The sequence below is a fragment of the Alosa sapidissima genome, chromosome 18 (assembly GCF_018492685.1).
Source record: "Alosa sapidissima isolate fAloSap1 chromosome 18, fAloSap1.pri, whole genome shotgun sequence".
NCBI classification, from domain to species: Eukaryota; Metazoa; Chordata; class Actinopteri; order Clupeiformes; family Clupeidae; genus Alosa; species Alosa sapidissima.
The window spans coordinates 18,932,215-19,004,303 of NC_055974.1; the positions used below are offsets into that span (position 1 = coordinate 18,932,215).

The 72,089-nt window shown below is 42.5% G+C and overlaps 1 protein-coding gene across 3 annotated transcripts; it reads right to left on the reverse strand.

Annotated features, from left to right (window-relative positions):
- Positions 1 to 1,492: 1,492 nt before the first annotated feature.
- LOC121689691 (pneumococcal serine-rich repeat protein) lies at positions 1,493 to 28,664 on the reverse strand. 3 transcript variants are annotated; one of them, XM_042069722.1, is made up of 11 exons: positions 28,535 to 28,652; positions 27,543 to 27,649; positions 27,228 to 27,312; positions 26,745 to 26,940; positions 26,515 to 26,583; positions 18,107 to 19,305; positions 7,750 to 8,410; positions 7,287 to 7,503; positions 3,958 to 4,152; positions 3,020 to 3,316; positions 1,493 to 2,622 (listed from the first exon to the last, which is right to left on the reverse strand). In XM_042069722.1, the coding sequence occupies exons 1-10, from the start codon at positions 28,624 to 28,626 to the stop codon at positions 3,069 to 3,071; spliced, it is 3,069 nt and encodes a 1,022-aa protein (XP_041925656.1). In that variant the 5' UTR covers positions 28,627 to 28,652; the 3' UTR covers positions 1,493 to 2,622; positions 3,020 to 3,068. The 3 variants fall into 3 exon arrangements, with proteins under 3 accessions (XP_041925656.1, XP_041925655.1, XP_041925657.1); XM_042069721.1 differs by having other exon boundaries at positions 1,493 to 3,316; positions 28,535 to 28,664; XM_042069723.1 differs by lacking the exon at positions 26,515 to 26,583 and having other exon boundaries at positions 1,493 to 3,316.
- Between the last annotated feature and the right edge of the window lie 43,425 nt (positions 28,665 to 72,089).

Sequence of the window (72,089 nt, forward strand, 5' to 3'; positions counted from 1 at the left end):
CACTCATAACAAGATAACGTAACCGGCCCGCCCGGGTGATCCGACTGACTCAGGTAGATACCGGTAGATACTCAAGCAGCTCGAGCGTGCAGTTCGGACTGTCTGCACGACCGAATTGCATTTTAACATGCTACATCTATACACCAAATCTAATTATATCTAGGCTACATGCAGAACATTGAATGCTATTTCAGAAGTGGAAAAATGGCTTTTGTTGTGGAATTGCTTTTCACCTCGAGGAGGAGCTACTCGCTCTCGCAGATCCACTCATGCGTAGCCGGCTGATTCGACTGACTCGTACTCAACGTAGCCTAACCGGCCGGCTGATCCGACTAACCCGGATTGCTACTCAGCCGCTCCAATCTGAGTCCCATGGTCTGTGAGTCTGCAATGTTTCCGGCTCTGCGGGAAGTTAACCAGTTATCTCGGACTGCCTGCTCACTCAGTCGCTTGAGTTGATTTGTGGAGTTGTGGTTGCCTACGGAATTGTTACATTTTTGGCAGCTACGATGGCTAGGGCTAGGAGGCTAGCTAATGTTGCAAGAAGTTTGTGTGTGGCGCTGTTTATCGTTTTAGATTGAATTGTAGTAGGACTCAACTGATCCGAGTTAATGATACTAGAGACTCGCGACTTAACGATGGGTTAATTTAAAGACACGGGTGAAAGATCCGAGTGAATCACGACTTAAACACCTTTAGTGAACCCTCATGTCAGTCACTTGTCAGTCGCATGGTGTGTGGGGAGGCGGGACTACTGGCGTAGCCTACCACAGAGTGCAGCTAAAGGGCCAACTAAAGGGCCGCGTGAGAAGTATACCGGTAGGCACTAGGTAGAGAGAAAGCTAGTTGCGAGTTCGAGTAGGATACGCCTAATAAAGACAAAAAAGATGGAATTGGTTTCTAAGCCAAACGCGACAGCTGCAGTGTGGGAGCATTTCGGATTTAAACCGAATGCCACTGAACCACTGAACGTGTGCGAGTCGGTGTGTCGCATTTGTTGGAAAACAGTCGCAATTAAAAGCGGCAACACAACAAACATGCATATGCATCTAAAACACAATCATCCGCTGCAGTTTTCCCAGTTGGGGAAAAAAACAACAAGTGGGCCGTCTTCCTCTTCCCGACAGAGCACAGTCACTAGGGCATTTAGTCGACAAACGAAATACAAACAGGACAGCGCGAAATGGATTACACTCACACACAGTATAGTTCGCTAAATTGCTAAAGAGATGCTTAAAGAAAATTATCTCAGAACGACAATATTATCGCAATAATTTCTGAGACAATTTATCGTCCAGCAAAATTTGTTGACAGTCCTAGTTGCAGTTACTGTGTTGCAACTAAAGTCACCGTTACGGGCAGTATTACTGCTGCTGATGGCACCAGTGTCGTTGTTGGTGAATAAGCAAAACATATTCATTTCACCGAGTATGGTCATGTTACAACATTTGTACATTTGTTTAGTGGGGGAAGAAAGCTACAACTCACCACATTTGAAGCATTTTCTGTATTTTTGGACATTTCTGTATACAACCTGTGTGTATTAAAGTGATGTGCAAAGTGATGTATGACCTTTCTTCTGAAGACAAAACTATGTAAGACGACACGTTCATAATCGTGGATTTGTATTGTCCATAACCAGAAAAGACAAATAAAATCAGAATGATAATGTCTCAAATGTGTCTTTCAACAGCACTGTGTAAAACCAGATAGAACTGTGTGATGCCATATAATTAAACAAAGTCTTCAAAACGTAGTACTTTTTATAAGTCCATATTTACAGTATGTACAACATAGCACAACAGAGACACCTGTACGACTACTATGTCTAACTTTTTATCTGCCAGTAAGATATTAAATGTACACTATGACTAAACAAGACTGTCTGATGCTGCAGCGTCATAACCAGAAAAAAGTAGGATAGATGCATGAAATGAATTCAAGTATGCGTGCCTTGCCTCTTTCTAACAGACCATAGTGTACGGACAGGCAGAGGCCCAGAAGGAACGGGTGAAAGAGCCGAGGGGCCTCGTTTACAGGAACGATCCCAAAACATTTTTTAAATACTGCTAGATACAGTCCACAAACTCGCTGGGGAACGATTCAGTTTAGCGCACACTCCTACAGGCACTACGTCACAGGACAGACAATGCTGTTCATAAAGAAAGAACTTGTTTTCAGTTTCTTTTTTAAAAAAAAAAAAGGATATCAATAACATCAATAATAATTATAAAAAAAAAAAAAAACAGCAAAAAAAAAAAAAAAAACAATATCTGGTCATCCATCCCTATTGTTTTCGTCGACATCCAACATGTCCCAGTAGTGTCCCCATGCTTTGAGGGTGAGCGAACATGGGACTTATCAAGAGTCCACCCGCCAATGGGAACCTGTGTGATCTCCCAAATCTCTTCTCCTAGAAAGTCTGTTCACACTTAGAGGAATGTCTCTGTACACGTAAGTTCATGGACCCTCACACTCCGTGAGTGGGAGTGTGTGTTGGTGTGTCAGAAGTCTCTGTGTGGATATGACTTGGTATATATATATATATATATATATATATACATATATGGGTGTGTACAGTGTGTGTATATGGGTGTGTACAGTGTGTGTGTGTGAGTGTGTAGACATTAAATATGCCTGACTATGCGGTTCCCTCCTGTGACACTAGGTCATGCCCAATATCAATATATCCATGTGGAAAACACTAGAAGACAGGTAACGGAGCAAGGGCCATAGTCTTTGAGTATGTATACATGTATGTATGTATGTATGTATGTGTGCGTGTAGGTGGGTACACAAACATGCATACATACATGCTTGTTTGGATTTGTATGTGTGTTTGTGTAAGAGAACGAATGTACATCTATATATTATTTATATCTTCTTTGTAACCGAGTATGTGTACAACATGTTTGCATGAATGCAGTATGGTACTGTGTGTGTGTGCGGATCTGTGTGTTGTATTTATGCATGTAACATCACATGTGAATGTGTAAGAATGGACACACATACACAATGGGTGTGTGTGTGTGTGTGTGTGTGTATGCGAGAGCCCCGGTCACAGCACGCTAGCAGATGGCGGCTCCATTGGCCTCGCGGCGGCCCTGCTTTTTGAGAAGCTGGATGCGGTTGTGGCAGTAGAACTTGATGGCGCGCCAGTCGCGCTGGTTGGTCACCAGCAAGGGGCAGAGCTGCAGGCAGCGCTCGCAGTCCGCCTTCGCCGGCACCCGCAGCTCCATGATGTTGCGCTTCAGGTGCGTCTCCACGGCCACGCGTTCCGCTTCTGACCACGGCCGCTTTAGCACGCCGCGCTTGCCTGGAATGGACACATACATAGACACATGAAGGAGGCAATAAGGCTGGTTGGTTTCAGAGGCGTCAGCAACGCTAGTTCTGGCCATTAGATCTGGCAATTATGACTTTGTTATGCCATTAAATGCACTGCAGAAAAACGCCATATCATACCTGGACAAACACTAACATAATGACATACTACTGAACATACATTTAAGCCCAAAATTTAATTTTCATCACATATTTATTTGACCAATAGGTTTCCTCTGCCTGGAAATGTACAGGCACAACATACAAGCACAAGTGTTAGCGATACATTTTTTCGGCGAAATTTAGCATGTATATGAAGTCACTCATGGGCAAAACTGTATTTATATTTATGCCATCTTTCCCAGAGAACCCCCTACGGCACACCGGCCTGCTCCTCACCCGATTTGGGCTGAGCGCCCCTCCTCTTGTGCCCCGCGGGCGTGACCACAGCCTTAAGACTCTCTAACAAAATAGAGCGCTGTGATTGGAGAACATCCACGGTGCTAAGCCAATAGAAATCCCTATGGTTCGATACTAGACGTACAGGCTGAGCAAATTAATTTGCCGCCGCTAGGGTGCGTCTAGATTTCTAGGCTAAGAGAACCCCCTACGGCACACCGGCCTGCTCCTCACCTGATTTGGGCTGAGCGCCCCTCCTCTTGTGCCCCGCGGGCGTGACCACAGCGGAAGGGTGCGCCTTGCCCCCCTTCTTCTTGGCGCCGCCATTCCCCGCTGCTCCCTTCTTCCCCACCTCCACCCGATCTTTGCCCTTCTCCGCCTCCACGTCCGAGTCGTCCGAGAAAGAGTCGGCAGAATTCCCAGACATCACTGAGAGACGGGGGGGAAATGCATGGAATGGAGGTAAAATAAAGGAAAAGAAAAAGAGAAGGAAGTGAAAGATGTAAAATGATCAAAAACAGGGTGGTGACAGAAGGGAAAGATTAGCAAGAGATAAAAAAGGAAAAAGGGGCCACCGGATGGAAAACAATAGAGATAGGCAGAAAGGGAGAGAACGGGAGCAGAGTTCGAGGGAACACATTATTATTACTGTAGTATTGATCATATCAAGTATAAGTATAAGTATATATACTTTTTTGATGCCGTGAGGGAAATTTGGTCTCTGCATTTAACCCAATCGGTGAATTAGTGAAACACAAACAGCACAGTGGGCCACGGCTGCCCTTACAGAGTCAAATATTTTGTCAGACTCAATGGATTCAGGGCTAACATTGTGTGAAAATGTGTGTGCAGTGCCTGCTTGGCATTATGAGGTACAGCTCACTGAGTGGAATCCTACTTCAGCATCTTCTAGTGCTCTTCCTCCTATCGACACGTCTCACTCATTCCCTGTGCAACATTCATTCACTTACAGGTACTGTGAACCGTACAGGACAATAAACTACTTGAACTTGAGGGGGTAATTCTAATCCCAAACAGCATTTTTTTTTTTTGTGTGGTCCTCTAGCAGGCCCTTTGGTGAAAAAGCTTTAACCCAGTACATTAATAGTGACCCGAATTCGGGACAAATACAGTGCCCCCCACCTCCCCCCAACAACCCCCATGCATTTTTTTGCACCTTATCATGAACTACCATAGTCATGCTATATACCATTTTAAAGCTGAGAATCTCAAGAATCGATATATGTAAAGCTTTCCATGAATTAACATATATTTTGTGTGTAAAATATAAGTTTATCCCGATATATAACATATCAGAATACCCCCCTCCACCACCCCCCAAAGTTGCTGCGTTCATACTTTGTCACTTGTCTGTATGGCCGTACCAATAAGTTAGCCCAGCATGCTTGGTCTTGAAATTTTCGTAAGAATCCATAGATGTAAAATATCTACATTGTTTTATTGCCAATATATTGAGTAGTTGTACACGCCAGTACAAACAAAACAGATGCATACGAAAAGAAGCGAAGTAAAAACTTATTTTTCGCGGAAATCCATATATTTCGGTTCTACTTCCATTATTGTCGCTGGATTCACGGTACTCTGCGTGTTCACGAGGCTCTTCTGATTCCATCGATACCAATTACATGTCTGTAGGACCAATGAGAGTCGAGATAGATGCCATCAAAGCCAATGAGTCACGTAAGCGATGAATCTGACAACCAGTCTTTGAATGGCAATAGCGCTGCGTCTGATTGAGCCAATGAGATGGGACCTAGATGTCTGTGTAGCCAATGAGGAGAGCTTTCTTTAGACATGTGACACATCGTCACATTCTACTTCCTTGTCGGCTAAATTCAATGCGTAAAACAGATGCGTAAACATAGTCACCGAAGCAGTGTTTTGGAAGTGTTTTACTGAACAAGCAAGAGGCAGTTTTTGAAGGTTTTTGTTTGTAAAAACATGCCAAAAAGACAAGCAAAAACGAAACATGTTGAACCGGAGGACATCGATGATCTGGAGGAGCCGAAAGTAGTTTCTCCGAATGCGACTCCGAGGAGGAGCACAACTTTTTAGCTGGGAAGGACCCTGATTTCGAGCTGTGAGTATACTACTTATATCCATATACAGTTACAGATACAGTTTCGTTTGCTTTTGTAATGTTTAGTGCATAGTTTTTAGGTGTTAGGTGAGAATGCAGTGTGTGTGTGTGTGTGTGTGTAAAAGAGAGTGCAGGGGGAGGTGTGAATAGTTCTGGTATCTGGGGGAGGGGAGTTAGGTGAGAATGCAGTGTGTGTGTGTTTGTGTAAAAAAGAGTGCAGGGGAGGTGTGACCTGAGTACACACATTTATATAATTTGTATAAGTTGTTGGGAAGGGTTTTCATATACTTTAGTGGGTCTGAGTCTAACTTCCATCTGTACAATTGTTTCAGTGACAGCAATGAAGACTGGGTCCCACCAAGCAAAACATCAAGAGCTGAGGATCCTGTGTCTGAGGAAGAGGAGCCGGTGGCTGAGACCAGTGGCTGAGACCAGTGGGACACAAAGAGGAAAGGGTGCTGCAAGAAGCAGGGGGAGAGGCAGAGGAAGGGGGAGATAATAATATTTACTATTTTTACCTTTGTTTCATTTTATAATACAAATGTTTGCTGCATTACCTTGTTTGTCATTTTTTCATGGAAATCTCAAAGGTGTTGGAGCAAAAGTAAGAGTTCCAGGTCAGATAATGCATCTCTAAATGTATGGCACAGCCACTGCAAAGCTCTCCAGGGATCACTCCATCATGAGACACAGACTGTAACCTTTCATTTGACACCAAGATCATGGTTCTGCATAAAGGGGTTCTTGTATAGGAAGAGTTTTAGTTTTGGGTAACCAAAGGTCCTTTTGGAGTCTCCAAATGGACACTTAGCAAAACGCATGTGTATGCCCACACAAATATGGGTCCCACACAGTCATACTTCATCCTATAAGGATCTACTTTGACATACAGATTCACAAGACCTGGTAGTGGGCCTCAGTGGTGTTTTCAAGAGAAAATAAGTGACCAAGAGGGCAGAATGTGGTCATTTCTAGAGATGTGCATAACCGCCTATAAAAAAAACTATCATTCTACCCTTTGCCACTCTCTGATAGTTCATCACACAGTCAATCTATTGGTACCAAAAAATTCTACAAGGCCTTAGCTTTCCAAAGAGGTCAGGCACTTGATTGTAAGTCAAAGTATGTGGCAACAGGGCCATTTTAAGTAGGCGGTGTGCAATTTCGAGGAAAAACTCCAAAATAGGGGTGGAAATGTATAAGGTTAAGAAAACTGGTGTTTGTTCATTTCCTATTCGCAGAGCCAGGGCCAATCAACACAATGTTTCAAGAGCATGGGAGTGACGAGTGTCACTTGATTGGCCGTTGAGCAGACATATCATCAAACTTCCATGAAGCCATAACTGAACACAGACTACATCTGTAACATCCCCCACATTTCTCCATCACACACAACAGCCAGCCATCCCTCCCTCCTTCTCTCTCTCCCTCTCTCTTCTTCTACCCCCTCATCCCCCCTTACCATCGAGTTCCAGGCAGATCTGTTGGAGACTCATCCCCCTGAAGAGGACTCCGTCTCTCTCCCCGTACAGCACCACGCGACCCACGCGGCCCATCAACCCCGGGTCCTGGCCAATCCGAGCGCAGCTCTGAGTCACATGGTACTCACGCTGCAGGAAGTCCTCCAGCCGCTTCCTCTCGCCTTCCTCCAGCAACAGCAGCTGGGTCAGGATCGCCACCTGGTGGAGATCATCATCAGTACAATTTCACAATGGTAACAGAAGGGTTTTTTATTTTATTAAATAAGACCGCTGTACAACCTCGATCACAAAAACACACATAATGAATTAATAAAAGTGAATGGTGAGACATAATAAAAACACAAAATAGGTGACCTCCCCCGCCCCCACATCATACACGACCATCATCCATTCCTCCCCCCCTTTTCTCTACCCAAGTGATGAGTAATTACTAATGGCACTCACCTGTCGGCGTGCGCGTGGCGCGGTCAGGGCGGCCGGGTTCTTGGCACCGCTGGAGCGGGCAAGGCCCCGCAGCAGATCGGTGCCGCGCAGTGGCGTGGCTGGTGAGTGGTACGGGCGCGAGAACACGTAGGGGCTCTGCGGGTCGACGCCCACCTGTGCGCAGGTGCTGAGCAGCAGCTCCAGACAGGCCTCGGAGTGCGGCGGCAGGATGAGCGGCTGCATGCGGCCCCGCTTGCCCACCACGCCCGCCCGTGGCAGGTGGCACAGCACGTGCCGCTCAAACGGCGACAGCGCCACCTCCAGTGGGTGGGCCGCCGCTGGGCCGGAGCCGGAGGACGTGCTGCCGGTGCCGTTGCTGCTGGCGGCGCCGTTGGTGGTGGCGCCCGAGGCCGAGCTTGCGGCGGACGAGGAGGCCATGGGGGGTGGCGGCGGCGTGAAGCGGTTGCGGTACTCCTGAATGGTGAGCTTGGCCACCTCGCACTCGCGGTGGCGGTTGTAGAGGATGAGCAGCGCCAGGCTGGAGTGGCACAGCAGGCGCCAGGCCTCGGCAGAGCCGGGAGAGCGCGACAGAGACAGGAAGGCCGAGTGCTGCTGCCGACGCAGGTACAGCACCAGGCATGACAGGGACGACAGCAGGGGGGGCATGTGGGTCCGGTGAGGCCTGAGAAAGGGGAGGGGGGGTTATAGGTATTTATAGGTAAGACATTTATATGGTACATTTAAAATGGTACACAAAAAGTGATTTACAATAGATGCATATAGGAACTACATCAGACTGTTATCCATCCACATTTCCAGAGATTCTAGGAAGAATAAAAAAAAAAAAAAAATCCAGAAAGTGTGTGTGTTTGGGGGGGATACAGACAAGACAAAACGGAAGCGATGGAGGTGGTTAGATGATCGGGGTGGCATGGTTCACAAAACCCACGGTTCGGTTCGTATCACTGTTTTAGGGTCACGGTTTTTGGTTCTGTACGGTACTTGTTATTTTTTCTTTTAATCTTTTAACACTTCAGAAATACCATACTTCACCATTTGATGCATAGCTTAATTATCCACCATTTAGGCTACAGTATTAGTATAGTTATATCATGTAATCATGCACAAACTAAAAGACATGACTTTAAGCATCATTGAGACCATCTCTGAGGAAAGGTGAGATTTTGATACAGCAAGAGTGAAGACATTGATGATTTCAACATGCTTTTTATTTATTTGGCAAAAAAGTAGGATGCATTATTGCCATCTACAGGAATTTTTGTGCCTTTTTAGCAAACTAAGATTGAATGAAATATTATGGAATATTTTATTTCTACACATAGCGTAGCCGAGCTATGCAAGATAGCTTCTAGGCTACCACATAACATTGACAAGCCCTGTAAATGTGCACTTTTTCTCTCCTGTCACTGTAATTCCCCTCAACAGGGATATTTTCTCACAGAAACTGAACGTTAGATCGTCCATGTGATAGGAATACCCAAAACACATTTTAATGATATTTTATTTGAGGGCTTTTAAGATATGAGGTTATTACCTTACATTATTATACGGCTCTTCACAATGCTAGTAGAACGCTCCATTGACTTGAATGGGATTTCCCAAAGTTCTAGCAGTAAATAAATTCATGTAATTACTGCTGCAAACATATAATTACCGCTGTCAATGTCAACGGGTTTTGTGCTTCCGATACGTCTTTCATATCACTACGCAAGGACTGGAACTTCATTCAAACGTGAAAGCAGACGGTTGATCAGCTGTGTTCTAAAGAATGTTTGATTCAAGTTCAGCAGCGTGTGTTGTTGCGAACTATTTGTTTCTCAGCAAATGCCACGATGAACAGTAACAAATAGGCTAGGTTATGTAGTCTAAAGTCATATCGTGGGGAGTTTATTATTTCGTTTTGGCAAGTAGCCATATAATAAGCGGGATAATGTATAGAACGCCGGTCATTACTGTAAAAATAAGTCCCTTCAGGGCGGAACAAGTCTGGTTCGCCCTGTCAGGACTTATTTTCCCATAATGACCGGCGTTCTATACATTATCCCTTACGTAAAATAAATTATTATTAGCCTACTACACGTCTCCCCTGCACGCAGGAGCGGAGGGGCAGCTCATATAGCCTCCTACTCCCCTTAACTATTGCAAATATAGACTTGGTTGCGATTTCCAAATAGTTTTTGTGAGGGCTACTTTGTTAATGTTACTTCGGGAAACTGAGTAAGCGGCTGCGACCGCACAGCCGAAGCTGCTGAAGTGCCGTGAGGGCGCCGCAAATGAACTTGAGAAACAATATTTAAGCTCACGATATTCTGACCTGCCCACCCTCCCGATTAGCCACACCTCTGCGAAAGGGAAAAAAACTGTCTGAGGTCACATATGGGCATGAGGCTACATTAACCGTCAAAACCGTACGATGCACACACGCCCCGAACCGAACCGAACGGTTTCATTAACCGTGCCACCCCTATTAGATGATGAAATAATGCTGGAGGGGAAAGTAGGAGCTGAACACACAGAGGATGAAGAATGAACGGAGAAAGCAGAAAAGGGAGGTAGGGCTGCACGATTTGGGGAAAGCATGGGAAAGAGGGAAACTTATCAACAGGACTGCAAATCCTGCAGTCTGCAGTCTCCAAAAATTCATACTTTTACTGACATATCACTAAACTTAGTCCGTGAAGGCCCTGAAATGCCTGCATCTTGATGCAACCTGCATCTTTTACTTGGTCAATTAACTGGTCAATAAAAGCATGTAACCAAACCCTGCGAGTATGACAGGAAGCACCAGGAATAGAGCTGTGTATGGCTGACAGTCAGAAACGTGATCACCGCCTAAGAGCCCTGGGCCTTGCATTAGCCACCAGCCATCGAGACCCCTATCTTTCACGTGTGCACTTCTAGCCCAATACAAGAGCCGCTCTCAGTTTACAACTACAGGGTTTAAAGCAAGCAACTTTTCTGTGCCTGAAGTAAACAAAATGTTTACAGCCTTTTTATATAATAATTTATGTTTAGATCTTAAACCACCTGGCCCACGCCTAATGCCTGAGAACTGATAAACAATATAAAAAATACCAGAGGTCCACAGAGTTAACAGCTATGTAGCTAACTGCACAGCCAATAAATAACAGTTTGGGCCAGTTTAATGTACATGGAGTTGGCCTGGTCTTTGACTAAAATAAGTACTTCAATGCAGATCACCATGGAGAAAAAGCTACAAGAGGGACTAGTCTTAAGCCATGTATGAGACACCAGCCATTTCTCTGTTTGCAACTAACTGAGCAACCAACAACAACAACAACAAAAAGCTAATAAACAGAAGTCATGACTAAGTCACTAGTGCCATCTGTTGGTCAAATGTGAAAAGAGAAAACTAATTCCCAGTAAATGAACACAGATTTGCCAGGAAACACTGTTGACCACGCTGCTGAGGTCAGATAGTCCTCCTGTGCCTCTGAGCAGCAAATTGCAAACCTACACCAACATAGTTTCAGCCAATTAATCACTTGTCACAATAATCATTAGTGCACATAATGTATTGCTACTAATGTACAATATACAAACAATGGCAAATATATTCCATAAATTCTACTTGTTAATATAAATGGCAATATGATTCAACATAACAAAATTAGCCTACACGGGCGGTGGTAGCATAGTGGCTTAGGAGCTGGGCTAGCATGCAGTAGCCTGAAAAGTCATGGGTTCAATTTCCAGCTTGTGCCCTTGAGCAAGGCACTTAACCCAGAGTTGCTGTGGGGACAATGGACCTTGTAATATAACTGACATATGTAAGTCGCTATGTATAAAAGCATCTGCTAAATGAATAAAAACAATGTAAATGTAATTATTGAAATTTGTGAACCACTAAGGTCAGGATGTCAGTGAGCAACATTAAAGAGTATGTTGTGCAGTCAAAAAACCTGCATGAAACAAACCATCTGCATTTTGATTTCATTCTATTAGAAAGGCATCAAATGCATATATATTTTATACATATATAAATTGGGTAAATTAACTAGCCATTCTTAATATCATATACTTCAATGTTACAAGCTGTTTAAGTGTTACCTGATGCGTGTGAAATGTGACCAGGACATTTTTCAATGTCAGATTCTCTTAAAGCACTGGTGTCAAATGCTTGGCTTATTGTTCGATACACAATGCTACTGAGGTGACTGCACTGGTGATCATGATGCACCGTAGTTCAACACCCCAACCCTACAATATCCATCTCACGTTTAGGTAGCTTACTCCACAGAGGCAAGGACACGGACACACGGACAAAAACATTGCTAGGAATGTCAATAAATGTCTGTTCTAACCTGTGGTATAGGCAAATATTTACATATCCAACATAAATATTACTTATAATTAAATATTATAAGCAAATTCTTACTATTTGTAGACAGGTAAGATTACATTTTAGCATTACCATGTTATATACAAATATCTGCAAATTCTGTTTCTCATGCTTTGCCATTTCTTTGTTAACTGAAAAGGGCAATGAAATGTCTCCTACCATATACAATATTTCAACAGCAACAACTGTCCTTATAGTCCGCTAAACCCGTTAAATCTAGATCCTTCCCAGTGCATGTTCTGAGAAGTATTGTTAGGTTAAAAAAGGGCCATAGGGCTCTTCTACTAGGTTGTATAAATTATTTATTTGATTCATTTTTTGAGATACTTAACTTTTTTTATTTCAATGAGTTGTAAAACAGAAATGTCAGCCTAAGAAAGAGCTCCCATCAGCTAATTAAGTCAAAACAATTGCAATGGGTTTCCTGAGCATTTACTGTCTCAGCCTGGGCAGGGCTATAGACTTTTCAATGAGCATTATCATTTTTTGAGATGCACAGTATAAAGAACCCATAACAACTTATGATGATATGAGCGTCCACACGGACCAACGGTAAGGAAAGTCTTTCATGGTGATGAATGTGAGTGTGGTTCACTAGAGGGTGACGTGGGAATCAATTGTCGCTCCCATCCAATGCCGAGCCCACGAAAATACTCCCGTCATATCCCGATCATACACACACCCCGCCCGCCTCCCCCCCCCCAAAAAAAAATCCTGCCCTGCAAAATCCTGAATCCCGTCCCGCTCCCGTTACATTCCCTGTGTTATCTAAAGTTTAGACTCTGTTGCATGTTTGGTTAATCGCGGTCAAATCACTGAGGTTGCCTCGGAAATTTAGGCTACACTATACATGCATTACCTGCCTGCAGGCCTAGGCAATTACATTAATCTTCTCACACTCAAATCACCCATTTACATGTTTTAGAGGTCGCTGCCACTGATTGTAAGTAAACAGGTAGCTATGAACACAGTACTAAAACGTTAGCTAGTTAGTTTCCCATAACAACCATCAGATGGGCGAGGTGAAGAGGGTTATTGAGATCGACTTTGAACAGTTATCCATACAACTTGACAACTACACTGTGTTAATGTGTTGAGTAAAGCTAGACATGTTTTGATTGTTGATAGGCGCACTCACTCACCGCATTGTAGCATATTTTTTTTTATTATGACCGCCGCTAGCGAAGCGGTCATATAGGGATTGTCAAAGTCCTCCCCCACCTCATCTACTTCCTGAATTTTTGGTCAACGATACCCGGGACACCGAACCACCGGGGCACATGAAATTTGGTGGGTATATAGCCCCTAGTGGTGCACGATATATCGGCCACCGATAAAATATCGGCCGATACGGTCATTTTTTTTACACATCGGTATCGTTCCGATGTCAAAATAGGGCCGATGTGAACAGGCCGATAATCATTCCTGTGTATTTGACGTGTGTGTAGCGATCCAAGCGTGTTATCTGTCTACACTGAATCCGTTAAATATGCCCTTCTATTGCATCATATTTCTTATTTAAAATAGCAGAGCAACAAGACTGACAGAAATAAGACACTGGGCATCTGACAAAAGTTCTTTCAAAACGTTGCGTGTATTGCGCTGCTCGCGTCGCTTGCAGTCAAGTTGATGGCTGGCTTGCATGTCATGTCACGCCTAGCCCTACATCTCTCGCGGTAGGCTAAATATAACTGTGCATCAGGCAGAATGTAGTTATATGGTCGTAATAGGAATTTAATAGGGCTGTAACGATATGCGATTCGAAACTGAAATCGCAACGCTCATATCCACAAACTTGTGTCGCGGTGTGAAAAGGCAGAACCGACACACCCTTTCTAGTGTCTAGCAGTGCTTTGCAGCTTACGCGGCCGCATAAACAACACACATCTCCCGCTTTACTTGGCGGTAGCCTACGTTGCTTTCATTGTAGACTTAGACAGTAGACAGTATAAACCCCCTCTCTTTGCCCCGCTCCCTCTCGCTCACTCAATGGACACGCGCGACTCGGCCAACGCAATCCAAATAAAACATTACAATCGTGAAATCAAGGACTCATATAAGACGACTAGCTAAATTACTATTAAATCTGCTTAGCAACATTAGCATGCTGCACATATTTGTTTAAAACTCTTGGTTTCAAGTTGACTAATCATCTCAATACCAATGTTTCCCATAAGTGCCTGTACCAAGGAGAACAAGTATTACCTTGAAACTTAAACACACATGGGGAAACTGAACAGTCCAATCAGTAGACTATGATAAGCTAGCCAACTATGCTACTTTGTTTACAATATTTCCAGGCTTCAACCACACAGCTGAATTAAAGAGGGAGAGTTGTAATATAAATAGTAGGCCTATAGTGTGCCATACCTATAGGCTAATCTGCATAAAGTGCTGTCATAAATATCAGACATTCAGTATTCTCTCTTTTTATATCAGGATATAAAATAATACAGATATATTCTATTATATTGTAATCCTCTGGTGTTCTAAGGTAGGCTATTGAAATGTTATTTAAAAAAATGCATTTTGGAAAATAGCTCTTTATTTGTTTATCATAAAAATGTATTTTCTATACAGATATATCGACATCGGTAAATATCGGTATCGGTTATAACAGCAATATTAATATCGGTTATCGGCCACAATTTTCACATCGGTGCATCACTAGTAGCCCCACTAGAGTTTTACGGAAAAATTTTGTTCCGTCCCCGGGGGCCATCCCCCCCCCGAACCGCAAAAAAAGCAGTTTTTCCTAAATAACTACCTGAACCGTGGCACTGAGATGAAGAATCTTATATGGTATGTTGGTCTCAAGGGCCCACATCAATCTGCCCCATAATCACTCATTTGTGATTTGCACCCCCCCGGTAAAAAATGAAAATGCAATATTATTCTGCTTTAATCGCCCCGATCTTCAGTTAAGATGTTCAGAACTGCACCAAATTTTATGTGTATGATTGGCCTGGCATTCTCTGGGGATATGCCAAGTTACATAGAATTTCATCCATGGGGGGGTCTAAAAAAAATTAGGTTATGTGTACATTTAGTGACTGTACACTCATTGGCCTGTAGATGGTGGTGCACACATATACACATGCACACACACAGGCACCCACATACTATCGGTATTAGAACGGCCGATACATAATTACAAATTCAGTAGGATTAAAAGAAAGCCAAAATAAATATTCATCATCATCATCATGGCTGCATTTCCAGTATTGGCGATAAGTAGTCGTTTGTCCACTAGATGGCGCATCGTTGCAGTGAGACGTAATTTTGTTGGAAGTTAAAAGTGGGTTGGAAAAACAATGGACGCTTCCTACAAGGACTGTAGTTTACCGCAGAGAACGTCTAATAAGGATAGGACGATGTTCACATGAAGTGTAATTCCCATTTCTTCTTGAAGCCGAAATAAATCTGAGGACGTTTATCGGACATGCTTGGTTTTTACTGCAGGTACGTTAATCTTATAATATCAATAAGGACCTAGGTAATGTTACCGTTAGCGTTGGCTGAGTGATGGAGGCCAATTTGATTGATTGCATTTGTAGAAAACTATAAATGCAGTTATACCAAGCAAATATTTTGTTCATTAACAATAACGTTTCAGACTACTGTTACTTAATTTGTGCATTGACAATAAAGTATCACATGAACTAAAGATGACTAAAATCTTATGTAGAAGAAGAAACATTCACAAAAAATCCATCCATCCAAAAATGACCTTTGTTTTTGATAGCTGTTGAAACGGCATGGAACTGACAGAGATGTTTTTGTTTATAAATAAATAAATAAATAAATAAATAAATAAAAACATTATTAGGGCTGCAGCTATCGATTCTTTTTGTAATCGATTAATGTAGCACTTTATCGATCGATTAATCGAATACATTTTTTTTTTGCATTTTTAAACAACCAAAAACATAATGCATAACGAAAATGACATGGCTGTAAAATGATCAAGCAATTGGCACAGGGGTATATATTCTAACTCCAAGATTAGGCTACAAAACTAAGCCCATTTATTGCAATTTACCCATTTAGTGTTTTTAAGTGCCAGTGCCATCAATTAAATAATGTTCAAAATGCTCTCTGTAAAATTGCAGCCTCTTGTGCATGACTTAGCTGGGCGAACAAAGCTGTCCATACTATGTTGCGAAGTGCTGGGAGGGAGAAGAGGGAAAGCAATTTAATGTATTATAGCCTACAACAAGTTTCATGCTGTAATCTAGACCTGACATCCAACATAAATATCTGTTTTATGTAGATTTCTACACCTGCAGCATTTACCATTAGGCTACTAAAAAATAATTTCTGGGGTGAGCCTATTTGCTATGGTAACCTAGAAACCTGTGTGTGTGTGCACGCGTGCGGTGCGTGAGGAAAGATGAGGGTGCATGCATGTGTGTGAGGGGTTCTTTTTTAGGCAAACTGTCTTGCAATTGAACGTGAATAAGTTTACTTACTTAAAAACATCAAAGCTAAACAAGCCATCACGACATCGCTACAAATACAGTATGTGATTAAAATCAGCCAACATCAATGTAGGCTATAGGCTACGTAGATAGATGATAGATAGGCTAGATAGATTGTTAAATAGCCTAGCCTACTTTATTGACGCTTGGTGAAACAGCATGGAGTGGATATTTAGGTTCAGATGCTTGTTCTTTTCCTTTTTGAGTATGTAATGATCCCAAAACTTTACTTGAAAAGCCATTTATGGATATCTAGATTCCGCCATCGCGCCAGCTAAATTCAGAATGTATCACGATTCACGCGCTAGTGGTGTGCTTCCTGAACAACTGTCCGTGTGGAACAATCAGATCCCTGCGCGTATAGTGCGCGTCAGGAATTTAACGAGGCTTCGAGGCAGGATTTTTCCCTCGAGTAATTTTTGTAATCGAGTTATTCGAGTAACTCGATGAATGGTTTCAGCCCTAAACATTATGCTGATACCTTTTGCTTTTCCCAAATACAATGTAGCCTACAGGTGTAAGTGACCTTTCATCAATCCAGTTGCAATGGATCAACTACCCTACTTGTGATTGTTTAGAGATTTTAAAGGTTTTATAACAATGCTACATCTTCTTTGGCTATTCTACAATCTATTCACCTTTTCAGCACCAGTAGGCTACTTTCTGTGCAGCCGCACACACACACTCAGGCATGGCAAACAAGCATACATTAAAGTTTCAAGAGTGGGGGATGGAGTAAAAGATGGAGACAAATTGAAGTGTGATTTATTTTCGCTGAACGAATGTACAGGACTGAGCGGCGGTCATATTTTGTACCGCTATGTGGTACATCTAGTTTAATCTCTGGCTCCATCCGTCTCCCGCCCGCTCCCGTTGATTTCTATACTCTATCCCGTCCTATCACTTTACCAACAGTGAAATTTACTCGCATACCGTGGGACTCCTGTGGGAATACCGAAAAATTGTCACCCTCTACTGCTCACTAGGTTTTTGACTAGTATCACTGAATAATCATTCTATGTTTTATGTCTTTTAATTATTACTTTTTAAACACTTCTAAACTATTGCCTTTTTATGCTTAAAAATGTGTTTTATGTTTTGTTTTTTGTTCTTTACTTTTTAAACTATTGCCCTTATATTCTTTTATTAGCTATTACTGCTTGATTTTGTTTATGTAAAGCAAATTAAATGACCTCTGTGTATGAAATGCGCTATACAAAGTTTAGACTTTGAATTCAATGGATTCTGACTGTCAGCTTTTTATCGTTCTTAAAAACGCTCTGAAAGTGATAGCCAACAATATCATGTCTTCATGTTACCATATATATGGTGGGGACATTGCCATTCATATTACGGTAACTACAGCCATATTTAAAACTGTTGCTTTTGTTGTTATCATTATAGTTATTGTTCCTGGTGTGAACGGCCCTTTACTGTCAGTTACCCAGGTTTGTCACTGAACCGTGTACTTGGAATGCTCCCCATGTTTGCACCAGTGTGCCATATTTCTCACCTTGCCATCTCTCCATTCTTCTCCTCCATGCTCTCATCTTCCTGCCCATCGCTGAGTTCGGCCTCTCCCTCCTCTTCCTCTTCATCTTCCTCCTCCTCCTCGACCTCTTCCTCATCCTCCTCCTCCTCTTCCTCCTCCCGGCCGGGCGTGGGTGGCGCTTCCTCTTTGGCCCGCTCCAGCTCCTCCTGCTTCAGCTGCTCCTCCTTTTCCTTCTTTGGCCGGCGCCCTCTCTTGGCTGGAGGCCGTGTAGCTGCAGCAGCGGTGGCGGCAGGTACAGGTGGGCTCTTGCCGGGCTGCGTGTTGAGTGCTGACATGGTGGCCGTGTTCTTGCGGCTCTGGGACAGTGCCGCCGTCGGGGTCTTCCTGGAGGGCTGGGACAGCGACAGGGAGAATGACACTGCCCCAGGACCTTGAGCGTTCTCCCGGGAGAACAAGGAGGTCGGAGCAGTGGCGGCCGAGGAGGACGAGGGCTGCGGGGAGGAGAAAGTGGAGTGAGTGGCGGAAGCAGAGGACTGGGCGGCGGAGGAAGTGGAGGAGGAGGAAGCGTGCGGTCCGCCGGCGGCAGCAGCCGCGCTGTGGGCACGCATGTGAGCCAGCTCCATGGCGGCACGCACCTCGGGCTGCTGGGCGTGGTACTTCTCCAGGTGCCGCGCCAGCGAGCGGAAGTGGCGGCCGCAGTAGGCGCAATGCTGCCTGCGGGGGGCACTAGCGAGGCTGCCACGGTGCCCAATGTTAATGTTTATGTTGTTGTTGATGTTGGTGGTGGGCGGTGGCGCCAGGGGGGCCTGGAAGGCCGTGGTGGCCGTGGAGGGTGACGCAGAGCTGGACGCGGACCGAGAGAAGGAGAGGGAGGGGCCACGGTGAGCTGCAGGCGGCCGGCCGGCAGACGCCTTCTTTTTGGTCGCCGAGGACGATGAGGACGACGCAGTGGCGGCGGGTGCGGCAGCAGTGGTCGCAGTGGAAGCAGAGGTCTTGCGCTTCTTGCGCCGGCGCATCATGCGGCCCCGCAACTCCTCTAGGTCTTCCTCTTCTTCCTCGTCTTCATCTTCGTCCTCCTCTTCCTCCTCCTCTTCGTCTTCACGGTCTGAGTCACTGGCCTCAGAGTGAGACAGCGGGGAAGAGGAGGGCGAGAGCGACCACGACGGGGTGAGGTAGTCTGAGACAGTCAGAGAGAGTGGTAGTGGACCAGACTCTTCCTCCTGTAGAAAACACATGAGAGCATTACATGACTAACCGCTGTGTCATTTTCAAGGACAGAATGAAAAATGTCAGCAGACATTTGATGAGGTTGTTGATGTTGAGGCTCCTCACCATCAGAGGGGGTGGGGGTTAAAGTCCCTTATAAAGTTCCATTACTTAAAGCATGCATCATGAGGAATAAATATACAAATTATTGTTTGTTAGGGTCAATATCATCGAACAATGGTGTGAAAATGTTTCCTAAAAGCTCACCACATCTCATGTGTTCATTTTTTACATACATCGTCTCAATCGACTGGAGCAGACTATATTGGTCAGTATAATCATTTGAAAATAAAGATGCACGCACTGATTGGCCAACGTTTGACACGTTAAGACGTTTTATCAGCTGAAACCTGCCGCAATAATTGAACTGACTGAGTCCAGGTGTAACAAAAATGCATTCATGAAAGACTACTGTCAAATCAACCTTTTTAGATGGTGGCTTATTAAACACACACACATTATATATATATATATATATATATATATATATATATATATATATATATATATATATATATATATATATATATTAGTAACTTCATGCACTATTCTTTGAAATACTTTAAAAAGAAAAGTTAGAAAACATTTGATATAGATCAAATTCAGTATTAAACAGAAATGTTCCACCTATTTTCTTTTCACAGTATACGCCAATTCAATTTCAGTTACATTTAACTTTCTGAAAAAGCTACAGTAATCTGGAGGACTTTTTTTGAGATCTGTTTGTGAGAGAGTAAGTAGTTCGGCTCAATTGGCCAATAAAATTGCCATCGGTGCATTTGGCATCTATAGGTTGAAAACGGACCCTGAATAGTGTCACACAAGTGTCTGAGTTTTCACCAGTGCTCATATACCAGTACATTCTACAACCAAGAGGAGAGATATTTAAGTAAACAACCATGCAGTTTATAAACATTATGTCGCAAAATCCCCAAAAATGAAGTGGAAACACACACACACACCTCCGGAGGGAAGGTTATCAGACACTGAGCTACACAGCAGGGAAAAGAAAACGTCTCACAGAAAATTGATTATTATTTATTTGTTTATTTTGCCCAAGCTCATGTGGCTCCTGTGATTACAGCAGCGTACTGGTGGGTTTTGGACTTTTAACCGGAGGGCTGCAACTATTAATTAATTAGTTGTCAAATTAATTGTTGAATATTAAATGAATCACCCAACTATTCTGGTTATTGATAAGTGTCATTTTTTTTAAATAGAAAATATATCAAAATTCTTCAAATGGAGCTTTTTAAACATGAATATGTTTGCTTTACTTTTATACTTTTAGGACAGTATACTAAATATCTTTGGCATGTGAACCAAGTTTTGACAAATGTACTTAAAAGGTCTTATTTTTTTGGGGCTGCACAATTTCAGGAAAAAAATATAATAGAGTACCGAAGCCATGACGTAGCGTTTCTAAGACGTTAGTATATTTTTTTACACTGTAGGAATCACATACTACAACATATATTCATACCAACACGATCAAATTTGTGACTACAGAATTTTATTTTAGCATGGGTTTCCTCCGTAAAAGAGACCTGCATGTAACTTCACAGCATGCGGTTAAAATCCTTAAATTCACAGACGTGTTTTGACTTTATTTTTTTGGCAAAAAATGTGAACGTGAAATATCCACTGGAATTTTGTTTCTTTCTATTACACCTGCCAGGGAATCCGTGTTATGTGGTTAAGCTGCTGCCTAGCAGGTAAAAATGGTTAAATTAATATATTTATTTTGATTAGCTAGAAATGATGCCACATGTCTACATTCAATGCTATTTATGCCACTCCGAAAGTTTGTTTAGATTCAATGATTCTGCCGTCATGGAAACACTACGTCACACTTCGGGACTCTATTGCAATTTTTCTAAAAGTTATTGCAATGGAGGTTTGATTTGCGATATACTTTTATTTATTTATTTATATATATATATATATATATATAAAAAACATACATATATATTATAGCTTCAGTTAAATATTCCAAATTTCGTGTTGGAAATTCGGGCTAGGGATGGGCATTCGATTAAATTTTCTTAGTCGATCGTCGAGAGAATTAACAATCAACTATCGATTAATCATTAATATTTGTAGGCCTATATTAAAAATCATTATTTATTTAACTTTTTAGAAATTTAAAAATGCAATGAAAATACAAAAATACAGCGTGTTTTTCCTTGATGAGATCTTTATCACAAGAAGAATAACTTGTGGCAGTTAAACTGGATATTCGGTTAGGCTAAACTTGAAGATGTTAAGCGCTGCGGTGCTCTAAAGCAGCGGAATGTGAGCTGGTGTTTAGATTAAACAGAGACCCTCGTTTGTTCCAAAATAATAAATTATAAAAAACAATCTTGTTAAACAATAACTTAACCAAAAACAATAACTTAACCAAAAACATAATGCTTAGATCTGACAGGTTTTGTCAAAATGTAACTCAAAACTATCCAAGGCACGGAGTCGAGAAAGAGGGTGAGGGATTAGCCTATAACAATTAGGCTATTTTACAAAGCCTCATAAAAAATAACTACCATAAATCCTCAAATTATGGCCTTTTATTTATTTAGGCTGCGCAAAGCACAGGGCTTGATTTGGGGCAAGCATAGGATATATTGAGCAAGCCTTTATTTCTACGTGCGTTTTATTGTGAGACATGCGTTTCGTTTGGAGCGCATATAGGCTACCGCTATCAAAAGCAGAAGATTTTCCGTTTGGTTTGGGATTTAATTTACTTTTGGACAGTTTGATTATATTGCTCAATGTTGGGTCTGATGAGCACTGAAATCTGGGTGGTATTTGATAGCTCACTATTACATTTCATGTAGTTGAAAGAGTCGGGATTTTCACCCGCTTTTTATTGCGAGACAAGGCAGCCGCTTTCATTCATTCAAAACGCGCGTTGGGCTGTAATGAAAACCTTATTGCGTAGCCTGAATTGAGTTTGAACTGCATGATTTACTTTATTAAATTCATAGGCTGGAATGCCTCCAGTCGCGGCAACAATTGTGTTTAAATGTAGTACTAGTAGCCTAGGCCTACTGCTTCAGCCTCTGGCAAGCTCAGAAGGGGACGGCAAGCAACTGAGCTGGAGAGCAACGTGTTGGAGACCCATGGTGTAGGACAAGAACTTTTCAATGACAACAATGTATTAAACCAAACAACAATATAATATTAAGAAGAGCTCTTATTTCATCGAGGTAAATCGAAACAATGTCTTCTATTGCTCGTGCACTGATAGCCCTACTGGTAGGCAATTATTAGCCTACATCGCAGTGTTTGCAGTGAACTAACGTTATCGTTTTTTAAACGATAAAATGGTCCCACGCCGCACACTTCACCGTGAATTCTTCAGGTGGTATAATATTTCATTGCTGCCACACAGTGAAATTAATTTCATTGCTTCAAGACACACTATGTGCAACCTGCATTAGTTATCGACAACAAATTAACGTGATCGACAAAATTCTTAATGATCAACTATCGATCGTCGATTAATTATGCCCATCCCTAAGTCGGGCCACTTCTTATAGGTGAGCATGCTTAGTACATGAGAAGCATAGCCCTCCTATTATGAGAGCTTCCCGGTCTGTCACACAAGGTGGTCATGAATATAGAAATCATACATGTGAAAAGATTAACCAGTGGGACAGAGTTCCGAGCTACACGATTAATTGTGCAGCCTTTGTGATTACCTAAATGCCTTACTTCAAACTGCAATTTCGATTAAAAGCCCTATATTTTTTTCTCTCTAGTGGTGTATGGTCACCCCAAAAGGTGACTTAGAATAATTATTCTCTATAAGCATTCTTCTGATTATCCATCATTATTACCATTCCTTATTATATATGCACATGTGCAATATTTCATCTCCATTCTGTTAAATTTTCAGCCTCATAGCATGCGAGTCATATGGACATGTTATTTCCCCCCAGTTTGGACATGTCCTGAGGGGACAGTAAAATGACAGGACAGTAACACTTTTGGGGCATTTTCAGACCCATAGTTTGATTGATTGGTCCACAGCAGAAAATAAATTGTTACAATGTTGCATACACACTTTGGTCCAGTTCAGTTCCACATATGCATTGTTTCTAGTTGGACCAAGATGTTTAGTAATTGAGCAGACTGCTCCATAAGGTCACTTGGTCTTTATCTTCCAGGCATAAGTGCCACTTTCGAGTTACACAATGACAACTTTGCGGGGTGATCTTAGCACTGATTCTAAAGCGATGGTTCGGAGTAATTTCACCCTAGGGTCCTTTGCACCATGACCCCGAGCCAAACACCCTCCCAGAACCTTTTTTCCCTGACGTTCTGCAGTCGTGATGGAACCAACTTTTATCTCGTAAATTACCCCACTAATAATGCCCTGAATGGTACGAAACTTCTGCAGCAGTACAACTATGACCTTTAGTCCAATAACGAGGCATTAGAAAGTTTTTAAGTGCACCATGAGTTTATTTAAATAAGACTTGCCTGATTATCTGCTACTATACCGCTGCGTCGACGTTTCCTCCGTGATTTGGGAGAAGCCCGTAAAAGTCCTTGCAGGAAGCGATTACAATCAACGTTTTTTGGTATATCCAGTTTTTAATATTTTTTTCCGAAGTGTTTACAACTTAGTGTTAACTAATAATTGTTGCAAACTGGACTACGAACAAAATATTAGTGCATTCCTGGATCTACATCCTTATGCATGCTTCCTGCCATGACTTTTACGGGCTTTTCCCAAATCACGGAAGAAACGTCGACGCAGCAGTATTAGAGATGCACCGATATGGAATTTTAGGGCCGATAACGATAACCGATATTTATTGGTTTGTTGTGGCCAATACCGATACAATAACCGATAATTTTACTCTTGAAAAGAAATTGTGAAAAGTGATTTGGGGAAAGCATTTAACAAGCATAATTTTATTGCAGTAATTTTACCTACCACCAAATGATGGACAGAACTCATAATAGTCCTCAATAGTACGGCAGTCAACAACATAACAGTAGCCTAACCCTACAGTATGTGTGGCTCCTTTAAGTGAACCTGACGTTAGTGAATTGCGAGTGAGTGGCTAGAGAGTTTGAATCGTTTTCATTTAGGACTAAACGCTCATAAACGACTCCGCTTGGAATAAGCTACAGTATAGCGACCAAATTAGAGTTTGTGAGGGAAACTAGTTTAGTTTCAACTGCGGGTAACTGAATAAAGCTGCAACTCCTTAAACTGTATCTTATGTCCGTCTACTCTGTTGCGCACAACCTGCTGCAGCAGAAATGAAAGGAGAAAGCCCCGAAGGTTTTAATAACTTATTATGATGACCTGTCTGGAACTGAAGCACGAATGGTTAGCATATTTCTAGGTAATAATACAAAACCCAAGCTAAAGTAATGCAAATATAATACTAGAAACACAACTTAGAACTAGGCCTACTTATGTACTCGTCCCACAAACGAGTTTGTTTATTTGTTTCCCCGACCCCTGGTAAAGTGCAAACACACCAGCACAAGACGGCTCTAGATAGGGCTGAGCTCCGCTCTGTTAAGGTTAAATGGCGGATCATTCAGGAGAGGATTTTGAGATGCACAGATCCAAATGAACGCATATCCACAGATTTTGTTAGAGTGGTGAAATACATTCACACCGCTGACATTATATTGAGAAAAAAGTATAGCCAACAAAGCTCAAGTAGCTCAGTGTAGCCAGACGGACCTTACGTAGGCCTAAATTAGGACTTTAAAAAATATCGGCGCAAATTTTCGGACCGATAATAATATATCGCCCGCCGATATATCGTGCATCACTAAGCAGTATAGTAGCAGATAATCAGGCAAGTCTTATTTAAATAAACTCCTGGTGCACTTACAAACTTTCTAATGCCTTGTTATTGGTTATTGGTTAACGGTCATAGTTGTACTACTGCAGAAGTTTCGTACCATTCAGGGCATTATTAGTGGGGTAATTTACAAGATAAAAGTTGGTTCCATCACGACTGCAGAACGTCATTAGTTTCTGACAGCGCTACTTGACCAGGGTTCGACCAAGGGAAAAAAGGTTCTGGGAGGGTGTTTGGCTCGGGGTCATGGTGCAAAGGACCCTAGGGTGAAATTACTCCGAACCATCGCTTTAATAATCTGATGATGCACTTGTGTGACCAGAAAATGCCAATGCATGCCAGTGTAGGGCAGTGTACCTCCTTGAATGCAATTTGATTAGGAAGAGAACAGGACATTAAGGATTAAGGCGACATTAAACTTACCTAATTTTACCCACAATTCAGTGTTCTTAACTCCCCTAATTCATTACAATTAAACAGGGTCGCTTTGTCACCAGTGGGACAGCACCAGAGTTCACCAGATGATGTGGATCAAGACCACCTCTTTTTGGGGGTCTCGGACCGATTATTTTGTTGCGCACCCGAGTGTGATTGTTACACTCTGACTGATGCAAAAGAACCAAAAAAAATGTTGGTGTGAAAACGCCCTTGATCTCTCTACAATGTGGCAGACTACAGCTTTGCATCTTACGCTGAAATTGTCAATATGGCTTCATGACACTTCTGAAATTTGGGCAAGTGTTCTCTAAAGTAAAATTCCAATAGAAATACTCAAGATTTGCAGTTATAACTTCGCAGGATGTAGAGGCACACAATATCAGTAAATAAAGAAAATGTGTGGGGCTCAAGTGGACAGAACTAGTTTTATCTCACATGGAAAGACTGCATTTTGCCAGTAAAAACTTTTATGTTTAAAAACGTTTACATTTAAAAAGTCACAGGTTGACACTGCTGAGTGATCAAGTTCAACCATTCAAAATCCTTCCCTTTGTATTGAAAAAAATCAGAGAAATGTGTTCCTAGGATAAAATTAGATTCCTAGTTTCACCTCACAACACACTCTGAGGCGAGTTAGTTGTAGTCAAACAATTTAGTTACTGTTTGTGGGGTTGACAAAGGATGGTCTCTCTACAGCAGTGATGACCTGCAGCCAAATCACAGCCGTGGTGATATCCTTTACCAACTCTCACTCATATCGTAATAATTGCCCATTCTACATGTGTTTACTTTTGCTGACCTGTAGCCCAAACCCAAACCATCAGTGTATCCCTACAAGTAGTTACAGATGAGAGGATTTAAGAGTAGAAGCACGGGGCTCTGCAGTACCTTCTTGATATTGTTTTCAGGGTTGAAGCTGCATTCAAATCCTCTTGGAGACACCGAACTATGGAAACTCTGGACCATTCAGAACAAAGACATTTGATTCATCTCAACATGGGTCATAGTGCACATCCTTCACCATTAGAGCCTAAGCAATTCATAAATAATCCCTTTTCAGATAAAGTCTTCTCAGATTAACTATTAGTTGAGAGCCACATGCAGTGATTCTGACTCACCATTGTGTTGTCTCCCCAGTCGGTTAAACTGTAGTCAACTGTGATCTCCTCGCCTTTGGCTATGTCTCGAATTGCTATGACAACCAGTCGCACTTGGCTCCCACAATGCACCTCTCTGATTCTGCAGTTGGGTGGGGGGTGGAAGAGCACTGGCCCCCTCACCCCGCTAGCCCCCTCCTCTCCCAGTTCCGGCACACTGAGAGAGAGAGAGAGAGACAGACAGACAGAGAGAGAGAGAGAGAGAGAGAGAGAGGGAGACTTGGTCAGAAAGTCAGCAGGAAAAAAAGAAACAATCTTTTGAAGAAAAAAAATGGGAGATGCAGCTGAAGAACAGAATTCAGTGACAAGGCACATAATTCTGCAACAAATCCACAAATAAATAACTGAACAGAGCTATTCATCATATTCAGAGATCAGTGTTAACCATGAGGTCTAGATTCTGATGTGAAAAGCTCCAAGAAGCACCCTCCTCTCCCTCCTTACCATAACTGTGAGGGGTCAGCGAGGTAGTATGGGCTTCCAGGTGGGGGCAACCGATCTTCTGCCCCTTCTGGATACTGTCCATCACCTGCAGGGAATGGAGACAAAGCTGATGAACCACTGTTACAAATATTATGCTGTTGTGTCTCACTTTCTGAGCAAAGGTTTATATACTATGATGTGTGTGTGTGTGGGGGCGGGGGGCGACAAAAAGATAACTTGATGATTCTATTTGTAAATGAATGCATCATTGTGAATTACTGATGCTGTGTGATGCCTTCATGGCCGACGTTGGATGGGAGTGGGCCTGTAGCTTACCTGGGCTGTAACTGTGTTCCGACATGCTTTCCTCTTCGTCCTCCGTGACGTACGCTCGGTCACACACTTTCACCGGGGTACCCTTCCTCTTCCTGCCACATACCCGCCTGCATTGCAAACACATCAGATACCGTCATCAAGACCGTCCATCAGAATATGTATCGATTAACGTGAGGAGTGTTAATATCATATCAGCTAAGGTTAACTACGTTGCTTCCCCGGATACTGCCATCAAGCAATCCTGTTAAATTATGTACAACACACGCAATTCACCCCTCAACACTGAGATGTAGGGATGGCAAATTATAGGCGCGAAGTTGAAAACATAGCGGACATACAGCATCATCCAGACCAACACAAACAGTCCGTGGTTGAATAGCTATTAGGCTAAAGTTAGCTGAAAAGCTAGGTAGCAGGTTATGAAATTATTTCGACAAAATGCAGCATATAAAATATGTCAAACATTTTGTTTTCTCGTTGAAATGGCATATATGTTACTTCAAATGGCTCATGAATGGGATAGGTTCCGGTAATTGATTGATCAGACTTGATAACTAGCCTACAAGTTAGCAAGCTAACGTTAGCTAATTGGCTAGTGATGTAGCGTCGTAACAAGCTAGTTGTAAGCTAGCTCGTCAGACACCGCTAGCCAACTTGTTAGCTACGTAAACAAACGGAGAGCTACTGGGTTATCTATCACAACACAGCTAGCTAGATAGTCAATGATACACCCTGCATTCAGCTTGAAAATATGCACCATTCAAGTTTGTTTGAGGAATGAGAATGTTAAGACGGTCGTCAAAGATTCGTCCGCTAACGTGAAAAAAGAAACCTTTACACACGGCCACTCTTTTATTCACTCCAACATGCACGCGGACGCAAGAAATTGGCTGGTATGCTAGCCATAAAACACATAGTAGTTCTGTAAGCAGAGCCCCTTTTACTACTGAAAATATAACTCTTTGATGGTCAAATAAGGTAATTTCTCTCACCCCCGAGGCGGCGGCGGCTTGCTGCCATCTCCGTCGCTGTCGAGGGTCGGGGGCTCCCGGTAGTCAAAAGGCGACCGTACGTTCTCCGCCATTAGGGCTGCTTCCACAGTACCTACCGCTCCGGTAGAGAGCAGAGTGCGCATGTGCAGGTTTGATAAGGTTTCTGGTTAGTAAAATGGGGGTAAAGAAGTCAATATTAGGAATTATATATTACTATCCTAGAGTAGAACAGTTTAGTTCATAACAACAAATCAAACTGTAATCCTTGTCGAATACTTCTGCATAAAAGCTGACCTTAGGGTTGTCAAACACAATTCGCATAGGGGCTTACAGCTGATTTGCCGACCAACAATTGCCAGGCTGAACGACCACTTACAGATGCCTGACAGTGTTTTGTGTTAGTGCAGTGTGATTTTAAGGGTGTAGCCTAACACAAAGACAACGAAGTTCCACAAGTGCACACTAGCTTTATTTTAAAGTATGCCCACTGATCCTTAATAATTTACACAACCAAAGCACTGTAAACACTCACAATTCTATACAATCTCAAAGCAGCTATAAGAGTCCTCACCTTCACATGCAATCTTATTTCCATTCGAGTTTAGCCTACTTTACATAAATACTAATGTGTCATTCTTAACAGTGCGTTGGGAGAGAAGAAATGTGTTGCTGTGCTTACCAACACATGCAGACTCAGTCATCAATACACAGTGTAACAGTCATCAGTTTTTGGTAACATCACATTTATCATTCAGTTCAGTCAGTAAAGATCGGACACAATCAGCTATCACATTCAGTGCAGAAACAATCATCACAGTGTGTAACTTCACATGAGCTACAGTATTGTTGGCGTGTAGTCTATTGCTGAAATGGTAAAAGGGGACTATATTATTAGCTTGTCCAACTACGCTGGATTATGGTTATAGGCTACTATTAGGTCACAGTGATTGACATAAATACGCTGATGTTATATGCAGCACTGCTGCTATTTGGTAACTTCACAGTTAACTTTGCTACATCAAAACAGTTAGTGCATTACACAAAGTTAGTCACAACAAGAGATATACCATATAGTGTTCTCTGTTTTATGATTAGACCCCCTTTGTCTTGTCTTGACCCACTTTGTCTTTGTCTAAAGTTTGTTTTGAGAGAAACTACAGTCATTGATCAAAAAATAAAAAATAAAGTCACTGCTGAATGCTCACCCATACTACCGGTGTGTATGAATTTCACATTTATCTGACAATTAATAATCCCATCAGTGTTAAATGATGTATATGAACAAAAGCCTATTTGTTGTCTGCCCAGTATAAGTTTTGTAAAACACTCACATAGCTAAGCCCTTAAAGTCATTAAACACAATCAGTTAGTGTAAACTTCAATGAGTCTGCAGATCCTCCATTAAGTCGTCAGATAGAAATAATCACCTTAAGTCGCTTGACCAGAAAAGCGCTCAGGCACTGGGAATTATCTTGCTTACAGTAAAGGGCACTTGATTGGTTAGTCCTGGAGGGGCTGAATCATTCCAAAAAGGTATACATATAGGAATATAGCATTCCACTGAATAGAAAATCCACAAATGGGGTTTAACCATATACATATACATATATTGTATGTTTTTCAGAGTATATTTCTGTTATGTAAAGCTATAGATGTTTATTTCTAGATAAGGCCAAATATTCATTGTGAAAGAGACTTCACAATATAGTAAAATGAACTTGAGCACAAGGCTATTGGTCACGTTCTGTGTTTGTTTTGTTTTTCTTTGCTCTACAGTTCTTGTTGTTCTTGCTGGCCCGTTCTCTCCATGTGGAAAATGTGTAGCGTTTTCATGGCAGAGTCGGTCCAGTGAATGAGATCCTGCAGTAGATGGTGAGTCCAGATCTTCATGTTCATAGTATTGGAGCTGTCAACCTCTTCTGTTCCCTATCATGAGAGAGAGAACAAGAATCAGAGTAAGCGTGAGGGGGAGAGAGGGGAAAGGGAATCCAAGGCAAGGTCAGGATGAGGAAGGACATGGTCAAACAGATGTGATTCCTTGGGTTTATCACTGTTCGACAGAAACAGGCACACATTTACTGGTGTGTTTACACAGCTGAGGTCAATCAGGCAACACACTTAACGTTGTTGTTGTGAACTAAAACCTCAGAGAAAATCCTAAGTGGATAATTGGAGCAGCTACTGAACATACTGCTTAAGAAAACATCAAAGTTATTTCAGCCAAAACAACACAAACGATTGCAAAAATGTTCTGGGCCGACCTCCTCCTCTTACATCATGACAATAGATCATTGTCAATGTTTTTTATTTATTTATTTCTATGGTGCTGGTGAGGTTCAATTGAAATGATGTGACAAAAACTTGCCACACTTGTGCCATTGTAGAGCTTGTAAGAGACAAAGGCATTCATACAATGAGCACTAGTTGGAAGAAACCACAGGCAGTAATAACAGGCAGTTGTTTCATGGAAATAGTGAGTTCATAAACTGACAATTTCCTCATCTGTACACTGACCTACTGGTGTTTGCGTTTACCGTAACATTGCGTGGCATTAAAATAGCAAGATGTTTTTTGCCAAGTGATTAAATTAGCATTAGTTAATGTGGGACACATTGTATAGCACATTGCGCGCCATACACATGAGAGCCAGTAGACACAAGTGATCCAACATTTCAATTTCAAAATTCATTCAATTGTCTTGATATAGACCTCTGAAGTTTGCCTACAAAAAAGCTACCATCTTTGCCCAAATAAGGACATCCGGTATCTTGAGATTTTTTTCTATGGGAAAATAACATGGGGATTTTGAATTATCGGACCTGTTAAACTCTCGCAGGTACAAGGAGATCGGAAATTCAGACGTTTTGCACTACACAGTTTTGTCCTCTGCCTTCGAGTGGATACTGTGATTTTCCGTACGTGAAGACGGAACACTTTGATCTTTGCTACCCCAGAGCTAACTTACAATGCAACTTGTCATAGGTAGTTAGCTTCAATTAACACCCGGATCTCCTTATATGGGCAAAGATGGCAACTTTGGTTCCTTTTTGTAGGCGAACTTCAGAGGTCTATTAGCTAGACCACAAAGGGACCAATCATAGTCTTCCCATCCTCTTCACACTGATTTGTGGTAACACGTGTAATGATACTGAAATTCTAGAACCGTTTTTTCAAGAATTATTGATGATAAGGCCTTTTGTGTGCGATAGGAGAAGACAGTGAAACATATTACCCATAAGTGTAACAAAAGTGAGTGTTACCATGGCAATTTAAGTAATAAATAATAATTTGTTTTTATTTCACTTGCATGGAGTACATAGCCCATTGTTAAATTAGCTATCAAAGACCTAGGACCTGATCAGCCCGACATTAACATCGTAAACCAACAAAGGACAAGAGTCGGTCATTTAATCGGACATTTTCACGTTCGTGGTAGGCCATATGTCTGATAAGAAGCTGGTTGTCCTAAACGCAATAAAATGTTCTGTTTTCCATGCCTGCTTTTCCGATCTTCTGGGGGACAAGGGGATGTTTGGAGTAGGCTAGTGTAGGTGTGTGTGACATGAAACATTTTCAGAGAAGGCAAAAAACATGAGGCTAGCATCTGAGTTGTGCAAATTAGCCATGCTGGGGAAAGCTAATATTGCAGCACAACTCGATGAGGGCTACAGTGTAAGTGCAAAATCGTGTAGGCCTACGAGTTTGTTCACCTGAGAGTGACACAGATAAAGTAAGGCTGATTGCACAGACATTTGATGGGGCTAGTGTCATGAGAGGAGCATCTGGTGGAGTGCGTAAGAAAGTGCAAGACGTGTAGGCTACCCTAATTGCTATGCACATCAATTGAACCTGGTGATGGAAAAGGCTGCGTCAGCAGCATCCTCAGTGCGTGTCTTCTTCTCAGGTCTTTATGGTTTCTCCGCTTTTTTCACAAGAAAAGATTTAAAAGCTTATTTTGGAGTTTTTTGAAATAATTGAAACATCTGGAGATTTTGATACAATCTCAGTTAGAGAGGCTAAAGGGTTTTCTTGAATGCTCTTAGATCCCGAGTTTTCATTCCTTTTAGACCTGTTCTACAAGATCATGCCCCGTGTAGATGTGCTCTATGCACAGCTGCAGAGAGCAATTGATGCAGTGGAGGCACACAGGGTTACAGACAAGTTTGTGGCTGTGACATCCCAGCTGGTCAGTGCTGGGTCTTGTCGCGCTTCCTGCTCTTTGTCTGTGTTGGCTCTGCTGCTGTTTTGTGTGTGGCCTACAGGGGGAGCTCTGCATAATGGCGTGGGCTATTGCGCCAGCGATTAGGGCAGGATATAAGCGGGTCCCGGGAGCCTGCTTCAATCTGTCTCTCTCTCTCTATCTCTCCTCGTCCGCCTTGTCGCTTCCGCTGACTGCCGGTTCCAAAGTTGCGGGGTGCCGTCGTTGCGGCCGGGCGGGCTACGCCCTGTCCGTTTCTTTTGGTTTTGCGCTTCACCTCACTATGCTGACATACACTACAGTCTTGCTTTACTCTTTATTCACTGACTTTTGTACATAGTTCATTTATTTAATAAATATATTCTTAATTTTGAGCAGCGTGTGGTCTCCCCTTTTATGTTGTGTTTGCCTTGAGCCGGGCAGGCACAACATGGCCAACATGAGAACGATAGGCCTACGTGATGTCCCGTGCCTTTGTGCAAAACATACCGGTGTCCAGGATAAGCGCAGGTCCGCTTCTAACTTTCCGCAAATTGCCTATGAAGTGTGTGACAATCATAGTTACCGCTACCGACAGATTTTCATTCACTGGCCATTTGTCTGCCGCCATCCTATTTGATAGTTCAAGCTTCCTCAAATTTTCCAAATCATTCCCCAAGGAGTTTGTAAAAAAACTGCCCTTTTACGTGTATGTGTCACTTAATATTGTAGCGTTTCACCAAGAGCCACTGAGTTTCATGAACTGGTTTATTGTCACAAAGCACACAATGCAGCATGTAACACACAGCGGGCCTTGTCAGGCCCAAAACCGAAAGAGACAGAACTTTCCCGAACCGTAGCCTATATTCCCCCGGGGTCCCGCCCCCCCCTCACCAGGCTGCCAATCATGAGCGTGCCCGGGGTTATGCATAGCGCGGGCACTCCCTGATTGACAGCCGGTCGCTACAATATTAATTTCTATACAAACCATGGTGGACACGCAAGCCCTCATTCCATGGTATACCCCCCCCCCCCCCATACACACAGAATATTTACCTTTTTAATAAATAGCCTACTTTTAATTTACTCTTTAAAGTTGAGCTGGCTCTTGAACACAATAATTTCGTTACTTATAATTTCTTTTATGAGTAGGCCTACATGACAATAAACAACTTGAACTTGACTATGAGAGCTGAGTGGTGTAATGCGGCGTGAAGCCTACGCTTGGAGCTCCAGTGGAATTTTGATTTCGATTTCGAATTCTCGGTTAATTTGTTTCCCTCTTGAGTTTTCCCCCCAAAGTAGTTCTCCACTGATCTGAGCTAATGAGCTGATTACCGGTACCTACCTTGTAGCTTTTATTTGTCTGGAATCTCAAAAATTTAAACTTCACTTCTTATGAATAAAATAATTATTAAGTAGGTTAACCATAGGTTAATAATGCATGAACAAAACGGTGTTTTGACCGCAAGTGGTTGCCTAGCCATAGAAAGAAAGAGCCGTAAAAATGAACAAAATCTCCGTGGACCGTCCTTAGTGTGCCTTTTATTTTGAAACTTGATCATCAGACTCTGCTCCGCCTATTTGTCAACCCAGGAGCTGGTAATGGATTTTTCTAAGAAAATGTAGGGGTGTTCCATTCTATTTCAAGAAAATATTCTTCTATATTCTGCGAAAAGGAATATCAAGGTGTTGTTCTTCCCTGAAACCCAAGCTTTACAGGTTTGTTTATCTGGCTTAGGCCAGGAAAACCAAGGAAATGCAACACACTCCCACTTATATCCGAGTGCATACCAGGTGAGTGAAAACAATTCCCAAATTCTGCACCAACGCACCCCAGAGCTAACGCCCCCACGTTACAATGATCAAGGCCAAGATAATGGACACATACATCCATCATTTCAGTTGGGCAATATCAAATCTCCATCTTCCTGTAAAGCCAATTAACTGCAATCCCACTACATTCATATGTATTACTGTATTACTGTATATTTGTTACATCATACCCCAGTGCATTTAGCAAAAAGTGTATGACCTCTGCTCACGTAACAACAAAAAAACATTTTGCTTGTTTTTTTTAAATTATTATTACATTGTGTGATCAATATGCCAGAATAAATGCACAGGGGTGCAAATAGCATACACTGATATTTGTACCAGACGGGGTACTAATAGGACACATTGCTGTGTGCACCGGGGTACGAATAGAATTCACTTCTTATTTCACCAGGGTATGAATAGCATACACTGCTAATTGTACCAGGGGTGCAAATAGCCTTACCAAATAAAATAACATTAAGTAGGTTAACCATAGGTTAATAATGCATGAAAAAAATGGTGTTTTGACCGCAAGTGCTAACATTATGGGATTCCATTCCCCAGATTTCGCTCATAGCCTAGCCATAGAAAGAAAGAGCCGTAAAAATGAACAAAATCTCCGTGGACCGACCTTAGTGTGCTTTTTTTTTCTAAACTTATCTTTTTTCATCAGACTCTGCTGCCCCGCCTATTTGTCAACCCAGGAGCCGCTACTGCTTATGAGTATAAATGGAATACATTACAACAATGCAAACAATGACCCATGACTTAATGTTAGGCCCACATTATAGTACATTACATTTATGAAGTATGTATATATACACATGTTTAATATCTATATTATGTTAACAGATGTACCCCCCCCCCCCATGTCCCATCCATACCTGGGTACAGTCATGATCCGGGCTTAGGTGGTCCGACCCCTGGTCGACGTCCTCGGCCTCTAGCAGGACACGGGTGCTGTGCAGCAGGTGTCCCAGTCGCACCTTCACAGCCTGCCTCACCTCCTCGTACTCGCCCCCACCCTCGCCCATCTCCTCCTCCTCCCAGACGATCTGCCGCTCCAGGAGTTCCAGGCAACGCCTCAGAGCGCAGCGGTGGTGCCACACCCTCTCAACCGTGGTCAGCACGTCAGGGGAGGAGATCGCTGCCACGGACACCAGGTGCGGCCCACCCTCCGAGGTTTCATTCTCAGGGAAGGTCTCTCGCTCCTTCTGGGGAGATGGGTGGGGTTGAGGAGAGGAGAAGAAAGGGAAGAAGGGGGGTGAAGGGTAGTGGTGGTGGTGGTAGTGGCATGACAAAGCGCACAGGCGGGTCGATTTAATTTTGTTAACACAAGGGGGAAAAAAGAAAAAAAGCTTGAGGTGATGTATGATACAATAAAAGCGTTTCAGTTTAATTGGATTTCAAGACGGAGAAGCCACTCAGCCTAGATTTAGGGTCAAGAGAGGTGAAGTAGGAATGGACAGAGGATACTAGGGGTATAGCAAGTCATTTTTGTTGGCAAAAATAAAACGTGTCTAGACTCTAGACGTGCAATAATGAGGTTACTCTGAATTAAAAGAAAAAACAGTTAAAAGAAATGTGTTTCTGACATTCCTATGCATTTTGATTCGGTTTTTTATTTCTGGTAAGGTATGTTGAATCCCATTTATAAAATTGTACAGGATCAACAAACAATGGACACCTGAATCAGGTCCATCAGACCCAATAAATGGACACTGGAAAATGCTGTTGTAGAGTTGTCTTCGGTTGCATTATAGTGTCTGTATCTTTTGCCAAACACTAAAAAGTAGATCCACACCCCTTTTCCCTGGAAGATAAGCATGTTAGGAGATTAATCAGCAGTCTCACTAAAAGCAGTGGGTCAAATCTCGCTGCGGAAAATGCTGGATTACGCTGTGCGAATTAATTTCCTACCTAGGCTATTGCACCACTACAGCTGGCATTTCTTGCATCCACTTCAGCATCCCCAGTCAACCCGACTGACTGACTGCACTGCGTCTACATCGAGTCTTGAAAATGGCTGATGGATTAAAAGCGACTGATGTGTCGACAAATGTTTCGCTAACTGACTTTGTCAATCATTATCGACAATTTGTTTTTAGTAGCCTAGTTTAAAAAAAACTGAACGCTTGATGACTAGCCATCTGTGCCGAGGAAATTGTTACTGAAATGTCTAGGCTACTCTGTATTTGCATTGTATTCATTGAAATAATATAACGCTACCCTCGCCAAAAGACGTCTCTGTCATTGAATTGATAATGAATTCTTGCAGGCCGTGTGTCAGTTAAGGTAGCATTTTAGGCGACATATAACGGTGCGCGCTTTTAGATTCACATAACGTTAACTTGACTGAGAAGATAGTAGCCTAGTTAGCATACTCACATACAGCTCCAAAAGTCGACTGCAATCCTCCTTTATCAAGCGGGCCAGATCCACAGCTTTCCTCGTCGCTGGACTCCCCTGGCCGGTCGGTTGTGGGTCCTCTTGCCCCTCCATGGCAGCGGCACCAACACAGGAATGCTACCAAGGCTGTAGTTTTTCCGATCACCGACACGACACGACTCGGTTAATTGATAACAAGGTGCCGTTTTCTTGATGTCGTTTTTTAACCTATTTATTTCGACAACATTCTAAAAATTGCTTAAGTTGAATCACACGCTACGGCTTTAGCGGTCACTGGCCTAAAGGGATTTGTTTTGTAGAGTAGGTATCCTAAACAGGCAGGCAGACCACGGGAGAGCGGACAAGCAAGCGGACAAGCTGCATGGGACATGTACGGGGCGTTTCTAGGGGCGGGACTGATACGAAGATCACAGTTTGTAGCTCACGTCATCATGATCGGCACCAACACACGGGCACGGCCGGCGCACACTCGTACTCAGGCACACGCACTCACACACACGCACTGTTTTCTGGGCTAAATAAATACCTCAGCATTTGTTGTCTACAAAAATTATATTTTTGTCTGCCAGTCTGTCTATTAGCTATAGCCTAATGCTCAGTATGTACCTTGTGTGTTGTATTGTGAGTTAGTGTGAGCAAGTCTCTGAGTCATTCTCACAGAGTTGCTAATTGATTGGTCCAGTCAGGCCCACCTTAGATTTGTTTTCTAATTTGTTCGCCAAGTGTAAGCAGAAGCTGTGAAGACTGCACTGGCAGGGCAGACAAGAGTGGCCTTGAGGGAGGCAGAGCAAAAATCGGAAACGATCCAGGCAAGGAGGGGTGCCCTGCGTCTGCATAACTGTCGACTTGCTCACACAGTCACATCTCTGTCATAACCTGCCAGGACTCACTGACTTTTATTGGTCCGTCAAGCAAGCGATGAATTCATGTCTCAAGAAGGAGTGACTATCCCCACACACATGCAAACTACTGTGCAGAGAAGGGAATAGATCTCCAACAAACGTCCGGTTCATAGGCCTGTTATAGCCTACTGGAATTGTTGTATGCTTATTAGGCCTAATATTTTTTTTTTACTAATTATTCTATTATGTTATTATTCATTTTATTTGTTAGGGACTATGTAGCCTACACTTTTCACATAAATGTTGCCAAATGATGTATTGTACCAGAGTTAGCCTTAGGCTACATCTGCAGTCCTACATACACGAGACAACATTCAACAAACAGCATAGATCGAAGCCTACAGCAATATAATGCACATGGTGACACACACACACACACACACACACACTTGGTCAGCACCATGTTGAAAGACAAGAAAATCAAATAAATAAGAAAATCAGAATGTTTAGCTTATGAGTGTTGCAGTGTTGAGTGTTTTTTAAGGTTTTAATTCAAATTTAAAGCTACTGATAGAACCACAGCTCTTTATTGTCTGGATGGCATTCCATTGTGTGATGGCTTTAACTGAACATGCTGATGGCAAAGGATATAACGAAAGGGAACAGCACAGTGGTGTATGGAATATTCTAGTGGATCTTACACAGCTAACAGAGCAGGAACAGACAAAATTGTGTAAACAGGTGGAAGCCGAGCCATGTAGAATTTTGTAGCCTATATTACTAGATTTGAAAAAAAGAACAACCCATATGTCTAAAGTTTTCAAATTTTAGACAATTAGATTTCTCCAGAATCTCACTGTGATGATGCATTCATGGCTAGAGTCCGTTATTACAGAGAGATTCTATAAATTGAATGGTTGTTTTGTTTGCCTACCCGCATGCAATAGGAGATGTGGGTATAAATCAAAGCATATCTTGGCGGCTTCCATGGAGAGAGAGGATCTAATCTGTCTCAAATTTTCTAGGTTGTATTTAATTGTTTTAGTCATTTTCTTAATGTGTTTCTTAGATCTGAATCCAAATCCTGACACCAAATTCTGACAGACATAGTTGGCTTTCCTGAAACAGCCTAAATGCTAGTGGTGTCAACAATAATCGATTCGGCGATGCATTGCAATGCGGGGCATGCAGGATTCAGCATCGATGCGGCAACGTGCCTTAATGAATTATGTCACTGTTTATTTTCTGGCCTTGAGTGGACAATAAAGTTGTGAAGTTTCAATTACTTCTGGGGGCATTTCCGGAGCAACGTTGTAATGACATGCGCAGCCTGTAGCGGCAGCACTATAGCATAACAACAACACTAAAGAATCAAGATGACGGAGGGAGATGAACGCGATAGACGGGTAATTAAAAACGCACCCAAAGCTTGGAAAGCGGACATCTGGGCACATTTCGGATTCTATGAAGTTAATGGGAAACTAGACAAGATGTACGCGGTGTGTAAAACCTGCCACACTAAAATCAAGCACGTTGGCAATACAACTAACTTCACGAACCATGTCGACACATGTTACTGTGTGTGCAGTATGTGCAGGGTAGGAATTTCACGACGGCCATGGCCATCGTTGCCCCTTGAGGTGGCCGTGATGCCCCTTTGAAAATCAGAGGTTTACAGGCCACGGTGGCCTTGGTGTCCCCTTCTTTCGATATTCTGTTTTGCGTCCGACTAATTTAGCCTATGGCCTGTCAAAATAAGCATTCACAGCGCAAATTAATTTAGTCTTTTACGCAGTGGAGAAAGTCACAGCACACGGCAAGAAAGAAAGTGCATGCAAATTCACCCATTTTTCTCAGTTGAACTACTCACGAACGAGCCTACTCATCACACAGACATCACAAGTAGCCTCACATCACATGAAAAAGCTTTTTCTCAGCTTTTAAACAATGTTAGCCGTTAATTGCTGTGGTGAACGGTTCATGAGAAAAGTAAATAATATAATTCAAATTAATCATAAATTCTACTGAAGGTTATGCGCCCATCTCCCTACCCATTTATATCGGTGGGATACCTCACGAACCCTTCATTCAACACATAACAAACCATATATCAGAATAAACAGCTGACCTTACCGAACAGAAAGGTGTAAAGCAGTCCCCTGTACAGTTAGCCGTTCCAGAGTAATCCAGTTTTGAATTTGCAGCAAATTTCGACATGCATGGATGTCTCCAAATTTGGGCTTTAAGTTTTATAATGTGTTTAAATTATTAAACTTATTAAAATGCAAAATTTGCCTTGTTGTGTGCAGTAGAATTTTGATGAATCGCAATGCATCGTAGAATTGAATTGAATCGAATCGTTTACCTGGTGAATCGTAATCGAATCGAATTGTGAGGGCAGTGCCAATGCACACCCCTACTAAATGCCAGCTGTCAGAGTGAACTGGAGGCAACAAAGAGCTCAAATACAACATGTAGGCTAACTTTACAAGATAATATTCAACAATTAGTAACACAAATGCACACAGAATTGTAATTGTTTGCAAAGTACAGACAATTTTATTTGTTTTTTTATTTGAGAAGAAAGGGGGGAAGGGGGTAAGCCCAAAGTCTCGTGTAATACAACTTGGCAAGGCTTTGAACCAGATATAGCCATGATTAAGGGACAAGCTTTTTTATGCCAACCTTTCGTCTTTCCTTCAATGTAGCCTATTTTTGGCAAAGAGATCCATACGCAGGAAAGGAGGCATATGAGGTCACCGAGGTCCGGAGCTAAAAATAATTTCATTTTTCGTTTATTATACAGGAAATGATTAAAAGTAACATTAAGTTACAGTTTAAACGGGCCTGAATCAGTTTAAAAACTGGTTTCCAGCAGGTTCCTGTTCTGCAGAAACATAGAACATAGGACACAGTTACGGCATATGAAGACAGAAACACATGTACAGGACATTAGCATGGGCTAGACAGATACAGACATCTAAAAACAACAATACAGACAGCAAGACTTGGACAATACAGAACAATCAATGAGTGCAAGTGTAACTGTTGAGAAGGAACAGTATGTATGCCTTTTTGAAATATGGGATGGATGGTAGTGTTCTGATGAGATGGGAAATGTCATTCCAAATGTGGGTGTATGTATGAAAAAAGGATTTCATAGTTGTTTTTGTATGGGGGGACTGGAATGAATGCCAGTGAAACTGACCTAGTGAGGCATACAGGTCTCATATTGTGTGTTGGGAGAAGTGCAGCAAGTTTTGGTGAAGTGCTATTTTGAATTTGAAAATAAAATGTAATAGCGTGGCTAGCACTGGAAAGTCAGAGTGTTTGAGCGTGTCAGTGCAATGCAATGGTGAGACCACTTTGGAAGATTACTGTGTATCTTTTGAGCTTGATTGTATAGTCATGCTATTGATTCAGTAACTAGATGTACCGCAGAGAGGTACAAAATATGACCGCCGCCCAGTCCAGCACATTTTTTCCACAAAACAAATCCTTTCCTACTTTGTTCCTTTTTTGTGTGTTTGTAATTGAGTGTGTGCAGAGTGTGTGGTTGTTTTTGTGTATATGTGTTTTGTGTGTTTTTGTGTGTGTGTGTGTGTGTTTGTGTGTGTGTGTGTGTGTGTGTGTGCGTGCGTGCGTGCGTGTGTGTGCGTGCGTGTGTTTATGTATGTAGGTGTGTTTGTATGTGTGGGTGCATGTGTGTGGGTGCATGTGTGTGTTTATGTGTTTGTGTGCGTATGCGTGTTTGTGTGTGTCGTGTGTGTGCATGTATGTGTAGTGTGTGTGTGTTTACATGTCTTTGTGTGTGTGTGTTTTTTATGTGTGTGTGTGCGTTTTATGTGTGTGTGTGTGTGTGGGTGTGTGTGCATGGGTGTGTGTCTCTATGTATGTGTACATAAATAAAGCAAATCAGGGAACCACCTACTCTTTGCGATAAGTGCCATTGGATCTTTAATAACCATGGTGAGTCAGGACCTCAATTTAACATTCATGCAAAGGAAAACATCTCCTGCAGTACAGTGTCCCTGTCAGAACACACACACATAAACACGCACACATGCACACAATTCAAGAATTTCTCAGAATTATGAACAGGCAAGATGGGGGTGGGGTTGTATAAAATGTTTTTTACATGTGAAATCTATGAACTAATCATGTTTTGGTACTTGTTGTCTAGCAGATACCAGTAAGAATTGAGTGTGCATAATTGCAATGCAATTCAGTGAGACAGTTAGAATCATATATGCCTTTCACCTTTTGGTTTTAGCCAGCAGCCAGACCAGCAGATACTCTGACTTTGCTGAATTACTGAAGCTAAGCAGGCTTAGTTAGTACTTGGATAAGAAACCTCCTTGGAAGAGTATAGAGGTTCCTGCTGGAAGTGGTGTTGGTGGCTGGCCAGTAGGTGGCACTCTTCCCTGTGGCCAAAAGCCACCAAACAAATATAAATCCCAATATCCTATTGCAGTGACAGGGACACTGTACTGCAGGAGATGTTTTCCTTTGCATGAATGTTAAATTGAGGTCCTGACTCACCATGGTTGTTAAAGATCCCATGGCACTTATCGCAAAGAGTAGGTGGTTCCCTGATTTGCTTTATTTATGTACACATACATAAAGACACACACATGCACACACACATAAACACACACACACACACACACGCAAAGACACGTAAACACACACACACTACACATGCACACACACATACATGCACACACACAACGCCCACAAACACGCACACAAACACATAAACACACACACACACATGCACCCATACAAACACACCTACATACACAAACACAAGCGCACACACACACACACACACACACACACACACACACACACACACAAAACACATATACACAAAAACAACCACACACTCAATTACAAACACACAAAAAAGGAACAAAGTAGGAAATGAACAAAATTTGACAAGCGTGACTTATTTTTGTGGAAAAAATGTGCTGGACTGGGCGGCGGTCATATTTTGTACCGATCTGCGGTACATCTAGTTTCCTTAGTGGTAAGAGACTCAAGATAAACACAATTGCATGTAAGTAAGTTTCAGAAACAGAAAAGGAAAGATATGATCTAATCTTGTTATACACATAACGTTTCTGATTCAGCTTTTTTGTTAGCACACTTAGAAATGTGTTGAAGTGACGTTACTCAACATTGCTTAGAGCACCTTTAACTTTAATCTTAAGACACATGTCTGCATAATGCCTCACACTCATACGTCGCATACACACATCATGTAATTTACAACCTGAAGCAACTTAATGTAACTTAAAGAAACTTACATCATATTAAAATTCACTACAAATTAAAAAAAGAAAAGAAATTGGCATGTGTATGAATCATTTTGGGCTTAATAATATAACCATATGTATTTTTGTGATGTCTGTGCATACGCTGTTGTGGAGTGTTATGTGTGGGCGGGTAGGTGTGTGTGTGTGTGTGTGTGTGGATGGGACTAAACACACACTCGACAAGAGATGTCCTGTTTCACAGGTCCAGAGAAGGAGGGCTGGGTGTCCCTCACATAGAGTGGGTGTATGTTGCCGCCAGAATAAGCAACCTGTTAAGGATGCTAAATAATGATGACGCAGCCGTGTGTGAGCTTGTGTGAGGATGCCAGCTTCCTCGGGTTCAGAAGAAAACCCAATGGAAAATTGGACACCAAAACACCAGGCTTCGGCGCGGCTCAGACTGGCTGGACCTGAATGACCTCTGCAACCGCGCAAATATCCAACTGCGCTGGAGGAACACAGGACAGTCAGTGGAAGTCAACAAGAACATTATCATAGATCCAACCATCACGGCAGAGGCAACCATCACAACTGGTGACAACATTCAACTCCTTGACGCGCAAAACACCAGAAGGACAATAATCAATCACTTCCATTCACGCATGATTCAGCACTGGACAGTCCTACGCCTACAAGGACAACTGGGCTGCCTGCCCTGTGCCGACCATAACGTATTGCAGTTCTGAAAAACACAGCCCTACAAGATGACATCCACAGATTTACAATTAAAGCTTGTCTTCAGGTACAAACAAAGTCCACATGGTTTCCCTCCGCACATGAGCCGTTTTATCTGCAACATCATAGCCGGCAAAGGGAGACTATCGTGCACATCCTTAATGGCTACGCTGCCTACAAAGGACTGTACATCGCGCGCCACGACCGTATCGTTGAGCTGTCAGTGAAGGAGCTCCGTGACAATGCCAACTTTACTACAATCCACCACAACGAAAAGATCAAGACAGACTGCCCCCCCCCCCCCCCCCCACCACCACCACACGAACAGTGCGCTACATTGGAAACTGCCATAAATAACTTACCAAATACACCCAACATTGTTAAAGGAACACGCCACCCAATGTCAGTAGTAATATATGTTCTTACCTTAACTTTCACGAGTTGAGTCATACCTCTCCCATGTCGGTTCGTGCACTCAAACGCACTGGTACGTGGCGCGAATGTGTTGTGCGCATGTTGCTATGCTAGCGGCCTCAGACGTAGCCAGACGTAGAAGTAATCAAAAACATCCACGTTTTCCCGACTTAAATACAGTTACACGAGTTGTTGATTAAAATGTCTACGGTCAAACAACATGAAACGTGGCGATTTTCCAAGCGAATAAACTTGGGAGTACTTCGACCTAGCGTAGTAATATTAATTAACACCTAATTGTAGATCCTATCCACCACAGAGTTTAGAATCCATGCTTGATCAGCCTCCCCCTCCCCTCTGAGCGAGAGAGAGGCACACACACACACTAGAGATGCGCTGATGTTCTAGAAGATCCAATGCAGCAAATAGGCTATATTAAGGGCCAGTCTCAATTCTCTGTTTTACCCCTTCCCCTATCCCTTCATCTTAACCCTACCCCTTGTCCCTCGAAACCGAGTGGCAAGACATAGGGGTGAAGAATATTCCCTTTGGAAATGAGATACCACTAGAGCTGGATGATTGAAACACTTGAATTAACGTAATTTACAGAGATCGTACCACACTGAAAGCTAATATTTTGTCACTAGCAACCTGTCTTCTGTCAAATAGGCTATCATTGCATTTTCAGCTCGGAATAAAACCATTCAGGAATTATTTCAACAACAGCAGAAGACTCCTTAAAATAAGTCTTCTCAATTGAGTCAAAACTAGATGTACCACAGAGCGGTACAAAATATGACCGCCGCCCAGTACAGCACATGTTTTCCACAAAAATAAGTCACGCTGAAAGGCATATATGATTCTAACTGTCTCACTGAATTGCATTATGCACACTCAATTCTCACTGGTATCTGCTAGACAACAAGTACCAAAACATGATTAGTTCATAGATTTCACATGTAATATACATTTTATACAACCCCACGCCCATCTTGCCTGTTCATAATTCTGAGAAATTCTTGAATTGTGTGCATGTGTGCGTGTACATGTTTATGTTTATGTGTGTGTGGGTGTGTGTGCGTGCATGTGTGTGTTTGCCTGTTTATGTGCCTGTGTGTGTGCATATGCATGCATGCGTATATACTGTATGTCTACTGTGTGAGTATGTGTCATATGTAGGTTTACTGTGAATGTATGTGTGTGCGTGTGTATCTGTTTATGCACATGTGTGCACATGGAATGGGTTAACATGACCCCTGGAGGCAAACATACGAAAAAAATTGGTCATCCTAGGCACGGTTCTCAAGATATTCACAGAAAACTGTGTCTGCCCTACCCTCCTTTTGGGGGGTCCAGTACAGCGGGGGGGCTACAGATCAAAACGAAAAACGATGGTTCCATGCTATCCATGTGGGGTTACATGCCCACCAAGTTTCGTGTACCCCGGTCTTTCAGTGTCCCGGGAATCCTTGTTGGTGTACGGTCACTAAATGTACACATAAATTATTTTATTGTAAGGCCCCCCATGAACGAAAGTTCACAAAACTTGGCATGCATTTGAAGGGTGTCATAATGATCCTACACTTTCAATTTCGTGCAGTTTTGACCATGTCAGCCAGAGATATTGTGATGAAAACACCTAATTTTTTGCTTTTTAATTTTTAACTAGGTGGCGCTATACATGAAATAAGTGGTAATGGGATGAGTTGACATGCCCCCTTAAGACCAACATACAAACAAAAGGTGGACCTCCTAGGCCCTACGGTTCTCGAGATATTCACAGAAAACTGTCTCCGGCCACCTACAGGCCAGTTGGTGTATAGTAACATAAATTAATTTATTGTGTGGCCCCCTATGAACGGAATTCCACGAAACTTGGCGTGCATTCAGAGGGTGTCATAATGATCATACACTTCCAATTTCGTGCAGTTCTGACTATGTTAGGTCACAGATACCTGTGATTACAACACCTCATTTTGACTTTTTTGTGTTTTACTAGGTGGCGCTATACATGAAATGAGTGGTTATGGAATGGGTTGACATGGCCCCTTGAGATCAACATACAAAAAAGAAATGGTCCTCCTAAACCTTATGGTTCTTGAGATATTCACAGAAAACTGTGTCTGCCCTACCCTCCTTTCGGGGGGTGCAGTCCAGCGGGGGGGCTACAGATCAAAACAAAAAACGATGGTTCCATGCTATCCATATGGGGTTACATGCCCACCAAGTTTCGTATACCCTGGTCTTTCAGTGTCCCGGGAATCCTTGACGGAAATTTGGACATGCGAAAAAAAAAAAAATCTGACTAAACCTATATGACCGCCGCTTCGCTGCGCGGCGGTCATAATAACCATTGGTTATACTTTTTCTGAAGTGTATAGCTGAATAAAATTGCTAGATATGGCATACAGAGTCTGCCTATAGGGGGCATAAGTGATAGCTGTGTGGTGGTGGGGTCTTGTATAGGTTTCATTGTGATTAATGTCACCAATTCAACCTTGGGCTAAAGTGGAGATGCCCTTATTTTTTGAGTCATGACCATAGATAGGCTAGTCTTTGCAAGCAATATGTCTAGCAAAAATATGCACACTTAAAAAATTATAATCATACCTTGTATACTATATTATCCTGTCTTAGGTCTACTAACACCCCACTTGTGGCCTGTACTTTGAGATGGTGGTAAACAGGTCTTGATTTCTCAACAAATTAAGCTGTTCAATTTGTTTATGTATTCCTTTTTAGACAGTCATCATGTGTGTCTCATATTTAACCTCAATAACTTTTGCAGTTGTGTTAGACGCAAAAGGTGTGTTAGATGCAAAAGGTGTGTTAGGCGCAATGTTAGTTTCGGGGGTGGGGGGGATTGCTTCACTAAAAAAAATACCACTAGCCACCATTGGTATGTAGTGAATGCAAAGATTGAAAAAAAGAATTTAAGCTACTTTAGTTCATGAATATGAATGATATTCTCAGATCTGGTGAAGTTTATTGTCGAGAGAGTAATTATATATAGCCCTGCTATGCAGGGGGTTTTTGTATGCATAATTTGAGAGAGTGTTCCATTTGACAAATTTGCCATTGGCAGAAGAGCAGATCATCTTGCCCGCAAACCAAACTGTTCTAAACACCATTTCTTCATTGCATCGTACAGATAAGCGCAAGATCTCACCACACTTTTAAAAAACATACTACCTGGGTGCACTTTGGTTTATCATTTCGGGATTATTTCTTCAGAGCTCTGAGGTCATTTTATTTTCTATTTTTCACAACTTATATTGAAAAGATTGAAAACTAAGAGAAATACTTATTTTCACAACTAAAATGACATTACAAAAGAAAAGAGAAACAAGGTCATAATGATTGATGATGTGTAATAAAGCTGGCTCTACAGTATATCTGAATAAACTATTTTAGTATTTTAATTTCTCTACTCTTCTTTTGAAAAGTTCCTTAAAAGGCAGCACTTTTCTTACATTATAATAAGTGTCCCTTACATGATGTGGGATGGCATGCAGTTTGGAAAAAAAATGTGGCATGCCACTGCTGTGATAGTCTACCATTTATGTGGAAAGGGAAATTAACCTCTGCTCACCAAAAAAAGACTGCCTGTGGTTATGCTTCCACAAACATATTGGCACAAAACATATAGTTCCCTTTCGGTCGATTCACTCGGTACAACACAGATACTATGGGATATCACGCCCTCACGTGGTCTGGCTGAAGACACCTCTATTCACGCCTGAAAGGCAAGACGCGTGGTGACGTGGGAGGCTCCGCCCTCACGGTATATAACCCCAGTCACCACCGTCGCTCCCCAGTTCAAGCTCTCTTCACCTCGCTTGGACGCCTCTATAGTGACACCGCCTGTGCCTGTCTAGCTTGCTAGCTGGTTACTAAGTGTGTATAACAAGAGCATTAGCATCTCTGAACGGTTTAACAGTCCATCAGTTCGGTTTGACAACAGCCTCTATTGGTAAGTCGACCGCTACTTCGGGCGCCATTTGTGAAGGCTAATTGCGAGGTTCGAATCGTGCGTGTGTCTCGCCATAAGCTCACAAACTCCAACTTCGACCTCCCCACCACAAGTGAGACCCTGTCCCCAGGGTTGCGGTTTTTCTCTTCATGAGAAAGACTACCATGAAGCCTGTCCGGTCTGCTTGGGAATAGTCCATGCCCGTAGAGCTTTGACGCATCCTGATGCATTTTGCCGCCAGCTCAGACGTGCCACACTCGAACGGCGTGTGAAATTCGTCGAGAAGATTCTAGGACAGGATACTGCCGCGCAGGACCCACTCCTCTCCCAGGCTGCTGAGCGCGGTCCTGAAGATGAGTTGGAACCCTCGCTCGGTGCTGCCGCGAGCTGGGCGGATCAGATGGAGGAGCTGAGCGAGATGGAGCGAGCGAGCCCCCCGGGGCTGACGACGACGGCTTTGTCCTGGACTTGGGCCTGGACGAGCACGGTCTGTCCGATGACGAGCATTCTGATCTGCCAGGCGCCCAAGGGTCTCCTCCGGCAAACGATGAGGGCGAAGTGGATAATTTCTTTTTCGCACTGTATCGTCGCGCAGCTCGGAAGCTGGAAGTAGAGTGGCCGCCCGCCCCCCCAGCACAGAGTCGCCGGTTTCTTCTTGCCCCAGGCTCCGACAGTGGTGCAGCAATGCCTTCCCCTCTTCCCGGATTTCGTCACGGAGTTGACGTCCTCTTGGAGCAAGCCACTGTCTACACGCGAAGAGATGCCAGACCCAAAGGGCCACCGAGGGGCTTTTCGCGGCCGGCCACGACCATGCAAACCGTAAAGAGGGCCGCCTCTGCTTCGCCTGCGCCTCCGAGACAGCCGGTAGCTGCGGCGCCGCGTCAGCCAGCCTGGCCAAAACCTCCCGCGCCCGTCCCGCAGAGGGACACCGTGACGAGGAGGAGGAAGCCTAATTCATCCTAGCGGCTTCAACCTCAGAAGGGCTGTCGATTTCGGGAGAAAACGCAGCCTTTCTATCAGTGCCACTGAAGAGGTGTCACGAAAATATTTCTCAGGTCCCCCCCCAGTCCAAAGAAGACTCGTTCGTCCCTCACACAGTCTCCCAAGCACTCCCACCCTCCCACACCACTTATGTTCCCAACCCAATGTTTGGGCGAAATAAAGATGTGTGTGTCTGTTTATGCAACATTGCCTCGGATAAAAGATGCAGTTGTGTTTGTTCAAGCAAATCAAAACAAAAGCGAACCAATCAGTGTTTGCCCCCCTCTCTGTTCACAAGAGGGCAGGAGTGCCGCACAGAGTTTGCTACCTGTAGGTCGTCTTACTCTTCACTTGGCTCACTGGTGCGCATGCGCAATCTCGCCATGGGTCGAATCCACACTCTCGTTGGGCTATCGCCTACAATTCCGTCGCCGCCCCCCTCGATTCACATCAGTCATTCAGACAACGTTGACAGGGGAAAGTGCAGACGGAATAAGAGAGGAATTGAATTCGCTGCTGTTAAAGAAAGCGATATGTGTAGTCCCACAGGCTCAAGCACAATGTGGATGGTACAGTTGCTATTTTGTCATTCCGAAACGCAGCGGAGGTTTGCGCCCAATATTAGATCTCAGGTCGCTAAACAAGCATTAGGGTGTACAAATTTAGAATGTTAACAGTACGCCAACTGCTGAACTCGGTGAAGCCGGGGCAATGGTTTACATCGATAGACCTGACCGACGCATTTCAACACGTGACTGTTCACACAGCTCACAGAAAGTTTCTCAGATTTGCGTTCCAGAGCACAGCCTACGAATACCTAGTACTCCCGTATGGGCTAGCCCTCTCACCCAGGGTCTTCACGAAAGTGCTAGAAGCAGCCCCGCCCATTTACGGGCTCAAGGCATACAAATTCTAGCCTATCTAGACGATATGGCCATAGTTGCTCATTCGGAACAGCTGGCAGCCACACATACAGCCATGTTGCTGTCACACATTCAGACTTTGGGGTTTTCAGTGAATTACGAGAAGAGTTCTCTGACTCCTCGCCAGAAAATAGAATTCCTGGGTCTCGAGATATGCTCACTGTCAGGCCGGGCATTTCTAGCTGCTTACAGAAGGGAGGCCTTCCGCGAGTGCTTGGCTCAGTTTCGATTGGGACACAAACTTCGTTTTCAAACGTTTCTCAGACTCTTGGACTTAATGGCCTCAATGATAGCAGTCATCCCCTAGGATTGTTACACATGAGAGCGTTTCAGCGGTGGGTGTTGTCCCACCGTCTGAATACGTCACGTCATCTGCACAAGAGATTGACTGTGGATGCATTGTGTCAGACAGCACTAGCTCCGTGGACACAGCAGCAATTACTGCACCAGGGGGCGCCAATCGGCAGAATTCTTTTCCGCAAGGTGATCACCACAGATGCTTCCCTAAGGGGATGGGGAGCTATATGCGAGGACAAGACAGTGTGGGGGGAGTGGTCTCTGAGTCAGAGCAGACTCCATATCAATCACCTGGAACTGTTGACAGTGCTTTTGGCCCTCAAACATTTCCTCCCAGCCCTGCAGGGCCATCATGTTTTGGTCAGAACAGACAACTCAACAGTGGTGTCCTACAAAAACAGACAGGGGGGAACACATTCACTCCCACTGCTGGAGCTCTTCCGGTCTCTTCTCCTGTGGAGCCAAGAGCACCTGCAGTCAGTCAGGGCGACTCACGTCCCGGGATCTCTCAACCAGGGGGCAGATCTTCTGTCCAGAGGAGGCCCACTTGTGAGAGAGTGGCGGTTACACCCCAAAGTAGTGTCACGGATCTGGGATCGGTTTGGCAGGGCCGACGTCGATCTCTTCGCATCCAAAGAAAACGTGCATCGTCCCCTGTTCTTTTCAATGCGAGACTCCAGCGCCCCCCCTCGGGGTGGACGCGCTGGCACACAGTTGACCGACCGGCCTCCTTTACGCATTTCCCCCAGTGGAGTTAATTATGCCCACCTTGGAGAGAGTGCGTCGGGACATGTTGTCTCTGATCCTGGTGGCCCCCTGTTGGCCAGCGAAGCCATTGCATGCGGAGATAATCAGCCTCATGGTAGAGGAGCCGTGGGCCCTCCCGCTTCGCCGAGACCTCCTGTCACAGGCTGGGGGGGGAGATACTTCATCCCCGACCAGAGCTGTGGCGCCTACAGGCCTACCGGCTGAGCAGTCTAGTCTAGTGGCCAGGGGCTTGCCCACTGATGTCATTGTCACTATCCAGAGCGCAAGAGCTTCCTCCACAAGAAATTTATATTCTTACAAGTGGCGTGCGTTTGAGTACTGGTGTCATGCTAAAGGTCTGGTGCCTTTTCAGTGTTCTATTGTGGATGTATTGACATACCTGCAGGTACTTTTTGATCAAGGGCTATCCTTCTCAACTTTAAAAGTTTACCTGTCTGCAATTTCTGCTTGCCATGTTGGTTTTGAGGGCGTGTCGCCAGGGGTGCACCCGCTAGCTATCCGTTTTATGAAGGGGGTACGGCGCCTGAGACCATTCACTAGGTTATCAGTGCCGTCATGGGACCTCCCTGTTGTTCTCGAGGCCTTATGTAGTTCCCTCTTTGAACCTTTGGACTCTGTGGACATTAAATTTGTATCTTTCCTGCTGGCTTTGCAGGGCCGTTTCAAGGAATTTGGGGGCCCCAAGCAAAATGGACATGGAGCCCCCCCCCCCCCACGCAAAGCCTACAGGAACCACAGCATAGCCATACAGTTTAAATTCACCCACACTTTATATAAATAAAAAATGTTGACAGTGCAAATACTGCTGTTGCATATATATATATACTGTGCATTATTTTTTTTTTTATTTATTTTTTTTTTTTTATTTATTTATTTTTTTTTTTTATTTGCAAACATCATTGACATTACAGAAAATGCAACACTACGACATGCACATGAATACTACATACGACAAACAGACGTACATTACATAAACACATACTGTAACTTAACAAGACATCACATTGACTTGGCTTCCACAAACATAACACAACATAACATTAATAACAGAAAGGCTAAGGATGATTTGCGTCCAGGATGATTACAGATATGATTATCAGGGATGAAATTGATGACCGGAATGAAAAGAAGGGGGGATGGGGGGGGGGTGCGGATGGTAGCTCTAAGAGTGTGAATGAGGTGGTGTTGGGATGGGGGTGGGGATGGGGGGTGAGGGGTAGTGAGTATGTGAGGATGTATGTGTGTGTGTGTGTGTGTGTGCGCATATGTATAAGGCTGGCTTGCTGTTGGGCCAGGAGGAGAGAAGCTGGAACATAGAGAGGGAGGGTTTCAGAGGAGAGGAGTTGTAATTATTCTATTAATGATAAGTATAATGATAGGAATAACTGATTGCCTGGTTGATTGCCTGACTGATTGCCAACCTGGGCACCCATTAATGGCCACAGTTCCACCCAGCCCCTGCAGTTATACTGCGACGAGCTGACAGAGGGGAGGACCTGCGTGCCACCCATCGCCCCAGGCCCCCAGCATATGCACACATCCCCCACTACCACGACCAACCACACCTCGCCCCCAGACCTTCACCCAACACGCCACTCTTGACCTAAATATGTACAGTATGTGAATGGCTAGGTTGAGGGGTCTATCTAGAGTGTAGCATTAAAAGAAGTGGGCATGCATGGTGAATATCTGTCAGGATTTCCCCATGCACACCACACTTACCCTGTGTAAGATGTATGCCTCCTCAATGTGTGCATTAAAATAAGTGAGGCATGCAGATAGACACCTGATGAGGCATCTACCTGCACTCCACTCTTACCCTAGCCTGTTTTGTAGTTTTTGTTTATGTATGTCACCTAACATGTAGTGCGATTAAAAGAGAGTAAAGCGTGCTGTGTGCTTCCAGGACAAGGCGTGTGCATGAGCGTATGAGGAGGGTGCACACCGGGGGCCCAGGGCCAATAGATAACCCACAGGACCCAACCAATGCCAAAACCACACAGCGACCCGCCAGGACCGAGTCTCCCAAGCCATCCAATGGGGCCCCGTCAGAATAACGATGGGAGAGGCAGAGAGAAAGAGTGAAATTAGTAAAGTTTATCAGAGAATGTAAATAAAAGGGGGAGGGAAAGAAGGGGATGCTATTTATATTACTAATAATAATAATAATAATAATAACAATAACAATAATAGTTCCAGCTACCCTCCCCTGCCTAGTGTTCGATGATATGTGTATCTGTTGATGAAGTGTGTTATGATCGTGTGGAGATGGAACTCAGGCAAAAAGGGTCAGGACTGTAAGTAGGTGATAAAGGGGTACCAAGGAGAGGTTGTATCCTGAGTATTTGTAGTTGATAGGTTTTCTAATGATATATAGTCTGTTAACAAGTTTTTCCAATGAGTGATGTGAGCTTTTTTCTTAGATTTCCAGTTCATGAGGATTGTTTTCTTGGCGATAGTCAGCGCTACCAGCAGTGTTTTATTGCAGGAGTTGCTTAAATTGACTGTGGATGTATCACCAAGTATGCATAAGGAAGGGGATGCTGGGATGTAACAGCCAAAGATGGAAGAGAGAGATTTTGTGACACTCACCCAGAAGTGGTTGATTGGAGTGCAATGCCAAACCGCATGAATGTATGTATCTGGGTTATTTTGTGTGCAGTGAGTGCAAAGATCCGAGCCAAACCCCATTTTAGCCAATTTATGTGCAGTGAAGTGGAATCTGTGAAGAACCTTGTATTGTATTAGTTGTAGATTACTATTCTTTGTCATGAGGTAGATGTTTTTGCACATTTTGGTCCAGAAGTCGGCACCAAGAGTAATTGATAAGTCTGATTCCCATTTGTGATATGGCAGGCCAATTGTTTTTTCTGAACGAGATATCATTTTGTAAATTTGGGAGAGTATTTTTTTGGGAGAGGGAATATTAAGCAGCTCTGAGATTGGTGGGGGAATGTCAAGGTTAGCTGTCTGGATGTTAATTTTTCCTAGGATAGATGATTTAATTTGCAGGTATTGTAAGAAGTGTTTACTCTCGATGCCGTGCTTCTGGACCAAACAGGAAAATGAGGCCAGATTATTGTCTTGAAGAATGTGTTGAAGGTGAGTGATGCCCTTTCCCATCCATGTGTGAAAGTTAAGTGTTTTTTTATTGACGGTGAAATCTGGGTTATTCCAAATCGGGGTGCGAATTGATGGTGCTATAGGTGAATCGGTGATGTGGTAGAATCTCCACCAGGCTGTCAGAGTAGCTGAAATTGTTGGGGCTTTGAAGGATGGATGTTTTTTGACCGACTGACTGCAGAAAGGGAGATCTGAGATTTTAATTTCTTTACAGATTGTTTGTTCTAGGTCTAACCAGGTGTTGTCTGAGGGGGTGGGGTGTAGCCATTTGTGGATGAAGTGGAGCTGGTTGGCCAGGGCATAGTGCTGGAAGTGTGGGGCCTCTAGTCCTCCCATTGCTTTTGGTTTTTGGAGAGTGGCGAGTTTGATCCTTGGGGTCTTCTTCTTTCTTCATTCTTTCCAGTAGAATTTAGTGATTAGTGAATCGAGAGACTTAAACCAGAGGGTGGTGGGCTGGGTTGGAATCATAGAGAATAGATAGTTTATTTTGGGCAGTATTGTCATTTTGATTACTGAGATTCTGCCCATGATGGATAATGGGAGGTTCTTCCAGCGTTGAAGGTCATCATCTATTGAAGTGAGTAGAGGGGAATAATTTAGGCTAAATAAGTCTGACAGCCTGGGGGAGACTTTTATCCCTAAGTAAGTGATATAGTTAGTGCAGAGTGGGATAGGTGAAGAGTTGGCTGTCACATCCCAGCTGTTGGGATGTAATGGGAGAACTGCAGATTTATTCCAATTGATTGAGTATTCAGAAATTTTAGAGAATGTGTCAATGAGTTTGATGGTTTCTTCTACTGATGTTGTGGGGTCTTGAAGAAAGAGAAGAATGTCGTCAGCATAAAGGCTGATTTTGTGATGCATATATGGAGTCTGGACACCTTTGATGAGGGGGTTCTGACGGATGGCAGCTGCTAGGGGTTCAATGAAGATTGTAAATAGTGAGGGGGAGAGTGGGCACCCCTGTCTAGTTCCCCGGTGAAGAGTGAAACTTTGTGATGTTAGTCCATTGGTGATTACTGTGGCTGAAGGAGAGGTATATAGAAGTTTAATCCAGTTAATGAACGACTCCCCGAAGCCAAACCTCCCTAATGTGGAAAACAGGAAATTCCAGTTCACCCTATCAAAAGCTTTTTCTGCGTCCAGAGTTGCTATGATGGTATTATCTTGAAAATTTGTAGAGTGATACATTATATTTAACAGTCTGCGGGTGTTGGTGGATGAAATTCTACCTTTAATGAAGCCTGTTTGGTCTGGGTGGATAATGGATGGGGTGACCTCTGCTAATCTGTGTGCTAGCATTTTTGCGATTATCTTATTGTCCACATTGAGGAGAGAAATTGGTCGGTAGCTGGATGGCAATGTTGGGTCCTTATTGGGCTTGAGGAGCAGTGAAATTGAGGCTGTGGTGGAACTAGTTGGAAGACGTCCTTTCTGTTTTGATTCATTAATCATTCTGATGAAAAGTGGAGCTAAGATGGTCCAAAATTGTTTGTAGAACTCAGCAGGAAAGCCATCCGGACCTGGTGCTTTATTATCGGGCATCTGTTTCAGAGCATCAAACAGTTCTTGTTGAGTTATAGGTGATTCTAGGTTTTTTATTTCGGTCTCATTGAGTTGTGGTAATTCGATGCTGTTTAGGAAAGAGTCTATGAATTCCTGGTTGGGGGTTATTTCTGAAGAATATAGTTTATTGTAAAACTGGTAAAAAACATGATTTATTTCTTCAGGTGAGCTGGTTAGCTTCCCTGCTGAGTTCTTTATGACCGGGATTGTTGATTTTTCTTTGTTACGTTGGATTTGATTTGCTAAGTATTTACCTGATTTATTGCTATGGTGGAAGTTTTCCTGCCTTAGACGGTGAATCATAAATTGAGTGTGTTTATTGAGTATTTCATTGAGTTTGAATTTATGTTTCCTAAGTTTTGCCTGTGTTTCTTCAGTTGGGTTGCTTGCATTGGTTTCTTCTAACTGTTTAATTTTATTGTTGAGTTCTACTTCCTGTTCTTTTTCCTTCTTTTTTTTGTATACTGAATATGAGATGATTCTTCCTCTGAGTACTGCTTTTCCTGTTTCCCACAGAAGGGAAGGAGATGATTCAGGGGAGCCGTTCATTTCTAGAAAGAATGCCCACTCTATCCCAACAAAACTGATGGGGCATGATCGCTAATGACTATGGGATGAATAGTTGAATCAGAGATATTTTTCATTATAGAGTTGCTGGTTAGAAAATAATCAATACGGGAATAGGAGTGGTGGACCGGAGAGAAAAAAGAGTAGCATTTGGAGTCTGGGTGCTGAAGCCGCCAACAATCGCCAAGGCCAGAATCGCTCATGAACTGTTTTATTGTTTTTGTGGATTGCCAGATTCGTTTGCTTTTAGAGTGATCAGATCTGTCAAATGTGGGGTCTAACACTGTATTAAAGTCGCCTGCAATTATGATGGGACAGCCAGATAGAGTTGAGATGGAGGTGAAGAGGTTCTGAAAGAAAACTGGGTTGTCTGTATTAGGGCCATAAACATTAACAATTGTTACAGGGGTATTGTGAATTGAGATGTTTATGATGACAAAACGTCCTTCTGGGTCTGTGATGGTGGCGTTATGGATGAATGAGATTCTTTTGTTAATCAGAATGCAAACTCCCCTTTGTTTTGTATTGTAATGAGATGAGAAAATGTGATTGAATTGTCTTGATTTGATGCGGGTGTAGTCTAATTCTGAGAGATGAGTTTCTTGTAGGAGACATATGTCAGCTTTTAAACTATCCAAATGATTTAAGATTTTGAGCCTCTTTGCCTGAGATCCAATCCCACGGATGTTCCAGGTCAGGAATGTAAGTGGTACCATGTTGTGATTGTACAGTTATGAAAATGTTTGATAAGGTGGGTATTGTGTGTGTGAGAGTGTGTGCAGGTGTCAGTTAGATAGGAGAGGGGGAAGGGGGGGTGGAGGAATAGGTGTGTAATGTGGTGTGCAAATGAGATGTAAAGGGTAGGGGCTGAGAAGAATATAGAGCATAAAGAGGTAGGAATTTGGTTCTGGAGTGGTGACAGCATGAACATTTCCTGTTTAGCATTGAAAACATACAGATCATAATTTGACTTTAGCCTATAGACATAATAAACAAAAACAGACAGGACACACAAGCAAACATGTATAGACAAAACACCATGAATAACATTAAACATTGAGAGAGCAAAAGAGAATGGGTGGGTAGGGGGAGCAAAAGGAATGAAACATAAGAAGAGAGAAGAGAGAGGTGATCCAAGCATCAGTAGGCAGTGGGTTAGAGAGAGTTGAGGGTGACAATATTATAATCAAGATGAATGTTGGCATGAGGTATGATGTGCTATAGCCAGGTGGTGATATTGGGGTTGCGATACAGAGTTCCATTGACATACAGTTTATCGACTGACAGTGCTGCTCGTTTGCCCTCTTGCCTGAGTTGTTTCATTATGGGCAAGAGGGCTCTTCTTCTTTCCTGTATTACTTGTGGGAATTGGTCGTTTAGTCCGAATGAAGTGCCTTTCAGTTCTTTCCCTTTGCTTTTGATGAGTTCTTTGTGTTTGAAGTGTTCGAACTTGGCGATAATTGGAGGAGGTTTTTTATTGTCTTTGGAAGTGAGACGGTGTACACGGTGGAAGGTAATCTTGTCAACTGTTTCTGGCGGTAGTTTGAGAGATGACTGCAAGAATTCTTTAACTGCTTTCTCTGGGTCGTCGGGTGTATCTTTAGAAGTTGGCAGGGGAATTCCGGAAAAAATGAGATTATCGCGCATGCTGCGGCACTGGAGGTCTAGGATTGTTTCTTTCATGATCCGATTTTCGCTGGTGAGTTGATTAACATGGTCGGATAAGTTTGTAATATTTCCTTTGAGTTCACGGTTTTCTAATGCGAGTGTGTCGATCTGTGATTGGGAAAATTCGAGGCTGGCTTTTAAGTCCTTAATATCTGCGTGCAGATGTTCCAGTATTGCAAGTTTGTTGTTTATGGATTGTAGTAAACTGACCTCGATGGATGTAGAAGTAGCGCAAGCGGTAGGTGATTCTGGTTCAGTCTCTGTTGAGTAGTCACGAGTGCGTTTCTTGCTGGGTTCAGATGACATAACGTCCAGAATGAAGAGGTTGCCGTTGGAAAAGATGGAGAATATAATCCGGTTTTTGATGAGAGTTGTAGAGAGGTAGTGGTTGTTTTTAGTAGAAGAAAAATAAAGTTTTCAGTAAAGCGTCAGTGTTCAGTGCGCTGCCATTTTGGATCTCACCCAAAGTCTCGCGATGTTCAGTTCAGTGCATCAGGACAGAACTCTCCCTTGCTTCATGAAGTCTACAGAATGCCAGCATATGGTTGAGTATCTGTGCATTAGTTTTGAACATTTTGAACATTTGAACATTTGCAAAAACACCACCGTACCATAAAATCCAATGTCAGCTTCTTCCTCATGAATGGAGGATGAAGTTGATGTTGTACCTGGGAAAATAATTTTAAAAAAATCTGAAATTGCCTGTGAAGTACGTTTGACCATTTCACTGTTAGCATATTAGAAATGGTCATTAACAGCTCAGCTCAGTGAGAGAAATTCACTCTACCTTCATCAGTGGAGGTATAGGAAGAGCTTGAGGGCTGAGAAATTTAAGCAAAGCACCTTGAGAGAGAAAGAAAAGATATGTTAGCATTTCCATATTTTGATATTTAGAAGGGATGCAGCTACTTTCACAACTACCAATGCTTACTGTAAAAACATCCCAAGCTAATGTTATACATTGACCTAGGCCTACTTGTAACTTAACATAGCATTTAAGCATTCTGCTGTTTGAGAATTAGACAGACGCACAGTGCTTTTAAAGACAGTAAACAGCTGGCGTGCATGAATACTGCTAGACATGAATGTTCCAGTCTGCTTTGATGCACAGAATTTATCGTGTGGTTTTCCTAACCCCCATTTGGTAAATAGATTATCACGGTCGAATAGTTAGTATAGCAGAGAAGCTATGCCACTTTCAGCAAAACCTATTACAAAGCTATAGCAATGTTATGTCATTAAATACGATAAACAGTGATTCTGGAACAGATCTGCGTCTTCCTTATCCCGTTAATAAACATATTACAGTATGTAACCATATTCCGTCCGTTCGAAAAAAAAAGCCTTCCTGCTGCGACACTACACCATTTGTACAAGACAAGTAGAGCTATTTTATCCAGTGTAATTTATCACTTACCACTATCTTGTTTTTTCTTGTCATCTTCTTCCTTTCTCTTCTGGCTTCCGGACGCATAACTTCGCTTCATTATGACTGCAAGGTTTTATATTTTCCCGGCAGCAGAGATCACAAACCTGGCTGGCTGGCTGCTGTCAGCGACTACTGAGAGGGGCCCCCTTGAGGGGGATCCCGGTATTGCCAGTAACAGTGTCGTTGCACTTTACTGCATTGACTATCAAAGGGGCGCTCACAGTTTGTCGTTGCATTTTATTCTTAACCAGTCGTTGTCTTGGGGCACCGGCCAGGGTCTGGTTAAGAATAAAATGCAATTGCTTGGTTTGCTTGCCTTCTAGCGACGGGCCTGTGGCTTTGGTTTCAGCAAAGCGTGTCTCAGATATTCATGCTCTTTCAGTACACCCCTCCTGTACTCAGTTTTCACCTGATGGCACGAAGGTTTGTCTATACCCCTTATGTTCTCAAGGTTTTGCCTAGGTCATATCAGTCTATGGCGATTGAGCTATCTGCCTTTTCACCTCCTCCGTTTGCCTCCGAGGAGCAAGAAAGACTGAATTTGTTATGCCCAGTGCGGGCATTGCGTGCATACATAACTCGTACACAAGGGTTTCGGCGATGTGACCAACTCTTTGTCTGCTTTGCTAATCCAGTGCAGGGCAAGGCGCTGTCTAAACAGCGGCTCTCTCACTCTCACTCTCACTCAAATAAGTAGATTCCACTACTTATTTTCTAAAAATATGGAGAACTTTATGTGTGAATATATGGCAGACATATTTGTAGTCTCCATATATGGTGGCATACATATCCATACACTAGATTACATTACTTATTTTCCAAATGGAGAACAGTGTGAATATATTTGTTTATGTCTTGGCGTCACAGGTATGGTGTCGACTATGCTGCCTTATGTGTCAATGTTTTGTGTGGAGCGCTTTGGGTTGCACTATGTGCATGAAAAATGTGTGAGGCCAAAGCTACTTTAAATATAACGGATGCTTATCGCATCTTGATATGCGCATGCGCACACAGCAATACCCATCCCCCACCCTGGACTGACATTTGAAATATTTTGTGTTTTCTTTGGAACATCAACAATGTTATATTTCTGATACCGGTACATATATTGTGACATATTTCTATAAATGTGACATAGCAGAACATTACATATATTTTGCAATATATTTACCTTATATGAGTGCAAATATATGTCCATAGACATATATTTGCAATATATTGGTATCCCTAGTATGCGTACAAATACATAACTTATTAACATATATGCAATTGACATATATTTGTAATATATCTGGGAAAATATATGTGACATATATAAAAACTGCCAATTTTGCTATATTTTGAAATATATTTGACATGTATGTGTATATATGTGACTTATATGTGTGAGGCATACAGTGACATATACATAATATATGTGATTGACATATATTGCCAAATATCACATTTTTGAATGGGTGTCTGTAGAGCAAGTTTGCTCTGCAGCGTCGTGGGCTTCCCCACATACTTTTATGCGCTACTACCGCCTGGACGTTGTGGCCCCTTCAGTGGCCTCCTCAGTCCTTTCTTCTGCAGCTGGGTGTTGAGATTACCTAAGGCCTAGGCTGTGCGGGGCGTGTATATAGGTCCCATAGTATCGGTGTTGTACCGAGTGAATCGACCGAAAGGGAACGTTAAGTTATGCATATAACTACTGTTCCCTGAGGGAGAGGGACGAGGTACAACACTAGGTTGCCCCGCTCAGCTTCAGTTGCTCGGTGAAGAGTGCTGGGTTGAACTGGGAAGCGACGGTGGTGACTGGGGTTATATACCGTGAGGGTGGAGCCTCCCACGTCACTACGCGTCTTGCTTTTCAGGCGTGAATAGAGGTGTCTTCAGCCAGACCACGCGAGGGCGTGATATCCCATAGTATCTGTGTTGTAGCTCGTTCCTCTCCCTCAGGGAACAGTAGTTATATGCATAACTTAACGTTTCTGTCAGAAACCCTGTATGCTACATGTTTTCTGCACTGTCGACATGAGTTAAGTAACTCCATGATGTCCATGTTTGGTAGCCTACCTTCGGTAGCCTACCTTTTAGTCAAGCAGTTTAGTATGAATGGGATAACGTTGACATGAGTCAGACAGAAGACAGGCCAGTCTGTAGTATTTATGTATGTCTCAAACTTAAGATGGTGTGTTTAGCTCCCAGAATTTGAAAAATGTCCGACCTGATGATTTTAAGCGTCTAGGCCTAGGTGCGCTCATGTGCGCTATAGATGCCATGCGCACAGTTCGTTTCAACGCACCCCCTGACAACCACCCTGCATCTCATACGCTTTTTTGTCCTTGTGCAAAACAGACAGGTTGTTTACTTACATTTATAGTTAGGTAACAACTACCACACATTTTACAAGGAATAGCTCTGTTAGTTCCCATTTTGTAAGAGCTTATGATGGTTTTGATCAGCTGAACCAAAACAGTGCTAACTGATGCAATTGATGTTGGTCTGTGGCACAGACTCTGTGCAACTGCAGTCCCAAAGATAACGTTAGTTGAGTAGGCCATACACATCTTGATGAGATGTACTGTGCAACAAGCTCACCAAGTTGAAGGCTTTGAGTATGTGCAATGTGAGTTAGTCTTAAAAAGATGAACAGACACTCAAGGCCATTTATTGATTTACCATAATGGTATATGACCTCCCTGTTGGTTTAGGCTATATGAATGGCACAAGACAAAGTAATAATGATTAATCAATAATGATACTTTTGTGAAATCTGACTGGCTATCTTGAATGTGATACTTTCACTTGCTTAATATTGGGAGACTGGTAGCGGGCCTATTTGGAAGAAAGTCCAGGCCCTTTTTTAGTCCCAGTCCGTTCCTGCTTGTCACTATAGCTTTTGGTATGAATGTCTTCTGAAAGCTAGCATGACAATATAGTTCCTGGCAGCATCTGGCACAGGTCAACACCAGTGTTTAGAACACATTAAATGTCTTAAATGTAAGGCCCTTTTTTAGGGGTCCGAGCAGCGTAGCTGCAGGACCCCTATTGTTTCTGTACCGTTCATTTTTGGCCAAAATTCTGTAAAAGTCATACTGCAGCCTAAACCGTGACTCCAAAACTCTTCAAATTTTCAGGTATGGTTACCAGTACCCCCCTCTGCCCATAACCCAAAACGTGGGGTACAGCACCCAAAGGTGCCGCTATTGGAAAAAAAGTTAATTATGCTAATTTCTCCTGACCAGATTGACCTAGACTCAAAATTCTTTCATAATATTAATCTCTAAACTTAGATGCATCTTTGGTCTTATGGTCTAAAAATGTTTACTTTTGACACAATTTCATGGAAAAGCCAAACATTATAAAAAGTTTCACACTCTTCAAAAATAATCAAATCTTCACCAAAATTCTCACAGACAATGTTTAGACCAAGCCTCACAAAAGTTATGAAAAGAATTTGGATATGTTGTTCCATTTCAGTAGCCTGAGTGTTCCCATGCTGCCTTGCGCGCGATTTGATTCACGCTGCTAAGGCAGCCTGGAGACCATGGAGCAAATTTTCGCCTGAGATAGGGAACCAATCACAGAACAGGTGGGAAAGCAAGACAATGATGAGCTATGCACAGACACATTTGATAGACATCCGTGGCACCCAATAAACGGATCTGGGCATTTTTTTCAAATACGAGAAAATTAACGTTTGGTTCCCAGACCACGTCTCATTGAGAAGTGGTGGCGCTAGCCAGGCTACCATTTCAGAGATATAGACCAATAAAGTTCGACCACTGAGCCCATTTCTCCTATATCACCTATATTCCTATATGAGTACATTTTTTTCCTTGGAAAACAACCATACAACCATCATTATGTGGATACCATTAACAGTGCACATTTTCAGATCTGTACTCTTTTTTATAAAGCCCTTATTTCTATTGTCAAATGTATGCTAGGAATTTTCTTGATGTTTCTTGATTTTCACCATGTGAATGTGACTGCCAAATATGTAGGATTGTCAGTGGCTCAGTGGGATAATGTCTATTGCTGGTGTTTGTTAGGTTGAGAGTTCGAATCCCCGGTAGTGCTTTAGGCTCTAGCTCGAATACTATTGGTTATTGAAGATTCACACCATTGAACAGCACCTGAATGACATCAAGCAATCAACATACACAGTCATTAGTTGCCAAGAATCAGAATGCCGAGACATTTAGGGGAACTTCTTTGTTTACTATTTTTCCTTCATCATTAAGTCTATCATATTTATATTTCATCCATTAGTGTTCTTCTCTACAAATGTCTAATTGCCCCAGAATTTCAAAAAGATTTCAGGTGTACTCTTTCAGGAAAGCCCTTCATTTTATTGTCAAATGTATGCTTGGAGTTTTTCTTGTGTGTTTACCAACACACATTTTCACCATGTGAATGTGACTGCCCAATATGTATGATTGTTAGTGGCTCAGTGGGATAATGCCTTGTACTGGTGTTTCTTAGGTTGAGTGTTCGAATCCCTGTTAGAGCTTTAGGATTTGTCATTTAAGATTCCCACCATTGAACAGCACCTGAATGACATCAGCCAATCAACATTCACACTCATCAGTTGCCAAGAATCAGAATGCCGGGGCTATCTATTACATTTAGGGGAACTTCTTTGGTTACTATTTTTCCTTCATCATTACGTCTATCATATTTATATTTCATCCATTAGTGTTCATCTCTACAAATGTCTAATTGCCCCAGCATTTCAAAAAGTTTTCAGGTGTACTCTTTTAGGGAAGCCCTTCATTTTATTGTCAAATGTATGCTTGGAGTTTTTCTTGTTGTGTGTTTACCAATACACATTATTACTATGTGAATGTGACTGGCCAACATGTAGGATTGACAGTGGCTCAGTGGGATAATGCCTTGTACTGGTCATCCTTAGGTTGAGAGTTAAAATCCCACATGAAGAATTAGTGTTCGAATGCTGTTGGGTTGTGGAGGTTAGCATACTAGAATAGAATGCTGTTGGGTTCTGGAGGTTAGCATACTATATAACATTACAGCTACTTGTCAATACGGACTTGTAGTGCAAGGCAAGTATAACTGTATAAGTATAGGCTGTTTATCTTATTGACTCCGACACAGCTGTAGCCTATAAATATTTGTTATTCTTATAATATTTGTCATTTCTTATACATATTTAGTCGGCTCTTCCACTTGACAGAACAACTCTATATCGGTTAAGGATGTCACGCATGAAACAATGCTGCAGAAACACGAAAATACGACTTTGAGTTTAGTAGGCTATCATTTCAGTTCCTGTTTATCTATTGCACAATGGGTAATAATTTAAAGGAATCGTGTTGCAGTCTTGTAAATAGTGACCCTGCAAGATCCCTAGTCATTGCAAAATCATAGTCTGTGACTTAAAACTCTACTACTTGTCTTTAGATGTGAGAGGGTCTGAGACTGTAGTCTTTCAAAAATCTTTTCCAAATCTTTGCAAATCTTTCCAAAGTCTGTCAGTGTAAGGAGGGCTTGAGGTGAAAGTGCTGTGGAGAAATTGCAGGATTGTTTGGCTCTGCCACCTAACCACACCCAGTTTACCTGCTGGGAAACCCTGTAGCTCCGGAGCAGGGGCTCAGACCAGGATAAATTGTTTGCTCGCCCTCAGTTCAGTCTTTTGTTCATCTCAACCCAGCACTCCAGTGTGTCCTGCTCTGTGTGCGTCTTTGAGTTAACGTAAGTCATCACTTTAATGACCCTCACTATGACTTTTGTTATGTTTATCAGTTTGTAGAGTAGCTCTGCCATCATATGTAAAGTTAAGGTCTTTGTTTGTTGGTTTGGTGTGTTGGAGTCCCATGTGAGAGATGATTAGGTGATGTTGGTTGACTTGGGATGTCAAGTATTGTTTAGTTGTACCTTACGGTGGGTCCCAGTTAAAAATTGACACTTCATTCACGATCATGGTGAATGGTGAAATGTAAGTACAACTGCAGCCGCTTGGGGGCAGCATAGTCCGCTGTGGCGTTCCACGGTCGAACCAGACGGCGCATTCGACAGCAAGGGCTGTGATTGGCCGAGTTTTCAGTGCGTTTCTCTGTGTTTTTAGCAGCCCCTGCAACATGCTAGTCCACTGTAACCTATAAGCTTTGTACATAATGTTAAACATAGTTTTGGATTCAGTGGCAAGATTTCTTGATTGTACAGTGCCTGTCTCTCAGTAATGTTTTAAAATGAGAGCTTCGTCAGCTGGCAGTAGGCTACTTTGTCGGTAGTCATGAGAAGTTCGCTTGCTAACAGAACATAAATATGCTGCCCAGAAACCTTGTGAATAGTTCTGATTTTTTTTACTACACTAACGAGGTTGAAATATAGACTTTGCCTACAGCATCTCCTTAACAGTAATGTTAACAAAATGACAGCATTCATATGACAAAGAAAAACGAATTCGGTCACTCAAGACTGTGCCACAGCAACCAGTGTAGGCTACAGTCCTACCCAATAGGCCTACTCGAAGCAGATAGCGTGTTCTGAAGGTTGAGTGGGTTAATGCACGTATTTCCAGAACAGGTCTGCAACTTTCAGGCAGTTCTGAGTTCGAATCTAGGCAGGAGCACAGCCATATAAAGGCTTAGGCCTATTGTTATCATTTTTTGCAAGGTGTTGCTCCTGGCAATACTTGTTTATAAGACGTTTGGTGATTAATTGATAGCTGTTTTTGGGACACGTTCTTTATAATGAGCGCATACGGGGAGTAAAACGACTGTTACGTGCTGTTACAACTGTAGGCTACAATGATTGCAATACAAAAATATGCGCGTGTTAGTTTAGTTAGTTTTGTGATGTTTTGCACTTTTGCCTCATGTGTTTTCAGGTTTGAGGGCTTTTTTGGCAAGATTGACCTTGGTTAGACTGCATATTATTTGTTATTTCTCCGTATGGAAAATAAAGTCAATTTTCGACACACGTCTGTTATTAGTTCAATAACAAGTGTTGCTTGTTAAAACATGTGACTAGTGAAACTCAAATGATTTTAGCCAAAAGCCAAAAAATGTTAGAGAAGGAGAGACGCCGGTGCAGCTCTTTAGTAAAAGGTGCAGAACATTATTAAACTTTGACTAATGTTTCGATGTTCGTTAGTCAAAAACATTGACACATCGAAACGTTAGTCAAAGTTTAATAATGTTCTGCACCTTTTACTGAAGAATAAAGAAAATTAAGAAGACATCTGAGCTGCACAGGCGTCTCTCCTTGCACGATGATTTTGAACGGCCCGCACGTCAGTCCCTCAACAACGAGAGAAAACTTCCCTTGTGTGTGTGTAATGTTTATCACACCAAATTAGCTCACCATACCTTCCCAACTATGCACAGTATCCCATTAGCTGCATGCCATCAGGCTATTTACAATTTTCTATCGCGTAAAGTTAGTGAACACGTTATCAAAATGAACGCGCACACATTTTGTTTGAGCAGGAGACAGAATACGCACGCAGGCACAACTAGGCTACTTGTTGTTTTCTTTTACTCGGCTATCTATATATGGTTATCAGCACACAGTGTTGGGCTAATTCACTAGTTATGGATATCACAAGTTTAAACAACGAAAACAGAAAGGATGGAGGCAGCAAAGCTAGAGGAGTCAGAACGTTAGATTACATCTGTTTAAAGCCAGACGTCACCGTACGCTAGAACAAAACTAAAGGTAACTTTAGCTATAGGGCTGTATCAATTTGTCCAAATGAATAGGTCATCGTAGACGTTGTTGTTGTATTATTGCATGTGGATATTGTTATGCTATGTAGGCTACTTTTTTTGCAATGCACGGACCTAAAACCGGGAAACGGACAAATATTGTAGGGCCTACACGCGTGAATTTGTTTTTGCGGGGGTGGGGTGGGTGGGTGTACGTACCATAGCTCTCTCTCTCACACACACACAGTACCTTTCTTAGCCACAGTTAATTTTAGTGGTGATATGTGTTATGGACATTGTTATGGCCTGGTTGCAACGGATTGTGGCCAAACGACAGAAGCGCGGAGAACCCTCCTTTGTCTACCAATAAGTGTTACTTTGTGCCCGCGCTCCCCACTGCTTGTGAAAGAAGGGGGTGGGGGAAGGGGGCTTAACGTGAAAAAGCTTAATGTCCCAAAACGGCAAAGTCATAATGGTAGGCTACAGGAAGTGGGGGGAGGGTATGGGATGACCAGAGCCGTCTTCGCTGTGCTATTCAGAAAGCATATTCTATTGTCTTTCCAGGCGCACACAGCTCGTTATAGCCTATCAAGTGCCTTAACAGATAGGCTCTACTCTTGGGTTTGGCCTCACAGCGAACTCAACCCTCTTGTTGCTTGCAGTTTGTTCAATAAAGCGATGCAGATTACATTATTTATTTCTGATTAATTGCGTCTTTTGATGTCTTTTGCAACATCTGCTTGTTAGGCTGGGCTACTGTCCTGTACAGGTAAATGTTCAACAATTGCTGGTGTAGGCCTACAGGCTATAATCAATTAGGGACTGTTCATTATTTATTTAAGGGGCTACCGGAGGAGTTTTGGGAGCGTTAGTCAAAAAAGACGTGACCCACCCTCGCCAGCAAGAAATGTTTCTATGACCCTCCAAAGTGATTGAGAAAAAACGCATGACCCTCCCCAGTCCCAACAATTTAGGCTATTGATGCCTTCTGTAGGCTACTGGGTCAATTTGGGAGCTTACATGCTACGACTCCTTCCTTTTGGCCAGTTTGCAGGCATAACGTCTTTTTAAATTCATAGAAGGGAGAGCCCAGTCTTTCGTGTGACATTGAGGTGCGCAAATAGTTTTTAATAGCCTGTTCAACTTCGAAAAGCTTCGTTCACCCGATGCCAGTCACTGATCGCAATTTCAAATTTCGGGAAGCTTCGTTTTTCAGTCATCTTTTTAAGTGTTAAGTGCAGTAGGCCCCTATCTGCCCCCTTTGGAATTATATCTAGAGCCTATTATAAGGTCCAGTGCGTTATGTCCACCACAAATACAATTCCATTCTGTGGGAAACACTGCCTTACATTATCAGACCCTTCATCTTATCCATGACAAATGCATAGTCCTGTAGAATATTGTTAGAATACTATTGAGTTGTGGAGATTAGCGCACTAGAATACTACTGTTAGAATACTGTTGGGTTGTGGAGGTTAGCACACTAGAATAGGGTATTGTTAGAATACTATTAGGTTGTGGAGGTTAGCACACTATAACGTTACAGCACAGGGTAATCCTAATGTTATGCATCAAATTTATTCCAATCCAACTCAAAAGTTTTGAACAACACAAAGTGAAGGTTTTATCCAGATCAAAACCAAGAATAGATTATGTGATCTAATCCAATTTCAGGATCCTTTTTTCCCTTCGAACAAGCCATTTTCAAGATTTGATCCAATCCGATAGCCGAAATCCGGTAACTGACATCCGATAACCGAAATCCGATCACGTTTCTTTTGAACAATTGGGCCCAAACAATCAAAGCATATGTCAAACTAAAAAGCTATGCTACCTCATGTTCGTTTTGCTCGGACCCCGTAAATCACCGCTTGCGGTTATATTTATTATTATTATTTCTACCAATACCAAAGATTCTTTAGAACACACACATTACACAGCTTGTAAAGATAAATTGGTAGCAGATAAGTTTTTAGTTCTTAAGTAAGAAAATTAAAGAATTTCTTACACAATGGGATGATTCTTACGACCTGCTGATCGGCGGGCAGTGTTGAATCCTGTGCTGTGACCTCCAGTGTGGTAGACCCTCCCAGCAGACTGTGTGGTGACCGCACCTGGTGTGGCATCTCCATGGTGGGCATCAGATCCTCACATCGCCTTATGCCATCCTCACACTGAAAGACTTTCCAAAAATGTGGTAAAGATTTTTGAAAGACTACAGTCTCAGACACTCTCACATCTAAAAAGACAAGTCATACAGTTTTTAAGTCACAGACTATGATTTTGCAAAGACTAGGGATCTAGGGAGCAGGGTGACTTTAAATTATTTCCCATCATGCATCAGATATCAATAGGAACTCAATCTGAAATAACAAATAATCATACAGGTTAGCAACTATGGTTTTGGGAAACACACCCCTGGTCTTAGCCAGAATACTTAGATAAATGACCAAAACATGTCAGATACTGGAAAAAAATCAGTTTATTTATTCGACACAGGAGGGTGCTAGTGCATAAGAAACTGAAAGACTTCTGAAAACCTGTTGAGTCAGTATAGCCAGCAGGCTGGAACCACATGTTAGCAGACTACTGAGATTTGACAAAAGAGTTGACAAAAACATTATATATACAGTTGTGCTCAAAAAAATAGCAGTGCCTTTAGAAAAATGAGTAAATGTCAAAATTCTTCAAACAAATTGTACTTTCATGAACACAGATGCATTGGGGACACAGTACATTCTATTCCAAAGCAAAACAATTGGGCAAAGTCATCAAAACTTAAATAATAATAACGATATTTCATAGAAAGTCAGAAATGCCATGTTCAAAGAAATAGCAGCGTTGCCATCTTTCCTTGGAAACTCAAAAATGTACTGTACAAACTAAGAAATTCTTGATAGGTGTCCTATTTACCGCATACCAGGGATCATGGATCAGTTCGAGTACATCAGGATACTGGAAGAGGTCATGCTGCCATATGCTGAAGAGGAAATTTCTGATCCATGATCCCTGGTATGCGGTAAATAGGACCAACACCGTAGTAGGAGAAACATCCCTATATCATGATGCTTGCACCACCATGCTTAATTGTCTTCACTGAGTACTGTGGCTTGAATTCGGTGTTTGCAGGGCGTCTGACATACTGGAAGAGGTCATGCTGAAGAGGAAATGCCTTTGAGGTGGACAAGATAATGACCCGAAACACACCAGCAAGCGAGCAAAAGCATGGTTCCATATGAACAGGATTCAACTGATGGAGTGGCCAGCACAATCCCCGGACCTTAATCCCATAGAAAACTTGTGGGCTGACATAAAAATTGCAGTGCATGAGGCAAAACCAAGAAAAAAAGAGGAATTGTGGAATACAGTACAATTAACCTGGGCTGCAATACCTGTTGAACGATGCCAGAAGTTGGTTGACTCCATGCACCACAGATGTGAAGCAGTTATCAGAAACCGTGGTTTTGCAACAAAATATTAGTTTAGGATACTCAGCCAAGTTCACTTATCAAGAATTTCTTAGTTTGTACAGTACATTTTTGAGTTTCCAAGGAAAGATGGCAACGCTGCTATTTCTTTGAACATGGCATTTCTGACTTTCTATGAAATATCATTATTATTATTTAAGTTTTGATGACTTTGCCCAATTGTTTTGCTTTGGAATAGAATGTACTGTGTCCCCAATGCATCTGTGTTCATGAAAGTACAATTTGTTTGAAGAATTTTGACATTTACTCTTTTTTCTAAAGGCACTGCTATTTTTTTGAGCACAACTGTATATATATATATATATTCTATATGTATGACTAGCGTTTCCCACTGGATTTCTGCATGCCTTAAGGATATTTCAGCCTGGATGAATTCTGAGTTTTTGGTGTTTCCAGCTAAAACAGTTATTCCCCAACAGATTAACATCCAGCTTGACTCAACTTCACTGACCCTAGATCGGCACGTAACTTGGCCGTAGTAATTGATGACCGACTTAACTTTTCTGAGCATGTAGCTTCTATTGCAAAATCATGTCGGTTTATGCTTTACAACATTTGGAAGATCAGACCTTATCTGACACAAGATTCCACGCAACTTCTTGTTCAGACCATGGTCATCTCTAAGCTGGACTATTGTAATTCACTATTAGCTGGCTTACCCACTTGTAGATCATTACAGCTGATTCAGAATGCTGGAGCACGCTTGGTCTTCAATCAGCCAAAGAGGACACATGTAACTCCTCTCCTAGTTACTCTCTATTGGCTCCCTATAGTAGCCAGAATTAAATTTAAATCTCTCACTTTGGCCTATAGGACACTGACTGGATCTGCTCCTAGTTATTTTAATTAAATAATCAAGTTACATCCCCAACCGCCCACTGCGGTCTTCTGATGAGCGTCTGTTATGTCGACTAGTCATAAAAACTAGGTCTAATTCAAGACTTTATTCCTCAGTGGTTCCATGTTGGTGGAATGAGTTGCCCAGTGCTCTCCGTTCCTGTGGTAGTTTTGGGTCGTTTAAGAGGGGTCTAAAGACATTCCTGTTCAACATGTACCTAGTTGTTTAAGCGCTTCTTATGTGTTATGGTTTGTATAATATTGTTTTATTTTCATTAAGCTGTTGATTAATTCGACATTATTGTTTATTATTGATATTCTCCTTAATGTAGTCTTACCATGTCATTGTTTTTATATTATTGATTGAATGGACATTATTGTTTTATTATTGCTTTTCCCCTCATTTTCATTGCTTATTTTATTAGGCTATTGATTGAATTGATATTGTTGTTTATTATTACTATTCTCCTTATTATATTTGACCAACATTCTAATCTGTTCCCTGTTCAATTTTAAATATTATGTTGTTTTGTATTTGTGTGTCGCTTTGGACAAAGGCGTCTGCCAAATCCATAACCATAACTATATATATATATATATATATATATATATATATAT

What these genes read in the sequence shown, in the direction of transcription:
- LOC121689691 (XM_042069721.1), bottom strand. Translation starts at nt 28,626, where the DNA reads ATGGCGGAGAACGTACGGTCGCCTTTTGACTACCGGGAGCCCCCGACC. An exon ending in CTGAAAACAATATCAAGAAG is followed by an intron (nt 19,306 to 26,514) that starts GTACTGCAGAGC and finishes TGTTTTCTACAG; the next exon opens with GAGGAAGAGTCTGGTCCACT. An exon ending in GGGCGCTCAGCCCAAATCAG is followed by an intron (nt 3,317 to 3,957) that starts GTGAGGAGCAGG and finishes TGTCCATTCCAG; the next exon opens with GCAAGCGCGGCGTGCTAAAG.